The sequence below is a fragment of the Thunnus albacares genome, chromosome 3 (genome assembly GCF_914725855.1).
Source record: "Thunnus albacares chromosome 3, fThuAlb1.1, whole genome shotgun sequence".
NCBI lineage: Eukaryota > Metazoa > Chordata > Actinopteri > Scombriformes > Scombridae > Thunnus > Thunnus albacares.
Genome location: NC_058108.1, coordinates 11,940,435 through 12,005,864, shown reverse-complemented (window position 1 = coordinate 12,005,864; position 65,430 = coordinate 11,940,435). Strand labels below are relative to the sequence as shown.

Sequence of the window (65,430 nt, the reverse complement as noted above, 5' to 3'; positions counted from 1 at the left end):
AATTCACATGAGATGGTTGCCTGTACAATGACATATCCACCAAAACATGCAGCTGATGACACACTGTCCCAGTGTTGGAAATAAATTAATGTCACTCAGAGTCTATTTTATCTAGTACTGAATTATTATTTAATTTATCTCTATGAATAAGCTTCAAAGCTGTTGTCAGTACTGTTGCAAGCAAGTTTTAATAGTCATTGTATACAATTTAACTGTTTGAGAGCCAAGCACATGCAGTAACGATTACTGTTGACTCATGTTACCCTGAAAACTCTCAAGTGATAATGTGTCAGTCCCCCAAAGTGACATGTAAGGGATTATCCACTTATACCATTTGCAACTCTATATGTAAGTGTTTATTGATATGTTCAGGCTCTATACTGTTTAAAATGAAAACTGTGTTGTAACTTTGTCCGTGTTAGAATAAACTTTACTAGCCCTTAAGTGAAACAAGCTGAAGCTTAATCACTAATTAGTTCCCTACAATTTTGAGGATATGAACATTGTGGCCATATGTTATATGAGACCATGATTAATACCTTCCTACCTTTGACTTGAATTGCCAGTGTAACTTCCTTTGTAACTGTTTCCTCTTATGTACTGCTATAATCATTTTGTTTACCTTAATCTGAGGATGTAACAGTAAAAACGGAGGTCTGAATTAGGAAAAGACATTAAATTAAATCATAAATTGGATTTTGTTTTGCACTCATTATAGCATAATATTCAAGGACCAGCTACATTCATGCAACCATGCTCATGGTTTTGCTTGGTTATATTCTGTAAATCCACTGTTTCTAAAAAAAACAGTTGAAAACTAATTTTCAAACATCATTATTTTCTGAGCTTAGCCAATCATAATCAAGTCTGCAAGTCTTTAGAAAAGTGATTCTGCAGCATCCTGTAAAGAGGGACATCCGGTGCACCTACTCAAACTCTCAAACTTGTTTGAACATCAGTTTCCTTTCTTGATTCCCAGGCATTTTTAAAAGTCAACAAAGTATGAAATTATCAGCACTTAAAGAATCTACAACCATACAGCGGTTTAAAATTGACATTAGTGCCAAGCTCAGACTCTTGCAATATCATAATCTCTTTTTCTGCCACACTGGTGACTGAGACAGCACATGAGGGGGACGTGTTTCCCCAGGAGTACTCCTAGAAAAGTGTTGCATTTTATTTTATTTATTTTTTGGGAATAGAATTTTGTTGTGGCACTTTTAAATGTAAAATGTATATATGTATATATGTATGTATATGTATGTGTGTGTGTGTGTGTGTGTGTGTGTGTGTATTGTTACACATACACATTGTTACAATGTCAGGTGGATGTTCATATTAAACGTGGCCAAAGTGTAAAATAATGTGGTAAACGTATGTAGAAGCAATCCCTGTGAGCAAAAAGACTGTTCTGAATGCTCGGTTTCCAATGGTTTTTTCTACTTTCAGCCTGAGCTGATGTTGGCTCAAGACAGATTTCTTTATATGGTCATCGGCTCCAAGCACAGTGCGCCCGTTCACTGCCCCCGCTCAGCTAACATTATGGCATTTTTCCATTGTTTTGAGGTAGTCACGCCAGCCATGACTTGAGTAAAGCTGGCACACTGTGAGTGTTTTTCCATTACACAGCAGGGCAAAGTAAAATAAGTTGTTTACCCCTTGGAGGTGTGCTGGTCATCTGCAGCTCTTCATCAAACATTATCATCACTGTGGCTGTTTCTGCTTGTACTATTCCTCCCTGCATTATTTCTAACTGATCAACTGAGGAAAGTTCAGTTTCAGTAATGAATTTAACAATTTCATTACATTTATGATTATGATTTACAGATTACAACATCTTAGTTATTAATTTTATAATTAGTAAATAAATTGTGTATTATTAGCAATTTCACACTTTTAAATGTTGTAGATTTAGGCCCAATCATTTTTTAAATAATTGTGGTTACATGACCATGGGACATTTATGATTTGTGAGTACACATGGTCTAAGGAAGAACATATTGATGAATCCCAGATTTGTGCTTAAAACGGTCATACGCACAGTTTAAGCACAGATATGTACGAGAATGTACCAGTGTCTGAGTTTTTGTCCATAGTTCTTCTGTGATAGCTACTCCTAAATTGTTTCCCCAGGCTGTTTTTAGATAATCTAAGGAGGTGGTCAATCTTAAAAGCGTGTCATAAATAATGGAAGTGCCTCTTTTAATCAAAGTATTTGACAAAAATATGGATTCCATTGGTGAACTATTTAATGTTTGGGAAGGATGTAGTGTTTTGTTTGACAAAGTTGTGTAACTGTAAATATCTGAAGAAATGTGTGTGGAGCAGATCAAATTTAATTTGTAACTGTTTAAATGATGGAAATATACCATCAATAAAAAGATCTTTGAAGGAGTGAATGCCTTTTCTGTGCCACATCTGAAACATTGCATTAGAGAGATGTAGTAAATGAATAATTTGCAACTAAAGGAGCCTGAAGAGAGACAGAATGCCACCCAAAATGTTTTATTTTATTTGAATTTTAAGTGAGTGTGAAACTATTGGACTGTTTGTAGAATACAAGTGTGTGGTTCCGAAAAGAGTAAACTTGATAAAGAAGATGAGGAACAACATTTTTTTCAATGTAGAGCCAAGCAGGCATCAGACCTTGTAGGCAAAAGGAGAGTGCGCATAAACTGCATGTTCAGTAGTACATTTAGAAATGAGGTAGTCCGACTTGGGTCTCTGTAAAAAGTCTTTCCTTATATGGGGGGTCTTATTATTCCAAATACAATTGAAAATTATTATTGTCTTATTATTATCTAGGTTCTTGAAGAAAGTATTATTAATAAAAATTGAAATACATTGAAATAAGAATAAAAATTTAGAAAGGGTGTTCATTTTAATTGCATTGAGATTTGACAACTTAACAAAATCTTGTTTTGTACATTCAAAAGTTTTACAAAGTTCTGTTTGAATCAATCAGAGAAAATTTTGGTGAAAGTGAGTATCACCAAGTATCAAAATTGACTTAAAACGTTTAAAGGGAGAGAACGAGTTTGTTGTTGGGCAATGAGAAATAAAACACTTTTGAAAAGGTTGAGCTTATACCCTGATACCTTGCCAAAACTCATAAAATGGACATAATTTTGGGAATGGATGTTGAAGGGTTGGAAATGTACAGTAATAGATCATCAGCATATAATGGCACTTTATGTTCCTTCTCTCCACTGATGATTCCAGTGTAAGTATCTGAAGCACACAAAGAAACCACAAGCAGCTCGATAGTGTGAAAAGGAGTGGAGAGAGAAGGCAACATTGTTTGGTGGAGCGCCTTAAAGGTAAATAATCAGATCTGAACCCATTCATATGAACGGAAGCTAAAGGTGAGACATATGAAAGTCTCATGTGATCCTATCGAAAGCCCTCTCTGCATTGAGAGATATTAGCACTTTGGGATTGTGAGGGTTTGTGCTGGGTGAATAAATAATATTTAATAATCACCGAAGATTGAAAAATAAATGTCTATTTTTAATAAAATCTGTTTGATCCCAAGATATTACTGTTGGGAGCACTCTCTCCAGACATGTAGCTAAAATCTTGGCTAGCAATTTTGCATCTACATCGAGAAAACTCAATGGTCTATATGAGCATGTGTTGAGCAGATCTTTGTCCTTTTTAAGGAGCACAGAAATACATTCCTGATATAATGTTGGTAGGAGGTGATCAGTATTAAGGAAACCATTAAATACTTCGAGTAACAAGGGGGATATATGTTCTATGAATGTTTTGAAGAATTCTGCCATATACCCATCTGGGCTTGAGGCTTTCGAGCATTGCATGTTGTGTATAGCTTGATGTATTTCTTCTATGGTAATGTCTCCCTCAGGTTGCTCTTATCTCCCTGACTTATGGAAGGTATATTGAATTTATAGAAAAAACTATCAATTCATTTTGGACCTCCAGCTGATTCTTTAGAATACAAATTGGAATAAAAATGCTTGAATTCATCATTAATTTCTTCTTCTTGACTTACTTGTCCAGAGCTAGTATGAATCTTTGTGATTAATCTAGAAGTGGCTGATTCCCTGATTTGGTGTGCAAGGACATTGCCTGCCTTTTCACCATGTTCATAGAGTTTATGATTAGCCTGTGTCATCATATTAGTCATCTCTGAAGTAGAAAGGAGATTGAACTCAGTTTGGAGGGAGAGCCTTTCTTTGTACAATTCAGATGAGGGAGAAATTAGATGTTGCTGATTGCGTTTGAGAATTTGATCTGTCAGAGTTTTACGGTGCTCATTTCTCACTCGTGTGGCTAATGCCTTTTGAGAAATAATCTGCCCATGACTATATGCTTTAAATGCTTCCCAGATCGTGCTTTTAGAAACATCTGGTGTGTTATTTGTTGAGAGATAGAACTGTATTTGAGATTTTATGTCCTCAACAAAAGGTTTGCTAGGTAATAATGTATTATGAAATTTCCAGGTCCTGGACATATGTTTGTGATGAAAGGGGGCTATGATCAGATATTAAAATTGCTGCATAGTCTCTAAAGAAAGAAACTCATAGTTGATCAAGAGATAGTCTATCCTTGAGTAGGTGTGATGTCAGGTGAAAAAAAAATATTTACACTGATTTGAGTACATAAATTACCATGGATCTATTGGGACATTTTTAAGTAGAAACCACATTTCAAGTAATCATTTTAACCCAAACCATGATCTTTCCCCAACCCTAACCCTAAGTGGTTTTGTGTCTAGACCTAACCAGACCATAACCACAGTGTTGGTAAACATAAACAACATAATTATTTTTTAAGAGTGATTTTGGAAAGTGGCATATTGCACTCCTATTTTGGAAAGCGGCATTTTACGCTCCTATGGGTTGTTCTGGAGTGCAGGTACAATTGACCTATATGTGGTCATTTGATTATGAAGATGTGTTGTCTAAATTATAAATACAAAGCCCCTCTTTATAGATATCATTATGAACCTGTTAAAGGGTGATTATAAATGTTCACATTGTACTTAACCCTTTTTATACAGACCCAATTTGTGAATAGTGATAGAATTCATTCCCATTGTTCACCTCTGGATGCAAGTCATGTTACGCTCATAATCGGTTTCATTTAATATCCAGTGTGCTGGAGTAAAAGTCAACACAACAAAATATAATGTCTAATCACTATAACCATCATCCTTATTATTTAATAAATATAATGTGCAAAAGACATTTTTCCATTTAAAGACAGATTCCAAGTAGCTCTTTAAGCTCATACTTCATTCAAACTTGAGTCAGTCCTTTCACTTGGAAAGATAAAATGTTTTTGGTGGATCTAAGCCAAAACAGTCATGCAGTTTCAATGAAGACCTCCATGTACTTGAAACACATGAATGAGTGTTTTTGCTGGGCAGTATGACTTTATTCTTTTGTGTCAACCAGCCAAGCAAGAGCATGTGGTTAGAGGAAACAACCTGCAGGGTTTCAAATGAGCCGTTCAAATAACAATTATGATCAGGGGAGAGGGGTGCTTGGTCTACTTTTGTTTTATTGAGTAAAAGGGATGAACTTTATGTTGAACAGTCAAAGCTGAGACACGATAGAGACAATACCTCTGGGCAAGGAGGCCAGTGTGGACTACTCCTGCTTTTCCTGTTCAATAGTTCACCAAACATGTTGAGTCCCAGGTCAAGGAAAAAAATACCATTGACAGGTGTCATCAATTTTTAGATAATTTTTTTTGTGAGGTGCCACTACTGTTTTTGCCAGGTGATACAACAAAGCTTAACATGCTTGGACAGAGCCTGGGATCTGGTCTTTTTCCCCATATAGGTCTATTATACTGCTAAACTGGGAGAAGATGAGGCTTGAAAAATGCTGTTGGCTTGTTGCTGTAAGTCTGAATAGTAACTTGGGTATATGGCCTGAGGTATTGTTTCAATAGGTCTCCAAATATCCAGCTACTACAACATCAAGGCTCTAGCAGTTAAGTCAGTAGCTTAGCTGTGGTTTAATGCTTCAGTTTAATTAAGTTTTCAGAGGTGATTGCCCTGTTAAAACAAACTCAGGTTCAGCAGAACTGCAACTAAACTACACTGATGATACACAGCTGATCCAAGTAAGACCACAAAATATTGATCTGTGTTATTTTGTTCACTCATTCAGCAAATGATAAAACTGAAAATTGGCTGTTTTAGCTTATTAAACAGATTTTTGCATTTTACTTTTTTCCAATTTCTATGAAATTTCACTACTTAACACAATATTCATTGAAAATTGTTATATGGACAGACATTTATATACAATTTGCGTATTCTCACAAATCAATTACTAAATCATATTACTATTAAATAATTTGCTTTTACAATAAAATAAATACAAGCTATTCCATCTCACAATATACTCTTAGATCACTACAATACAACAATCAATCAATCAATCAATCAATCTTTATTTATATAGCGCCATATCACAACAGAAGTCATCTCAAGGCACTTTTCACATAGAGCAGGTCAAGACCGTACTCTTTAATTTACAGAGACCCAACAGTTCCCCCATGAGCAAGCACTTGGCGACAGCGGTAAGGAAAAACTCCCCTTTAACGGGTAGAAACCTCAAGCAGACCCCGGCTCTTGGTGGGCGGCCATCTGCTTTGACCGGTTGGGTTGAGAGAGAGAAAGAGAGAGGGAAAGGGGGAGGGGGGACAGAAGAAAAACAATGACAACAACAAACAACAACAAGCACAAGCAGCAACAGCCAGGGAAGGATGCCATCAGGACTGTGAAGGACCGCGAAGGTTCGGCCCGGGAGTCAGGTTTTTCTGTGAGACGAGAAAGCACAAAAAACTCCGGGGAAGAAGCAAAGTTAGTGACATGCATTGATGTTACATGAATGCATACAGATGGAGAGGAGGAGGAGGAGAGAGGAGCTCAGTGCATCATGGGAAGTCCCCCAGTAGTCTAGGCCTATAGCAGCATAACTAAGGGCTGATCCAAGGCGAGCCTGGTCGGCCCTAACTATAAGCTTTATCAAAAAGGAAAGTTTTAAGCCTACTCTTAAACATAGAGAGGGTGTCTGCACCCCGGACTGAATCCGGTAGATGGTTCCATAGAAGAGGAGCCTGATAGCTGAAGGCTCTGCCTCCCATTCTACTTTTAAAGACTGTAGGGACCACCAGTAAGCCTGCATACTGGGAGCGCAGTGTTCTAGTGGGATAATACGGTATTATGAGCTCTTCAAGATATGATGGTGCCTGACCATTAAGGGCTTTGTAAGTTAGGAGAAGGATTTTAAATTCTATTCTAGATTTTACAGGAAGCCAATGTAGTGAAGCTAAAATGGGAGAAATGTGGTCTCTTTTTCTAGTTTTAGTCAATACACGTGCAGCTGCATTCTGGACCAGCTGGAGAGTCTTTAGAGACTTGTTAGGGCAGCCTGATAATAAGGAATTGCAATAATCCAGCCTAGAAGTAACAAATGCGTGAACTAGTTTTTCTGCATCGTTTAGGAACAGGATGTGCCTGATTTTTGTGATATTACGTAAGTGAAAAAAGGCAGTAGGCAACAGTAGGCTACTATTGATGTTTTTGGGTTTAATTGTTATTTACAGCTTCATGTAACTAAATTATTAATTAATCTGCCCACTACTGAGAAACATAAATCATATATGTACTTTTTTATGTTGCAATAGCTAATTTATGGTTCTGGTGATGACCAGTTCCCAACTGAACATGCTGGTCCATTCAGATGTAGGGACCTCTAGTGGCAGTTATGGCATTTCTATAAGATCCAGTAAATACAGTCTATACAGTTAATAATATAGCACAGCTGTATATGAAACTGGAGGCATTGAGAAAAGAGCAGTTTGGTTTAAGAGACAGGCGACATACTCGTATTAAAAAAAACACTAGGAACCACTTGTAAATACATGTATTAACCCTGCTGCCACAAAGACCAGCACTTTGACTGGTGGCCATCAACACCCAAACAGAACTATTAATACAGACTGCTTAAGTGCAAATGATCTTGTGTGACTAAGTTTCGTTTTATCATTTCTGATCCAGGAGTTTGCCACTTAGACGACATTTGAGCTTAGGGCTAAACAACCAGCTATGTTGAGTGGCTTCTACATGCATAGTCTACTTGACTTTGTCACGGACTGGAAAGTTTAGGAGAATACTGCTGAACGAATATCGCCAACTGAATTGGTGCTTGCTCTTTTTGGTGTCAGTCTTCCTCAGCTTAGGCCTCTCAAATCGAGATTTCACTTATATTTAGCTTATTGGAAATTCTTCAACACACAATTCTCAAGCAGGCAGAACATTAAGCTTATATGGTTTTCTGATAAATATTTGCAGGGGGGGTAAAATAAGTGAGAGGATCTTTTTTAGGGCTTCTTAAACAGAATAATGATAAATGCTGAAAGTGACATAAAACAACCAGCAGCTTTGTTCTTTAATGCTCAAGAAATCGATGGTCTTCCGAGCCTGCAATGCCGATGATGATGTTTAAGTTTGGTACTAAAGACAGTAATTTAGTGACTTTAACCAGCCAGTGTGAGAGGAAAAATACTCTGCTCTTACTTCCCTTTCACTTTATTCATAACAGGTCATCTATATAGGAGGGAGACGGTCATGTTTCAAAACAAAGGACAGCCTACTGCTGCTTTTAATTATAGCTGTTCCCCAGCTAATAGGTATCACTGCAGATAGTTTCCCTTGAAAACCAATGTCACACAACTTTCACATATTCTTTTTAGGTACAGTGGAGGTTAGAGTTTGAATATCATTTAAATTAAACTTTAAAACTAAACAGAATGAAAAGATTGACTGGACTGGACAGGAAAATAATTACAAGAAGTTTTAGAAAGGTGTAGCAACAAATACTTCTGTTGCCCTGGAAGTAAAACAAAAGTTATTAATGTTGTTAATCTGACAGCCATAGTATTTGTGTGAAAGCAGAATGGTGAAATGCTCAGTGTCAAATTCGCTACATAACTAGCCATGTTATAGTTAAATCTAAAAGCTAACATTAGCCAGTTATTTAGCTAACTAAACATGTAGAAATATCATGTTAGCATGCTAGCATGCATGAAAAACATTCTTCTGCATGGGCACCATGCCATTTTGAATCAGCTTCATGTAGTTAATGTGTATTCAGGCTGAATTACATCCACTTTATTACTCGGCTATATTTACTTCTCATTCAGCAAAGGTTAGACAATGTCCTCTTTATGGGCCAAACAGCTATGAGTCAATGCTATCACCAATTTGTGTTTTCTGTCATTCACTTTTTCAGTTTTACTCCAATCTCCCCTTGTTTTACTCCAATCTCCCCTTTTCTCTCCGAAAAAACATTACCCTCATTTCTCTAGGGTCCTGTCCCAGTGATGCCCCGGTAGGCTATCTCTGTCTACTGCTGTTCAGCAGCTGGTCTGAAATGTCACCCACCCTGGTCATTTGAGACCTGACATCCCAGTCATCATGCCAGCTAGGACTTCATCTGGGAGAAGAGAGAAACACACTCATGCCATCTCTCCTTTTGGGAGAAAGTCCTTTTTGAAACCTGTCCCAAACCAGCCCTTATTAGTCCAATTAGCTGGACCTTCTGTCTTGACTTGAAATGCTGTCATGTTCACTCACAGACAATCTGGGTATTCACATGATGGGTGATACCATGAGTAATAAGTGTGAATCACTTAAGTGCTGGGAAGTTTTAGTTGATTATACAAATTACTAATGCCCTATATATTGACTGTTATCCAAAGTTAAACTGCGAAGTGTTAAAATGCTCTTTGTGTTTTATTTGTTCATTTATTGGTGGAAGTGCCATTATCAGGTGGAGATGCAGGTGGAAACTAACTTAAAAAGTTGTGTTACCATGCAAAATTATGTAACTTCTTCAAAATCAAGGAAGACATGATGCATACTGTATACTGTGGAAATCAATGGAAATGAGTGGCAGCATGGAAGAAAGGAAAAACACATCCCAAACCCCAATTTCAGTCAGTAATGCAAAGTACAGCATAGGATAGAGGTCTTGCCCACATGCACCCAACTGTTTAGCAAGATTTCTGGTAATTGCCTCCTGATCCTGTAGATGCCATCCCACCCCAACTTTTTAAAATCTAAATAAGTTCCTTTAAAAGTAACAGCTTCTGCTTAAGACAGAGGAACTAAATGTAACAAAATACAGTATTATAGATTAAATATATATTTATTATATATACTATATGATTTATTATAGACTTAATGTATTCAAACAAGTATTACAACTATAAACTATTAACAATGGACAATAATTTATTTGAAATTTGTTCTATTTAAAATTCATTTTTACGTTTTGTAAATGGGGAAAGCTTAATATTGGTACAAGTTACCATACACACGTACTCCCTACACACACAGAAAAAGGGTGTAAATTATGAAAGCAAAAGCAAAAGAAAACAAAGATAGTGTGGTCAGTTCACTAGACTGATTAATAATTTCACAACATGCACACATAACTACTATTTACAATATCAGAGATATGCATCTATGCACCACAGCAGTGAAACTCTTCTCAGGGAAAGGAAAACCAAAAAAAAAATCAAAATTGCCACATCAAGGAAATGCTATACTAAAAACCTAAGCAAAATATACACAAAACAAAATAAAGCAAGGTAATCAAGCAAACAAACTTAACTAAGTAACTTAAACAAATCAAATTAGCCTAAACATAGCAAAAGATGTATGCACTGACACTGAACATTGGCTTTTTGCAGAGGTCATTAGGTGTAAAATAGTCCAATGTAAACATTATAAATATAATCCAAGTATAATGGGCATGCAAAACCCTTGAATGATCTTTTAAACTGCAGGTATTTACATGCACACTAAAAACACATTACTGTTAACAATCAGGTTAGAGCACAAAGTCAAGTGAGGCATTTACATTTATCTGGCTGCTCTAAAACTCCAGGTTAAGTCAGAAATCACATAACCACACTTCCCTCTGCAAAAATGATGTGACATTAGTTAATCCACAGTTAATGGAAATATCACAGTCAGCTGTTTCAGCTTATTTTATTACATTTTTCATCAGGTTTAACACAATTAGTAATGGATTGCTCCTGAAACGCTGTCTTTTGCCCATACTGTTGTGTTCTCAACATGCTAAATGTTAGGATTTCCTGTGCTTGATTATGCCATTTTTGTATCTTTTTACATGCTGCATCGGGTACACATGAGCCAGGCCTCCCCAGTATAAAACTAGCTGTGTTAACCCCTTTCAGCATGCAAACACACTGTAATGACTGTTAAAGCTGTACTAGTGTCACTGATTATGCATTCAGTGGTCAAATAACGAGTTTGATCTCACACAATGTCCTTGTGTGTAATTCAATACACTGAGGAGGCAGCCATTGCTTTGTGTGTCAGAGCATTGATGGCAGTGATGAGGGTTGGTGCGCAGTCACAGTTTCAGCTTTGTCCAGTACTTTTCCACTGACTGAGCTACCGGCATTCACGTGTGTGTGTGTGTGAGTGCCTTGAGTGCCTGTGTGAAGAAAATGCAGCTGCACTAGCTGTACCTTATCAGGAAGCCAGAAGAGACGACCAAAAAAAAAACACCAAACCTTTGATGAAGTCCTGAATTTAGGGGAGAGAACAGGAGGAGAGGGATTTGGAGACATTACACAGCCACACAGCACTTTGTGAAGACAAATTAGGTAGTGTTACATATCAGTAAGTCATGTGTAGTCGTTAAGAGGAGACAGCCATGCCAACATTGCCACCTTAAAGTGTGCCTGATATGACTGGAACAAAATCTGAGGCAACGGTGGTGTGGCTGAGAGAGTTTATTCTGCTCTCTCAGTGCCATTTCCTGAGGCATCATAACAAGTTCTGATCTGAGTACGACTCTGAAACATGTGCACGCGCCAGAGCTCTGACCTAGAAATGCATGCACAAACGATGACACATTGATGATAAATCAGACTGATGATTAACACAGAAGCTGCTTCCCTCTCTTGATTAAAGCGACGCAATGCACATGCAGACATATTTTGGGTGGTGTGCATCAGTTGTAATGATCAGTATCAAATATCTTAGAGTTTCAATGACATCTACAGTTGACTCACTTGCTTCAAAGGTGAGACACGATTAGCTCAATTGATTTTACTGTTTGTGCTGCTGTGATTGTGTATTCGCTCCACCTGTAAGCAAATAGGACTCAAGTTTTTTAAGACTTTAGACCATTCCACACTAAAGAAAACTGTGATGCCACTCCTCCTCTACACACAGCCAGATATTTCACATACATATTTACGTAACACACTGACACACCTCTGTGTATAAGACTTGCCCTGGTAGAGTTTAGATGTTTGTTGATGATACATTCATTTGATAAAAGTCTGTTTAGACGGGACAAGAAAACCACCCAGGCTTATGTGTATATCTTGCTGTATAGGGTGTGTTTTCCAGTCAGTGTGTGTGTGTGTGTGTGTGTGTGTGTGTATGTGTGTATAACATGACAATGTTTAAGATTGCACAACCCTAGGAGATTTCATGTCATGTTTTGTATGTTTATTTTAAATGCGTCACCCAAGAAAATGGTATGCAAACTTTGCAGGCTGAGTCAGAAGTGATTCAAAACTCTTTGAGCCACCCTTGAAGAGTGATGATTATCTCTCCTCTGAGAAAATGCAGACTAGTTTCACAAACTGATCCTGATGCTTCAAAGCTCACTTAAAAATCTGCTCTATGGTGTCTGGATACACTGTGAGACAAAAGTCTGTCATCATGCCATAGTGAATATTTGTGTAACTAATCGATGTTGAAATAAATGTCTTTTGTGGTCTCTTTTTTTGTCTTCGGATTATTTTGTCTCACTCTCTCTAAACTCCACTTCTGATCTGGTTGTGCCATTACAGGAGCGTGCACGTGTCTCCAGTGTCTACCCAGGAGATGTTTTGATCCCAAGTATGGACATGCCTGTGAAACAACTAAATCCTCAGTCTTAGCCACCTTCAGACAGGCAGTAGACTCTAAAGTAAAATTTGGTTTTGTGTGCAAGGCTAAAATGGCAGGTTTATGACCACAAAGAGGAACCACAGCTGGTTTTAATCACCACAGTGTGCAAAGTCCGGATAGCTGAATTGTTAACATTTTTGCACGGCCACGTTCCTGCAATAACCTGCAACTGGTCAACATTGTCATGTTATGGGCTGACAATACAAGACCATACAGGTGTATTTGCTTTATTTTATGTCATTTGTTCCTTGTTGTGAATAAATTTACATGTTGCATTTGCTCCAATTGGAACTGACAAGCTCCTTCATCTGATAGGGACACATCTACTTAAACAGAACTGATTTACTGTCACTGATTTATTAGTGCTGTATTCAATAATAATCTGAGAAGATGCCACATTCACTTATACTGCCAGCTCAAATCAAGCCTGAATTCCATTATTTGATTTTGGGTCACATTCATTCTTGAATATTCTTAGTCCCTACCTGAATGCATTATTTCTGGTCTGTGTCTCTCTTTTCCTTGCTTTAGATTGGTTTCCTCCATAAAGGTTAGCTCTCTAGATGTAGTAACCAGCTTTTATTGGTTCTTTTGGCTTTGATCCTGTGTTCCTTGTGTAATTTGCAAGGAAGACAGCATGTGATTCAGCCTGCTTTGACTACAGGAGTCATCTGTCACAGACTCAGATGAATAACCCTGTTACCTGTGTGGGGAAAAAACAACAAGCTAAAAGAGGCCAAAAATATTTGTATTTGTATCATTTGATTCAATGTTTATATCAACAAGATACAGCCACACTTAGCAGCTAACTTAGGCACAGCAGTGCCTTGAGCTAAATGCTAGTCAGCAGGCTAACATGTTCACAGTGACAATGTAAACATGCTGATGTTTAGCAGGTATAATATTTACATGTTTAATCTTATTTTTAGTGTGTTAGCATGCTAACATTAGTTGATAGCACTAAACACAAAGTACAGCTGAGGCTGGAATGTCATTAGCTTTTACAGTATTTTGGTCAGTATTATACGAAGGGTGACAAGTCCCCCTATTTACCATTTATATGCAGTATGTACATTTAATAAATGGTTTATAGCACACTATAATGTTGTTATAAGCAGATATAAGTGTTTTTTAATGCATTTGTCAACAACATTAGCTTGTCCTGGGGGCATCTAAAAGTGGAGGCTGGTGTAAAAACAGGTAATGATAGCATATATAAATTAGTACTACAGATGTCAGTTTAGGTTAATTTTGCTTTCGATAGACCAACACCAATTAACCAGTAACTAACGGGTTCATTTTTAAGAAAAGTTGTGATGTAGCTACCGTTTGAGAACTGTCCAGTTTGTCTGCCCTGGTTAGCTTGACTTTTAGCTCATCCTTCTTCACCTCAAAGTGTTTTTAATGCATTTAGTCACAGTAACAGACGGCTACACACAGCAGGGCATAGCTATGTTAACAATGCCAGCCATGGTAACTAGCTGCTAGCTGCCGTGCATGTTGGTAAAAAGGATCCATCACGTCTCTTTGTATCTATGGGTTGGTGCTCCTGTCAATGTGTGTTTTTTAAAATTATTTCAGGGCTGCACTCACTCTCGTCCCGAGTTCAGTAGCCAACCCTATAGTACGCCAATTACCTATAGATCGATGTAACCGGTCAAAAATATTCTTGGCGGTTAACCAATTAACAGTTAACCGTTGACATCCCTAGTTAGTATGTATACTGACAACAACATAGTAGAACACAGATGTGTTAATATAAAGTATGTCTTCATAGGAAGAGTTATGATTGTTGACAAATACTGTACATTAATACACTTGAAAATGTCCTTATATCTGCTTATAACTACATTATAGTGTGTTATAAATCATTTATTAAATATTTAGTGCTACTGTACAAAGTAACATTTTAACCTGATGATGGCACCAGATGAAAAGGTAAGGGATCGCAAAAAATTACTACAATTCATCATTAGGGGGACAAGAATGGGACATGAACTTTTCATGGCAATCCATCCAATAGTTGTTGAGATATTTCAGTCTGGACACAAAGTGATGAACCGACATTACCAATCCTTGAAATACTGATTGATGCAAGTCTGAGTCTGACAAAACTAAACAAATAGATCAATGAAAATGGTTTAGGGATGGGCACTTTGACTTACCCCAAACTGATCAAACATTGGAAAGCACTTGCCATTTGTTTCCTGTTGTACGTTGAATTCTGCTGCATATGGTACATATGTGTGTATCTTAGTACTCTTATAGCATTTATGGCTTTTACTTGTTTACTTGTATTAACTAAATCGTCAGACAAATACTTTTTTCTTGTTCATAGCCTATTGTGTCTTTGCTTCTATGCAACCTGTAAAGTAGAAAAAGATACATTAGGGAAGTATGTACTGTATTCTTTGTTTTTGAAAACAAAATGTAAAAAAATAAAGTTGTTTCATTTGATTTGAAGTAAAACACTATGGTTTCCAGGGAAAATATGAAGATAGCTTTCCTGATTTTGGCGACATGAAACCTTGCACATCTATGACATGTCAAGCTGGTGATCATGAGGTGAGCCATGGATTCCATTACCATTAGTTGTGCTGTGAGTTATGTAGTAATGTGCCTGGGTTTTTTCCATCCACCTGTTGAACCATACATCATTTAGAACATCATAACTTTCAATATCATATCAATAATATTTCGATCTCACCCCACAGGAGCACCATTGCAGTTGACAGGCAGTATTGCACCTGGATTGTTGAAATATCCATTGCGATAAAGAAGAAGATTGTATCTTCATGCATGTTAACATAGATCCCCATACCAGCTTTCACAGAACAGGGTGGGGATTTAATTGAGCAAGATCTTGTTCTAATGAATCATCTTGTGCTTGGGGCCAGGTACAAAATATCAATCCAAAGAAGGAACACCTTCTATCAACTGTGAGAAGTCAAGTTTAGACACACCTTCCCATTCACTTGAATAAGAAAATGTCCAAACTTTTGACTGGTGCTGTATGTGGCTTGACACCTGGGACAGAAATATGTCCTTGCTCCTTGACCTCCCTCAGCTTCTTAGTAAGTGTGGCTGAAGGAGAAGAAGGTGAGTGATCCTCTACAACAGAGTGAAGGCTACAATTTTGCCATCTTTGTGCCACCGATATTAAAACTTCTTTTCAAATCCCATCCCCCCTATATGAAGACCCATGCCATCATACTGTTTCATGTGTAAACATGCCAGACCATGAGGAAGCCCGTTCATGGCATCCTTTAAGGACAAAATAGGAATTAAATCATGTGGACAGAAGTCTTAGGTGCCACCTCTCTGAACAACCCCTACCAGGTGTTATTGGTATCAGGAATGTTTCTTGGAATTATTCGATTTCCCTTATATACGTACTGACCATGTGTCACTTAAGGTGATCCTACATCTTGTTTGATCACTTCATGCCAGTGGGTCTCAAAGTGGGGTCCAGGGACCCACAGGGGTCCTTGAGGGGGCTCTAGGTGCTCCCCAGTAAAAAGGGGAATAATTTATTTTTACTATAACTTCATCCGTCAGTAACACAATGACAGAATGTATGACTATTTTGGTCATGGGTTTCATATACTTTCTGTAATAAAACATCTGAAAGCAAAAATTTTATCAGATGGGGGTCTATGTTCTAATTTATGTCAGTTTATGGGTCCTCAATGTGAAAAAGTTTGAGAACCACTGCTTTATGAAACCTACAATGTCACTTTATTGGTGATGAGCCCGTGAATGAGCACCCTCACAAGTCTCTTACATGCTTGTGATGCCAGAAGTAATCACTCTAAAACAAGTTACACAATCTTACCTCTCTGAAATGTTCTTTGTGCAAATGATGAAACACTCAGAAAAGTGAACAAGCACATTTCTCAGCCACGTCTCAGTCACTTTTCACCTATATTCCTGGCTTTGGCCAGTGGCCTTTGCAGCGTTGCCTTGAAAACACATATTTTTGTATTAAGAAAGGGTAGGAACCATAAAAACCTTGTCTTTTCTTCCACCGTCACGCTGTATCCCAATCATCGTTTTGTGGTATTACTATGGAAGTTTACTGTAATGGTAAAATCTATAAACTACTCTAATGCACATAATTCCAACCTTAGAGGATAAGCTTTCTCACCATATATGGTAAGATAGCAATTCCCTACAATGAAATGATGAAGAATGAGAGTAAATAAAGGACAAAAAAATCTGTCAAAATGAAAAGATTGAAAGTATCATCATGTACAGCTGTAGAGCCAAAGCTTGTGATTACTTCTGTCTTTACAACACAGTGTCATAAACTATAACTGCCTTTTCCCTGTACACCCTAACAAATCACTGTGTGGTTAGTTTAATCTGTAGTGGCTACATGGTATTGTTCCTTTTTCTAGGAAAATATGTAAGCGCTCCTTTGGGAATGTGACTGGTACACTATGTACTAACTGTTCACAAGGACAGAAATCACAGCATTACATACCTGAGTAAACACTGGTACATTGCATTTCAACTCAAGCTGTTTGTATGCCTCTTGTAAAGTGTGTTTCATTGTGTAATGTGGATTTAGATAAAAAAACAAAAAAAAACATGAGGTGTAGGTGTTTGTAAGTATCACATTAGATTCTGGACCCATTTTAAGACATTGCAAGTGATTAAGTAAGTAGTTCGCTTTCTTGGTTATAGGCATCTGTATTTCTTATATCAGTTACATCTGTAGTTAGAGTTAGAAATTCAGTCTACAATCTCTTTCTAAACCAAAAACAAATTATCTGAAAGACATTCCATATCTCTTCAGATTAGAAACAGCTAACATCAAGCACATTACTTATAGTAGTACTACTGAAAACACAGAGTGAAAATATAAAACAATAAAACAATTCAAGAAAATGCAATTTCAAAAGAATGCATTGTCATCTTCATCTGTCAGCAAGACATCTGAACAAAGAATGCTGGTTTACGTGATCTCCTCAGGTCTTTACAAAGACCTTTAAACTGCTGAAATATATTTTAAGTAACATAATCTAACTTAGAATTATCCTTTGGTTTGTCTTTCTTAATGTTTCTGGGTTGTTTACTGATTCAGTTCTGTTTTAATCAAATTTATTTTGTCATATTTTTTTCCAGTAACACTTTAGGCTATTTGGGGTCCTCCTAGCATTTGTAATGAGTATAAAACTGCAAATAAATGGTTTGTAACACATGTAGTTGTAAGCAGATATCAGCCAAATGTTTATTCATTGCTAATATTATTTGTCAACAAGTCATGGGCACCCAAGTAGAGGCTGGTGTATAAATAGATAATGAATCACAATATAGTAAAATATATATAGGGTATGTTTTTTCAAAATGTTGTCAGAATATGGAATATTATGTCATTCAAAAAGTTGTACCTGAAAACTCAAAGAACACAAGAAAACACTGGCTATTAAAAATGCAGCTATAACACTTACTGCCTGCAGGTAGCATATAAAAATTGAAAAAATAAAGCATCTTTATTTTTTGCCTGTAGCTGCTACCTAGAAGATCCTACTGGACCACACACAACCAGGTAAAATTACCTCTTCAAAATCTACTGTATTCATTGTATCCATATAAACCCCAGACTGAATGAATTAAATGTGGACAGAATAAAGAATAAAGATTATACTGACAACATAATGTTAGTGATGTTAGCATTAGCTTACCAGCAGAGAGTGAGGTAACAAACACATAAAGATTGCTCAATACAGAAAAAAATGATTGAGAAAAGAATGATCAACAAATTGGATTCTCTGTGGTGGCTCTAACAAGGCTGATTAGGCAAGACTTTAAGGTCCCATCCCTCCTTCTCACAAAGCTCATTGTACAGAAGATGACTGCAAAATATACAACACGCAGTTAACATGTCAAAGTCTGTATGCGTGTGCACACACTCCCGTGCAAGTGTTTTTGCCTCACAGGTCGTGAATACAGGCTTGCAGGCCTGTGACTGAATGCACAACCTTGCAGCCTAACAGGGTTAGCAGGCAGACACCAAAATGTTCAGCCTGCAAGTATATATATGCAAGCTTGCAGCACAGAATTTTGCAGTTACAAACATAATGTTTACAAAACTACTGTTACAGATACAAAACCCTGTTTTCAAGTACACCTTTTTGAATGATACAGTATTCCATATCAGAATTGTTGACAAATACTGTACGTTAATAAACACTTTGAACTGTCGTTACGCTGCTTACAGCGACATTGTAGTGTGTTATAAAAATTGTAGTGTGTTATGAGTGTATGTTTATTGTACCATTCTTTCAGCAATGTTAGATTTTGCCCAATATCACATGGACTCCAGCATAGCATCAGTGGCATCAGTGGAAAGTAATCAGGATCCCAGAAACGGTTAACGTTCGACTGATAAAATTGTGGGTCAAGAATTGTGATTTAGCCTTAAATTTCCATTTTATCAATAAGTTGTCCGTTTTTCCAAAGTAGTCAGTGTGAAGGAAAAGGAAACAGCTTGTGGAATTCACCAATTTACATGTGCAGTAGTTTTGTACACAGTTATTGTACCATTACTCTCATATGAAATGACTTTAGTCATTTTAATAGGATGGATATATTGATAGGCTATAAATACTAAATTCAAGCGAGAAACTCGTGGCCGGTTAGCTCAGTTGGTTAGAGCGTGGTGCTAATAACGCCAAGGTCGCGGGTTCGATCCCCGTACGGGCCACTTGAGTTTTTCTTTCTTGTACTAGCTCATTAGCGCCGTTAGCACGAGATTCCGTCATTTTTACTTTAATGGACGTAGCCACCGTCACGTCACCGATTGGTTTGTGGACTACTGTTTTGAAGCCTCCAGTTCAGAATTCAGAGCGTCGCCATCTTGGACTTTTGGAGCCAGGAGTGACCATATTTGGACCAGAGGGTGGCGCTAACCTTTACACTAGCTGCTAGCTGGGTTGGTTAAAGTTTAAAACGCGTATTTGCTCTCCATGGTTAACTGTAATAACGCTAATGCTAATTTTGGCTGGTGAAAACAGATTTAAAACAAAATGTACTTGCTGGAAAAAACTGAACAGCTGACTCCTTAGAGGGTCTTTTAGTACAACTGAACACTGAAGAAGAGTTTTTCGCGACTAAAATGTTACACTTAACTTTCATGGGCTGGAAACACACTAAAATAGCGACAGCTACGCCTGTCCTCCTATTCCAATCTGGGGTTACCATACATAATATACGTAATTTATCCAATGCTTCCGCCTTGGTAGCGACTTGTCAATCACAAGGTAGTCACGCCCTAAAGCATTCATTAATGAATTTAGGTCATGGATGATGCAGGCACTTCCGCATTGGCTTCACTGTTCAGACCTGGAGCTTGCTGCTTGGCTATCAGGCTAACGTTATTTTGTGGGGGGAAAAATAAGACGTTAACTAACTTGAGTTACGTTAACGTCTGTGGAAACAGTAATTATTGATCAAAAAGAATATGAAATGCCCAATTAGTGATTGTAACCACATACGATATCATTAGCTGTTGACCGTAGTTGATTTGATAAGTCATATAAGTAAACTGGGGGAGCAGAAATGGTTCCATGGTGTAATGGTTAGCACTCTGGACTCTGAATCCAGCGATCCGAGTTCAAATCTCGGTGGAACCTGAATTTTTAACCACATGTTTATATGCGCTCTACTGCAAGAGAGAGAGCCAAACATTGCTTCACATCACAGTGACACACTTACATTTTCTACTAGGTAATATTATGTCTTCATAAGTTTACATTTTAATGATACTGAATTTGATGGCAATCAGATAATCTTGTTTTTTAATATGCAGTGGTGTAGATCAACAATTATAATCATAATCTGAGGTATTTAGAGTAATCTCTCTGATTTCATATTGCATTTTACAAATCCCAAACATTGTTATTCAAACCAGATAATGTACAAAAAAATATTTTATTTACCTTTTTCAGATTGATTCACAATCAGCACTTTTTCTTACAAAATATACCACTTTGCAAACCTAACTGAAATATGAAAGTCTGATAAACACTCAACAGTGGTTGAGAATGTTGTCTTTAAATCATACTTATCCAAAGATGTGACCTTTTACATGCTTTCACTGCTAAAATATATCACCCATCAAAGCATTTTCTGTATATTTTTAAGCAGAATCCATAAACTGATCCAAATGGCTACGATGAAGAAGTAAACTCTGTGTTCTTGCAATAAGAATCAAATACTTTGAAGCACTTCAGCAACATCAATGTGATCCCAATTCTCAGCTTATAGCAGGTAGGAATCATATTAAGTCAGGTCAGGAGTCTTCATCATGAAGTGTGGCACGGCTGCAGATAAACAGATTGTCTACGAGGTCTCTGGCTGTAGTGAGCTTCTTTCATTTTTTCTGTCTTTTCTTGGATGTTGCTGCCCCCTTCTGGTCAACAGTGGATCCAGCATTTCTAAGAGCAAGAAAAAAAAAACATTAACCAAATAAAATAATAATCTTTGTGCCAAGTGTGCATATCTCATCTGTTGCTGCCTATAATCCTCCATAATCACTATAACACAGAAAAGACATCCGGGGCACTTACTTGGGCCCTCTGTGTGGTGTCTCCGGTTGCAGTATGATCACTTCCTCCTCCTCACTGTCAGATATCTCAACCACATCTCCTTTAATGGAAACACAAAGGCTCAATTATCATTTTTTATTTAAGACATCTTCAGAGCCAGAGAAACTAAGATAACTTTAAATAACATAAATTAAATTAAAAATTAAATAACCTCCGCTACTCTGCTCCTTTCCGTGTTGCTCCTCTTCCATCTTTGCCACTTCCTCCTCCTGTTCCTCATCACCGTCGTCATCCTCATCCTCTTCATCCTCGTCTTCCTCCAGTCCCCAGGTGTTCTGCAGCCCCTGCCCTACCTGACCCACGCCTGGGACGGGCACCACTGGGGACGGCACCCTAGTATATGTGGTTAAGGGTTCTGCAGTGGCAAAGTGACACAAATGGAAAGGAGAAAACAGATTGTACATTATGTCAGAGGGACAGAGCTGTTGCTAAAGGATACGTCTGAGGCGGGGCCTCGGCTTTCTGGACGATGTCGTTGGCTGTTTCTGTCACATCCGTCATCTCCACTGGAGTCTCGTCCATTTTCAGAGCTGTGATTCGCTCCTGAGGCATAGACTCTGCAAAACCACACCTACCACCAGCCTTCCTGGAAAATTTTAAAAACACAGAGCTCTTATCTATTTTCTAATGACAACAGCAGGACAGTTAAATAAGTGAAGTGTGGTCATGTGATGTTACTACTCACCTGGCTTTCTTGTCATTCACCAGGGCTTTGTTGATGAGTTCTGTGATTTCAGACACTTTGACGCTGGCTATTTTACTGCATCTCATAACCTGCAACACCACAGACAACCACTTCAATCAGTCGAACAACTCTGTCATTTCTGTTTTCACCCTTGTTATTAACGCCACTCAAGTTAATTCTTTTCTTACAGGATAATGACCCTGATAATAGCACTACTGTACAATATTAATATTTACCTGCTCTTTAAGCAACATGATGCCTCCGCTGGACTGGATGGAGCAGATTTCTCTGTGTTTGTTCATGGCGATCATCAGCAAGCCATCCATCACCCGCTCTTCCCGCTCACAGGGGTCCACCAGCAGATAGGTCCTGCAGAATGAACAGGGCGCGCAGAGAGAAGACGACTGGGAGTTCATAACGAGACAACTGAGCTACAAAAAAGTCCACTAGATGATCAAACTGACAATTTATTTCACTTGTCACGTAGAACTGAATGTGTTGTTTTTGCTTGTGTTACAGTGTGTAACTCATCTCTGTTATAATGACGGCAGACGATCTATTTTGTTATTCAATATCTAATATTCACCACATACTCTGGTGATTCAACTGACAGCTTCATGTGAATTTTTACATTTGCTGTCCCTCCCTCCTTAGAAAAATCCTTTTGCATTTTTTTAAGGAAAAATGCCAAAAATGTGCTGGTTGCAGCTTCTGGAATGTGAAGATTTGAAACTTAATATCTTGGGTTCAGACTGTTGATCGGACAAAACAAGACATCCAAAGACGTCACCTTGGACTTGGATTGTAAACGGGCAGTTTTGGGGGGTTTTTTTCACAATTTTCTGACACTTTATAGACAAAGTAATTAATTTAAAAAATAATGGGAAGTTTAATAAATAAGGAAAATAATCATTAGTTGCAGCCCTATAAATGATATTATAGTGTTTGAATTATGCTTACACCAACTGTAAAATGATGAAGTGAGCAGTTAGCACCATGGGTGTCATCAAAATCAAGAAAAAAATCTCTGATTATTACTAAAGCTGAGCCTGTTTTTTCAATGTGTGTCATGAGTGGAGAGAAGACAAGAGACATATATATAAAACTGCAAGTAAGCATGATTTTTTTTGCTGTTTGCTGCCTGATACTGTTGCACTGATACACAGTGGATAAAAAGAAAAAAATATATAAATATTAATTATAATAATTATTTGAATTCCCTTAAAAATGGGAGATATGTGCAGCAGGTTCAGAAGTCTGGACAGATATTAATACTCAGTATATTCTTGATACTACTGGTGAACATAGTGGATTCAAACTGTCTGAAGAAAAGAAATCTCAACATATATGTACACATGCACATGATTGTCTTGTGTTTAAATGTAGTTCCTCACCCTTGCTGGAAGAAGGAGAAGCTGACACTGATGGGCATGTGGTAGATACTCAGAGGAATAGGGTCTCTCTCCTCTGGACTGTACTACAGGAGCACAGGAATAAATACACAGTTACAACATGAGCGTAGTACATCAGAACATGGCTGTTATGGGAGGTATCTGTGGTGCAATATAACAGTAAAGCGATTTAGTGTTGATAATAAAAAGATGTTTTGGCGCCCAGATAAAACAGCGCACAGACATTTCCCAGTAGATTCAGTGAAGCAGAGACACCACCTGCTGCCTCGTTGCAGACTCACCACAGTGACTTCATCTCCCTGGATGCCAACATCTGGGCGTCTGAAGTGGTACAGAGCGGTGATAGCAGCAATGCTGGCTGCATCCATCAGGTTCCCATCATGATTCAACATGTGAACATCCACTCTGATCTGCCACACCTGATCACACACACACATGATAATCATCTTCATCATCACAGTGGATAAGGCTCCTTTCTCTCTTTTTTGTGTGTGTGTGTGTGTGTGCGAGTGTGTGTGTTTTACCTTTTCTCCAGACACCACACACAGGGACTCTGTATCAATGCACTTGGAGTTCCTCAAGCATCTCTCCAGCTGTCTGTTTAGCTTCACTGACAGTTCAGACTGTCTGGAGAGGCAGAAAACCCACAGCTGATTTAAACTCTCTGCACAAACTAAATGAACCAAGTTTCAGACACAGTTCTAGTCTAATATGTCCCTCAACTCCATCAAAAAAAAGCTTAAAATGATCAAATGTGAAGAGACATAATATAAGCGAACAAGAGGGAATAAGTTACATCTAATGTGTCTGAGGCATTAGCAGAAAATCTCTTTAGTTTTATCTCACCTGCCCTGTTCAAATGCTGGTGAGGCCATGGGCGACAGCTCTATGTTGAAGAACATGATTCCCTCATTTGGTCGATTCTCTTTAGGAGCCACGAGCTCACATGACACCTGAGCCATGACCCTGTACAGTACAGCACATTCATCTTACAAATCACAACATATATAACTTGATAGTTTCAATGGATACAAAACTTGCTGATGTATTTAGGTGCATTGTGCTCATTCTGAAGGTCATGGAAGATTTTCTCTTGCATGCAGCATGTCCAAAATTCTACACAGCATCAGTGTCTTGTATGAAAGGCTTTATGCTCTTTAATCTCCTCAACTCAACTAACCCAGCATTACAAAATCATGTTGAGTAGACAAGCATAGTTCAAACCCTCCAAAAAGTATTTTAAATTATTGTCAAGATACTCCAAAGATTCTAAATATTTCACAATAAGGAATCTTCTATCCATCTGATATAGAATGAACCACCATACAAATTACATATTGTATATAAATAGTTACTGAAAACACAGTATATAAACCTCTTCAACAGTGCAAAATGTGTTTTTATCTAACCTTGGTTAGTTTGGGTAAATTTAAGGGAAAGCATAAAAAATATTTTAAAACATTTGACCACAGGTTCACCTGGTTTTCCCCAGATCCACAAAGCAGCATCCATAGTCAGTCCCAAACGTGATCTTTATCTTTCTGTAGTCATAGGTCTGCCGTCCATCCAGACGCTGCAGACAGAGGACAAAACAAAACAGCACTTTATGTAGATACTAATATAGATAATATAGAACTGGTTAATATCTAATAATAACAAACTAATATCTGCACTGGAGTCCCTCGAGTTGGTTGTGAAGAGAAAGATGTTGCACAAGTTGCTCAACATAATGGACAACACTACACACCCCCTACACAACTGACTGGTCAGACAACAGAGTGTCTTCTGCTCTGCTGCAATAAGGACTGTTACAGGAGGTCATTCCTGCCCAACTCAATAGCATCTACAATGAGACTCCTCCACTAAGTGGCAATGCACAATGGACATTTTACATTTAATCTGCACATTAATAGCAATATCTTGCCTTAAAGTTTAAAAATCTATTTTTTTATTCTACTTATTTTTTATTTAATATAGGACTTTTTGTGTGTGTCTGTGTATGTGTATAAAGTATTTTCCCCCCCTCTCTCTCTGTCTCTCTAAAAACAGGAATTCATGAACTAAAATCATCCAGTCCACTGACAACATTATGAAGTCAGTGGACTCTGACGTTGAACAGTCCATCATTGAGTCGTTGAGTTTCTTACAAATACAGTGTAAAGTGCAGTTAGGACTGAGGTGAGCATCAGTGTTGTTAGTACACAACAGCAGAAACAAGCGACATGTTCAGAAAGCTGCTCTCACCTTTTTCTCTTCGATGGCTTTGAGCAAGAAATCCCGCTCACAGTTAGACAGCGGTGTGTCCTTCATACTGCAGGTTTTGTATCTCTTAAGCAGTATTTCAACTATTTCATTCACTACCGCACTGCCACAAGCATGTGGCCGCCATCAATATTTTGTGAACTCTACCCCGGAAACGAATAACGTGTCATAGTAAAAGGAGCGAAAGATTTCTTTATTTGTCTTATTTATAATTATTGTAAAAAAATGTCTGTTATAGGAACCTACTAGTGTTTATGTATTTTGAGCCAGACCGTCGTTCGTCATGTGTCAGTACTTTTCAATATAATTTACTGAAAATGCTTCTACTCTGAAATCCTACGAGTTTCTGATGCTTTAAAGTGCTCATTATAAGCTCGTAATTCGGGACTTTTAACGCTTAAAATATTGACTGTTTATTTATTGTATTTTATATGTGAACGCATGTCACTGCCAACCATTTATGTGAACTGTAAACAGGATGTAAATAGTGCAAATAAGTGAAGAGTGCTGAGATAAATATCAAAATTAAATTAGTGACATGTTACTTTATGTACATGTAGTAGGTGGTTATGTACAGTATATACCGCCTGTTGAAATCTACAGTAATGAATACAATGTATTGCACATTTACTTACTCAAGTGAAATGCTCGAAAAGTGTGCTAATGTTGTGGGTACAGTATATCTGACACCTCTGTATTTCGCGTCGCTCTGGCTTTTCGCTCACATTTCCTGCTGTATCGGTAAGCACGTGAAGGCACCATTCATGCCTCGCATCTGCTCGCAGTGCGCATGTACGCTTCAGGACTCTCTCTGGCTCTCATCAGCCGCGCTCCGTTATCCCGGGCCGAGCTGTCATCCACCATCCACCATCTCCAACTGTCAACCGCGTTTTTTTTCCAATTGCAACAACAGGCCTCGGAGATACTCTTAGTGGGTCAAACGCAAGAAAAACCCTCTGTGTTTTTTTTTCACTGCGGAGAAGGAGCTTCTATCGAGGATTTTCTCTGCGCAAGGTGTGTTTGTACTTGCGCTCATTCATCCTCCACCACCGCGAATGCAGCGAGCTAACCGTTGCTATGCAGTCGAGACATTTTCGGTCACCCTGTGTTTTAAAATTAATAGCTGCAGTTTGTATTTCAATGCCAGGACGTGTTTAATTAGCAGGTCCCTTGTATAAGCCCATTAGTTTACTAGCTAAGCTTATGTTATTGCTCACGTTGGCTGTTTGTGATTGGTTCAGCAGCCAGCTAACGGTTAGCTTAGCGGAGCATATTCATCTGCAGGGTCCAGAGGCAGCCATGTTAGTTCCACAGCCCTGTCCTGGGACCCTCTTCTTTGTATTCTCCAGCTCTTTGGACTGCTGAGCGTTTCAGGCAGACAGATGAAAATGAAATAAGAGCTTGTTGGCACTGCTAAATGTTAACCAGAGGCTGGTCAGGGCTGCTATCTCAGTACACCTGGACCATAACTGTGTCAGTGTTAAAAAGCTCTGGATGCACTCTGCTGCTGGGAGAACATGACAATTATATTTACCATTAAGAAGTTAAGCTCAACGGGAAATGGTACTGGCTATGGCATCCACAAAACATAGATACGATGTGAAATTGTGTTTTAAAGAAACTGCAGTCACCTTTTACCTACACTAGGCTGATAATGATGATGGGTTGAGATGTGTAGTTAAAGCCAGTGGCAACTGAAACCTGGTTGAACATCAGTCACAACTAGCTTAATTCATCAAAGGGAGACTTTACCTTTATTTATTGACAACAGGAAAATATTATTAAGATGCCACTGCAGTTCTTTTTAGTTTACTCAGGTTTTTATCTAGTTGCTGAGAGTACTGCTCCACATTTCTATTGTTGATTTGCTGTCTTTGTATAGTCAGATGCCAGGCTAAGCTGTGATGTCGGTTTCATGAAGGAATAGCCTAAAGCTGACTCACAGAAAGGCCAACCTCCTAATAATTATGTCAGAGCGATATTGATTTTTAGCTCCAGTTTATCTGAAATGGATGAATTAACCTTTTTCCGCCTCCATCCCCTCTACAGAGTTGTAACCCTTGACTCATTCACCATCTCTCGAAGGCTTTATAGACATGAAATTGTACAGTAGAACAGGAAGGCTGCTGGGTATGATGTGCTCAGCTGAGACAGTGTGCACCTCAAACAGTTCATTCTTCTGTTGAGGCTGTCATGATGGGCACACTGCATAAGGCAACGGCCTTTTCTCTGAAGTTAAAGTAAAGGTTAAAGGCTGATCACGTCAGAGTGGTTTAAACATTTGTCAAGAGTTAGTTCTTTTATGGACACAAATAAAGAACACTCTGTTCGGCTTCGACTCCTGATGTGGATGGTTGAGAATCAGCTCTGACTCATTCTTTTTAATGTCAAGAAGCCAATTCATTGAAGGCCCTCGATGCTTCTGCCGCTGTGAATGTGACCACATAATGTCTTGACTGCATTCTGTTCGGCCAAAAGATGCTGCTCAGTCGAATTACGGAGTGTGTTGTTCCCACTTCTGAGACACTCTATGTTGATTTGAACAACTGCATCAAGCTTCTGAGTTTTTTTATTATATACATGTTTTGTATATTCTCATAACAGAATCCATTTTCTTCTTGCATGCTACATAGCTCATATTTCTTACAAATTGTTGCATTCAGACCAAAGATGCAAACAAATTAATACAAATAAATAGAGCAACAACATCTTAAAGCTAACACGGCTCTTAATCTCTCCCTTATGTTCATCATGAATCCTTTTGATCCTCCTGCACGCTGATGTTAGCAAATAGAAGAGCAGCACTATGGGAGTTAAAGTTGATTAGGAATTAAGGGAAGCGTGCCGCTGTGCCGTCTCCAGTCGTGCTTTTCATTTCCTGCTGCTTTGAAGAAGAGTGAGCTGATGTGGCCTGATCAATAGGAGGTCATTGAGGCTGTTGTTTGGTGTAACCGATCTCTGAATTGTACCGTTATCCAGCTGATTATCTTTTTAGGGTTTCAAAAGCATATTAGGACACGCACCAAGATTGTAATCCTGTGCATGTACTGCTATAAATTAGGATTAATAAAGATGTTTGACAAAAAAAGGCTCTAAAGCGGCTAGTTGTATGCTTTAGATTTTGGAGGCATGATGCTTCTGGCATCAGAGGGAGTCTGTCTCAGTGTGTTTATCTGGTGGGAATGCTTTATAGCAAAGAGGGGGCAGACTTTTTTTTTTTATATAAGGAAATAGTGTGAAAAATGTGAGATAAGGATGTGATTTGATAACGCAGGTCCCATCTCAAGTAGCACTCTGTACTAATGTGACCTTCATCTCTTCTGTTTTTTTTCTGTTACCCTCAATCTCTCGTCCCTTTTATGCACTTGTGTATCTATTTATATCATTAACGCCCCCCCACCACCACACACACACACACGTTGCTTTCCATAAATAACATCTATCTCACTCACACCTGCCTCTTGTTCCCATCCCCCTCCCCTCCCTCGTCCTCCCACACCACACCCTCGTCCTCTGCTCTGCTCACACCACGCTCATCCCTGACTCTCTTATCTCACACACCATTCACCCTCCTGCTTTCGCCTCCCCCTCTACAGATGAAGTTGGACAGGGGTTGGGTGTGGCGCGTGCTGCTCCTGTCCCTGGCTGTGGCAGCGGTAGCTGCCCAGGAGAAGCAGTCGGAGGTGGACGTGTCAGATCTGGATGAAGATATGGGCTTAGACGAGGAGGAAATGAAGGTTCTGATGGCAGAAGAGGAGGAGGAGGAGGAGGAGGATGCAACAGTGATGGATGAAGAGCATTCTGATGAGACAGACGGCACGGGCACGGCCAGCGGAAATGCTGGAACTGATGCAAATGTGTCCTTCCAGGTCAGGAATGAGTCATAGGTCAAGTAAAGGTCAAAAGTGGGATTTGAATATAATATGTAGATTTAAATGCATCTCATGTTTTCATTCCCCAGGTAACATACAAGACTCCTGTTCCCACCGGAGATGTCTACTTTTCAGAGACGTTTGATGATGGATCGCTGGACAGGTACGATGATGAGGTGCTTGCTGAGATACATGACTCTCCAACAGTATCGAGTGAGCAGGATAAACTTACAGAATCAGTGGCTGTGATGTGATTGTTTGTGTGCAACTTTTGTCATGTGGAAGCTGAGCGTTCTGTCATGTTGATCTCCACAGATGGCAGCTGTCCAAGACAGTGAAGGGGGACGCAGATGATGAAATCGCCAAATATGATGGTTTGTAGCTTTTCCCCCACATCTGCTGATACAGATGTGTGTGAGGAACTTATCTCTTACATGATGCCCATAAGCTCAAAGCAAGATATTTACAACCTGGCTTTTATTTGTGCATTCTTTATTTGGCCACCAGTGTCATTAGTTATGACAACACTTTACTTGGCAGTATGATCACTGAGATATGCAGTCACAGCGCTTCAGCTTGAGACACGTTGACAGTGTTTGTGATGCCTATTTGATTATACTAAAGCTGTTTCAAGCTAACTATTCAGCTGCTAGGTAAAATATTATCATAAACCATAGGAATGATAGCTCTGACCATGAAAATATGACTTCATGGCTGTTATTTGTGTGTTTAATCGCAGGGAAGTGGGCTGTGGAGCAGCTGAAGGAGAACAAGGTTCCAGGAGACCAGGGCCTGGTGCTCAAGTCCCGGGCCAAACACCACGCCATCGCCGCCCTGCTGGACAAACCTTTTGTCTTCCAGGATGAACCTCTGGTTGTACAGTAAGTTCACATACACACTATCTCTCCTGTAAGTGTTCATACAAATTGATTTTTTTTTTCCAACAGCTGCTCTGGTTAGTGGATGTATGTTTTCTTTTATTATACAGGCAACAAAACTGTTGAAAATAATATGATCAACAGTTGCTTCTTCATGTTTGTGTTGTATTTCCATTCTAGGTATGAGGTCAATTTCCAGGATGGTATCGACTGTGGTGGAGCTTATATCAAACTGCTTTCAGACACTGATGATCTCACTCTGGTGGGTATACATGTTGCCCTCCTACTGTCAATTATCATGTGCAAAATGGAATCTTACTTGTGCATAGCTTACATCAGAGCAAGTGCATACAGTGCATTATCTGAATTAGTATCGATGTAAACAGAACCCACGACTACTCATCCATCTACACAGAGACTACCTGTGTTTGTCTGGTAGAAATGTAAACAGCTTGTGTGGATTAGAGCTAAACAAACGTCAGATTTACTCGGAATTGTTCTGCCCTGTAGGAACAATTCCACGACCGTACACCCTACACCATCATGTTTGGACCTGACAAGTGTGGCGAGGACTATAAGCTGCACTTCATCTTCCGCCACCTGAATCCTCTGAACAAAGATACGGAAGAGAAACATGCGAAGAGGGCCGACGTGGACCTCAAGAAGTTCTACACCGACAAAAAGACTCACCTTTATACTTTGGGTACAGAGACAGTTTAGAAAGAGAGAATGTTGTGTGTGTTTGTGTCTAATAGTGATTGTTTTTACTCAAAACATGCCTCATTGAAGTGTGATAAATTTTAATTTCAATCTTCAGTGCTGAACCCAGACAACAGCTACGAGATGTTCATCGACCAGTCCAGCGTGAGCCGTGGCAGCCTTCTGCATGACATGGTGCCACCAGTCAACCCGCCCAAAGAGATAGATGACCCAAATGACTCCAAGCCGGAGGACTGGGACGAGAGGGCCAAGATTCCTGACCCTGAGGCTGTCAAGCCTGACGACTGGTGACTCCAAACTTCATACTTTTTTAGATTTTGTTGCAAGTGTGATTTAGATTTGACCTAGACATTAATAAGACACCTGAATGTGTGTGTCTCAGGGATGAAGATGCATCTGCAAAGATCGAGGATCCCGATGCGTTGAAGCCAGACGGCTGGCTGGATGACGAAGCAGAGTTTGTGCCCGACCCAAACGCAGAGAAACCAGAAGACTGGTAAACAAATACACAAGCAGTCTTTGAATTGTTATTTATACCAAGGAATGATCCAGCCTGACAGCTCTCCTCTGTGTGCAGGGACGAGGAGATGGACGGAGAATGGGAGGCCCCGCAGATTCCTAACCCAGCCTGTGAGACGGCCCCTGGCTGTGGGGAGTGGAAACGACCCATGATCAACAACCCTCAGTACAAGGGCAAGTGGAAAGCTCCTCTGGTGGACAACCCCAACTACCAGGTAACAGCTGCTCAAAGGTTTTACTTTACCACAAGGATCCAGGAAAAAAACAAATAGAAAAATATCCTTATTAATAGCAAACCTGCAGTAGTAGTATTGGACTTGAGGGTTTCTGTTTTTCTCTATTTCACTTTGTGGTTATTTTGAGCTGTGGTGTCTGTTTTGACACACTTTGATATTTGATGTATCTGTAACTCTTAGATTCTTGTTTTTTGGTATAAAAGATCATGTGCACACTACATGACTCAGCCAAAACACTGCTTACTCACTGTGTGACACGCTGTGTGACGTGTCCTGTTGAAGACGTTTTCTGCTTGTGCTGCAGCTGAAACTCTCTCGTGATTTCTTCCCTCTAATCACTTTGCCCCCACATTCTTTGTCTTCTCCCAAGGGAGTCTGGAAGCCGCGTAAGATCGATAATCCTGACTATTTTGAGGACCTGCAGCCGTTCAGGATGACCCCGTTCAAGGCCGTGGGCTTGGAATTGTGGTCCATGACCTCAGATATCTACTTCGACAACTTCATTATCACCTCTCACAAGGAGGTGGCCGACCGCTGGGCCTCTGACAGCTGGGGGCTGAAGAAACTGGTGGCCAGCGCCAACGAGGTCAGTGATGTCGTGTGAGGGCAAAAAGAACATAAAACAACACCTTCACACACATTTACATGAACACTATGTGCATAATTTACCACAGGGCTGTCAGTTGTTAGACAATGCTCACTGCGTCTCTTGTCCTTCACTCCACCAGCCGGGGATTTTTGCTCAGCTGATGTTGGCAGCAGAGGAACGACCGTGGCTCTGGGTGATCTACATACTGACAGTAGGCCTGCCCGTAGGACTGGCTGTGCTTTTCTGCTGGCCAAAGGTACCACAAACCTCCTTTTTTTTTGTATGTTTCTGACCACGTCCCAGCAACCCCTCTAAACCCCATCTCCCCATTTGTGCCCCAGAAATCCGATGACTACGTTTACAAGAAGGTGGATCTGCCTCGGGCCGATGTAGAAGAGGAGGAAGAGGAGGAGGAGGAGGAGGAAGAAGAGGAGGCAGCAGCAGATAAGGAAGACAAAGCAGCTGAGGCTACAGAAGGCGCACCAGCTGCAGGTGAGAAGGTCATACGCAGGACAATACACACTTCTGTTGTACTTTTTAGTATTGCGCTGTCTCTGATACTCTCCCTCTCTAAAAAGCAACAGAGGAAGCTGAGGAGGAGGAGGAGGACGACAATGGTGTTGATGCAGGAGGAGACAATCTAGGGGGAGATGATGACGATGAAGAAGAAGACGAGGAAGAGGAGGAGGAAGAAGAGGAGGAGAGCAAAGCTCCTGAGAGAACATTAGAAGATGAGGTTGGTGGCACTTAATCTGCACAGCAGCATGAGCTGATGGTGTCTGGAGATATGTGAGGCTCCTGCTCACTCTGGGATTTAATACCTGGAACCAGATCCTCAGATTTCACCACCCACTTTCTCCTCGCTTCACTTTACCTTAATCTTTACACAGTTCCACTGTTTAGACACATTGTAGTTTCATTGTTAAATCAAATAACATTAATAGAATCTTTTTATTGAAGGCAGAAACTCTGATTCTGTTTCCATTTTTTGTTCATGCCATAGTTCATAGATACAAACTGGATTATAAAATAAGACAACTGATATGTTTACTGAAACTAAAGTGAAAATAAAAATCTTTATACCTGATTAAGAAAGGAAAAAGTCAGCCACACCTGTTTTAAATTGCATGGTAGGGTTGCAGTTTGTTCTCATGCTGAGGTCTTAGCTTCTAAGCTCTGGGTTTAAATTGAATGTTTTTGTATTTAGTTTCCCAACGTTTATCATGATTTATGTGTTTGCGTCATACTGTCTTGTTAGAAGGAACTTAAAAGTACTGTTTGCCTCATGTAACCTAATGACAGGGTCTCTGCAGGCTCTTAAAATATATTCAGATTATTTAAATGCAAGACTTTAAAGCTGCACACAATGGATCAAATGACAAACCCACAGAAAATGATCACCCGACTATGCAGTTCCTCTCAGCTCTACATATCGTTTTAGCCTCATTAAATGGTTTCGGTTTTTCCGGCCCGCACTATCACTGCTCTCATCAACATCATTTCCAGCAAAAAAAATCTCTTGATAAACCCCCTGTACCCGACCTGCCCAGCAACAAACAGCAGACAAAGTTAGCGACTAGCTGGTGAACACAGTGGAGCATTTAGCAGCTAAAAAGCCTGATATTTCCCTCAGGGGTTTGGTGGAGAATTTTTGACGTACATTCATCAGGTGGACATAAACACGACTCCAAATGGATGCTAATGCTGCTTTTCTGCTGGTTGTGTAAATAAGCAACTGCCTGCTAACGAGGAAGGTAGGTCAATGTTGTGTTTACAGCTTGTTTCCGCTGCCCCCAAGTGGCCAAAATATCAGTTGATGCAGGTTTAATGAATACATTCTGTTCATTAAGAGCTGTTTACATGCTGCTGTTTGGTGTACTGTTTTAAGCAACTCATGTATTTATAAATAACATACCAACTGTACATTGTACATTCATTTTTATTCAAACATTCAAGTTTAGCCCGTCTCTTGCGGCCTGCAGACTGCCTTCTGTTTAGACTACTTGATGTCTCTGACACTGTGTCCTTGTACTAGTGAGAAATGCACCTCTTCTTCTTCTTCTTGTTTTCATTTTCAGTCCTTACACTTTCAAGAATGGTGAAAAAGTATTTTAAAAAATAAAATTTGATTTGATGAAATTTGCGGACACCCTCCAACCTGGGGTTGACTTGTTGACACTTTTGTAAACATGTTGGTGATGGTGTTAAACGCAAGAGTGATGTTTTATGTTTCCACCGTTAAATTTCACTCTTCTTCTCTTGTGTTCCGCTTTGCAGCCGAAGGAGGGAGGAGACGTCGCCGAAGAGAGCCACAAACAAGCCGTGAGAAAGAGGAGGGTACGGAAAGACTGAAGAGGTGATCCCCCACGCCTACTGTCTCCATTCTCCCCTGACGGGGAGGAGGTGGAAGGGCCGTCTCTGCTGCTCCCCCCTCTCTCTCTCTGAGCAGAACAGCATGTGTTTCCTCCAAACCACCTGGTGGCCTGCAGTCACCCCGGCTGCCCCACCACACGTCTCCCTCCATCTCTCGGCTACACCCATCACAGGTCCGCAGTCTTCCCCCCGACCACTTCCTGTATCATTCCTTTCTCCCTCATCTCGTCTCTGTTCATTCACCCGTCAGATGAATCCCCTGGAGATTTTGTGCATTTAGCTGTTTTCCCTCCTTTATCCTCAGCTTTCAAGCATCCTTCTTTCCCCTCTCTTATCCATTGCTGTCAAAATACCTGTCAGCCTGAAAAGCCCCGCCTCTTCCACCTCTGTTCCTGTTCGCCCCGTCTGTGCTGTCAAGTCTTCTCTCTGAATATACGCCATCGTAGATCTACCAGTCAGTCTGTCTCCCGAGAGCGAAGGCAGCAGAGAGTGTCTGCGCTGCTGTCGACTCCGCTCGTTCGTACCACTTCAGCATATCATAGGGGCTCCATCTCAGAAGTTAGACTTTATTCTTGTGTCCTTTGTTTTAAAGAACATGTTCGAGGACACGGTTTGACAAAGTTCCTTCCTTGTTTGAAGTTGTTGGGGTTTCAAGAACAGGCCAGGAGGAGAGGATGCCAGGCTGTGAGGAAAGGCTGTGTGAGATGTTACTGCCGTGTCGGGACATTTCAGCGGGAAAAGTCGCCTCAGCTTAGGTTTAAAAGATTACCTCTTTAAAAAAAAATGGATGTTCTGTTTAGATTTTAGGTAGTTTGTAAGGAGTATTAGTTACTTTTCTGTGTGTTTTTTACTAAGTTATAGCAATTTAAGGATTGAGGATTAGCACTGATAACCATATTTATTGGTTTTGTTTCAAATCTGTTTTATGCCAGTATGAATTAAGATTTAATAATGCAGTGTTTTGGGTGACTTGAAGCAGTTTTCTCAAATATGATATGCTTACTCTGAGCCTAGGTCCGTTTTGAAATGTTTTACCTGAGTAAAGTTTATGATCAAAGCACTGACTTTGAACGCCTTGGCCATCATTTTTCAGTTAGACACAATAAACGTGGGTTTCTGCAGCAAAACAGCTGGACATGTCTCAGTCAGTACACAGCAGTGCTTTCCCAAAATATCTAGACTAGCTGGAGTTCTGACCCTAGATTGTTGCCTGGGGAAAATGTTGATGCTAATTTATTTGTTTTTTGTTTTTTTTTTTAATTATTATTATTGTCTCAAGCTTTTGTAGTTCACGTTCTTGCCAGATGCTGGCAGATATCCCTGTTTACATTTGTTTGCAAATTGTACATTGCTCTTGAAAATAAAACTATTTAATACAAAAACTGTTGTCAGACATCTGGTCAAAGGCACATTTTTCTCATTTTGTGAAGAATCTCCATGCAGATATGCTCATGTTTAGGTTGTATAGGTGAAAAATGACCCAGAGAAAAGAGTGATATTAGGTTTTTATTAAAACAAAAACATTTAAAAGCAAAGGTGCAGGGTGTCTACACACAGGACAAGATGGTACCAGGGTGTGTGTAGGTTGGGCATAGACAGCATGCCAGAAATTAATGAAATACTGTACAACTGTTAAAAATATCAAAATAACGCCATTAAATTACAGCATATACAGTGTTTATAGCCTCCTGTAATATAAGCAATTCCTCCCTTTTTAAACAGCACCAAAGTCACTCAATGTTTATACATGAATTACTACTTTCCAGACATCAACTGGATACTTTAAAGGGAATAAAACCGTTTTCCAAATTTAAATTTTCTTGTTTTCTTTTTCCCTCTCTCTGAGGCAGCAGCGGTCTTAGAGGACACACCCTCCGTTCTGCTGTAGAGCACATTTTACGGTCATACCATCCTCTGGCAGGCGATATAGTGAAGGCCTGGCAGAGTGGATCAATAGCACTCAAGGCCTCTTAACTGCTTTTGTTCTTGCAGTTAAAGGGGAGAGCGTCTTATTCTTCCCTCGTCTGTCTTCTTTAGCCCGCTCAGCCCCCTCCCCCCCTCATGGTTGTTACAGGATGAGGACACCAAAAGCAATATGCAGTGTTTGTCTGTCGTCCTGCAATTCAACCAGGAAAGACCTGAGCTGCGTTTATGACCCCACCGTTTCCTCTGTCGTTGTGTTCAATTATGCTTTGGGCCACAACACTCATTTGTGACTTCATACATTTAAATGATTACAAATACTTTTAAGTACAGAAAGAAAATTTTGTGTCAGTGTGTCAGCAATAAAAACATCACTGATGTTAATTAAGATCTAAACTTCTAGTCGACACAACTCGTAGTTTCTCTGTGCTTTTACTTCTATAGTTGCTGAGCTCTCAATGGTACTTGAATGCATCTAGTATCCACCTACTGTTGTTAAAAAGTTCTCAGCAGCTTTATACAGTATTATTGATTTAATAACATTTCATTAGATATGCAAACCTGTCCAACAAAAAGACACCCATACATGCCATTCAAATACATTTTTTTTCCATTTTCAGTAATACTGTTTGCCAGCTTTAAAGGTGAAGGGATACAGTCATGCTGTTTGACACATGATGACATCCAAGACCAAAAAACTCAGATCCAGCTGACGTACAAAATACTTTACAAAAAATAAATAATAAACCAGTGTTGAAAATGAGGTTCACAGTTAAACAGTATTTGAAATATTACATAATATATATATTATGGTTTGTTTTGGCCCACTTGCATGTCAGGTGGTTGGAGTTCGAGTCGGGAACACTGAGTCAGGAGGTCGGGAGAACCACAGAAAATCTGAACTGTCCTCAAACAGAAAACCAAGCAGGTAAAACAATAGCTAAGAAGTTATTTTACAGATTCTATTTTGACCGAGCGTTAAGAAGAGACTCAAGGTACAAATGACCCCTAACCACTTCATTTACATATTCTGGTTATGTTTTAGTGTGAGTGGTTAAAGGGTGATGTCTACCTCGTCTGTAGTGTGGAGAGGAAACTGCTGTAAAACAGACCTGGGGGCCAGACTAACGTTACATTAATCAGCTATTTCTGAGTGTCAAAGTCAGTTTATGCTTTTGATTAAATTGTTAGTTTTGACTCAGATATGTGAGTGCAAATGGTTACAGAAAACACCCCAAGTCTGCTGAGAAAACAAACCCCTCTCCACGTCTGTGCGCTGCATCTCCCCTCCCAGCTGCTGGCCTGGGACTACAGGCTTCTCCTGAAGGAACCTCACTTCCTTTTGCTCTTGGTGTCGGTGGTCTGGAAGACGCTGGAAGCTGACATGAGGTTCTCGATGTACTGGCCGAGGACCTGGTTCTCCGACTTTAACTTCAGGTTCTCCTCTTTGACTGCATCCACCCGCGCTGACAGATCTGGAGCAAAAAAAAAAAAAAGAGAGAAAGGAAAGCTAAAACACAGCTGAATAAACCAATGATATCCACTCGTCATGTCTTAGGTTTAATCCTCCACCACTGGCTTTTATTTAACAATGTGACTGCTAAATCTTTGAGACACTGAAGACTAGGTGATAAAAGACTTGAAGTTTCTAAATAACGACATAAGCTCTGCAGAAGGAAAACAGCAGAAAATTAGCAAGTGAGCAGCCACTTGTGAAGTTCAGTCTGTTTTCTTCTCACACTGCTAAATGTGACTGAAAATATTTACCCAATAAACAACTAAATGCTTCACACAAGTTTATTACATCATTAAGATAGAGTGAGTTTATCATGAGGAGATTTTGACCACTAGTAGCACTACTGAGCAATGTTGTGATCAGCAGGCTCCTTTTTTGTCTCTTGTGCAATATTCCACTGGCTGACTGAAACCTGCATTGTTTACATCTGTGTTTCAAACTCTTAAAGAAATGTGTTTAGTAAAAGGTTTTTTAAAGTATAAAAGACAATCAACATGATAGTTAGGCCTTAAATGTAACTAAATGTAACTCATAGCACCTTTTACACATACAAATCTGACTTCACTCACCGGTTTTAGTGATTTTTTTTTTTTCCATCTAAAAAATATGTGGGACTTTTTCATGCTTTAAATTATTATCACATGTAATGCCCAAAATCTGCCAGCCACAGCCTAAAACAAAGCCTTGGGTTTATGTGCGGATATTGGAGTGTGTGAAGGAGAGACGGAGAGAGAAATGAGCCTTGAGTATTCAATATATACTTTTCATTATTTCATTCACTTTGTGATGGAGTGATGATGGAAAGGTTTGCGCTGCTTCACCATCCAGATCACAAAATACACGTGTAGCTGATAGAAATGACACGTGAAAAGAAAATGTCTTATTTAACTTATTTCACCAACAGTAAAGAAGATGAGTTGTGTGTGAGAGTGTTGTATGTGTTACCTTCCAGGGTGTGCTGGAGTTCCAAGACCTGATTTATTAACCTCGTCTTCTCCTCCATCTCCACCTGGTTCTCCATGTCTCCTGAAATTGACAAAAACAGCGACTCTATTTACACACAACTGCAACACATTGTGTAATTATTATTTCGCGATGCAACACAAATTCTTTGACAGTGTCACACATGAGCAGACGTACCGTCTATGTCGCAGTTCATGATGAAGAGCTCGTTCTCCTGTTTAGTATACAGGGCTGCAGATCCACCGTCCACTGAAAAAGAACGAGAGACACTGCTGACATCTGCCAGTATCGTGTTATAACATGACAGTGACCCTGATTCCTGGTATTATATATGATTCTGATCATAAACAGAAGAGCAGATACTAGAGCTCTATGTGTGCAGTGTGCAGCATATAATGAATCCAAACGTGTTCATTAATTTCAACAGAATGACCAAACATTACTGTCTTCCTGGTATTTATTACATAAAGATGTTGTAAATAAAATGTTGCAAAACATGCCAGGTGAACAAGGTGGCCTTTAGTTCAGATTTAAATTGTTTTTAGTGATCTTATTTCTCACTCTTAAGACACTATCCTCATGTCAGTGTAACTAGGTCTGGACGATATGGACAAAATCAAATATCACAATATTTTTTGACCAAATACCTTACAAGAAATATTTACACAATGATATTTTTGATAAATAATCATCAGTAATGTGGATATGAGTGGATAAAGGCAAATAATAGAGCAGCTAGAACAGTCTGGTAAGTTCAGAAAATGACATCACTTTACTGTAATGCAGCCTTTACAACCAGGAAAAAGCAACACTTATGCTAAATGATATTAAGATATCCAAAATCTAAGATGATATTTAGTCTCATATCACGATTTTGATATATTATCGATATATTGCGCAGCCCTAAGTGTATATGTAATGTATAGTGCCAGTCAATGTCAGATAATGTTTTATCTGCTAGGAGGTTCAGGTGTGTTGTCCCTTCGTTATGATGGTGATTAACTTGACTGAGCTGGGTGGGAGCAGACACCGCACCCTGGCTGCTGCTGCTGCTGCTGACCCGCAACAGCTCTTTACATTCTTTAAATAAGAAACTTTATTGGGTCTGTCTACTTTCAAAGAATCTCGTGATTTTTGCCAACACAGCCACAAATACACAACAGCAGCGTACAGTAAAAAAAAAAAAAAAAAAAAAAAATCGGACTGATGTGCTAAGTCAGCGCACCAAATCCCACAGTTAGAGCATCGGTTGTATTATCGGACAAGACACCTTGTTTGCGGGTGTTTAAGGTCCAACTATTTTTATTCTGGCCCATCATTGTTCGTCATTTCGTCTTTCGCATATAGGACATCTTGCATTTCTGTCTTCAACACCAGGAAACCAAACCATTGCAGCTACTTTACTAGCATGGCTAAGCAGAGCTGTGTCTCAAATGTCCGTAAACAGAGATCATGTCCACTTCATAACTGAGTCCGAAAACTTGTATGTGTCGCTACTGAACATCCAAATAATTGTTACACCCACTATAATGCAGCAGGTTGCTTAATGTGAAGGCTGTCAGAGAAGTTTACCGGTAAAATCGGCGCAAGCAGACCACTCGGGGACGTGTCCGATAATGGACGCGTTAGCTATGTTAGCCACAAAGCTAGTTCGCTAACTACGCCAACGGAGCTGCAACATACATGTTAACGCGAACTGCTTCAACAGCAACTGGGAGGTTAACAGCTGGTCTCTCCACAAAAGCAACTGAAACTCAATAGTCCGGTTAGCTGGTCTCATTTTCAGCATTAATGAATTTTAAAGTGTGTCGCCGGACAGACTGAGTGCTGCTAATATTACAGGCTAACTGCTGCTGCTCGCTAGCTTGAGCTTCCAACTGAATTGTAAAGGCTGCCGAACATCTAGCGACTCTGATTCTTCACGATAACACAACAGCCCACATGTGTCAGTGCTCAAACTCACCCAAAGCAAGAAAATGTGTCCTCCGTTAAGCGGAGAGTCTCACTGTAAACACACACAGAGGCTCTGTGATGATGATGATGATGATGATGAAGAAGGTGGTGGTGGCTGTACTTCACCCATCAACGTCATCACGAGCTCACTGTGTGTACGTGACCACGCCGACCGACAGGGGGAGCACAAGCACACAGACACACACACACACACACACACACAGTCGTGTTTCCATCATTTCAGAGGACATTACATTGATTTACGTTCATTTCCTGGAGACTTATCCTAACCTTAACATAACCCTAAACTAACGTTAACTTTAAACCAAGTTTTCACCTTAAAATGAATGATTTACGTTAATGGGACTTGCTTTTTGTCCCCATAAGGGAGGCAAGTCCCCACAACATGATGAAGACCTGGTACACACACACACATACACACACACACACACTTGCTGCAGTACTAACAGATGCTCAGGCGTTCAGTCGTTCCCCCTGGTAGCAAATCACACACATAAGCAGACCGTCATAGCACAGTTGGCAATGAAAACCTGACCAGCAATGTCGTTCCCACCAGACCTTTGTGTGTGTTTGTTTTTGTGCATCTAGCTCTCTGTCTGTCCATCTGTGTTTATGCATGCATGGAGAGGTCTCCGGCCGGTGTGAACATTAATATACTGCATATACATGTCTGTGTGTGGTATCCTTGCAGCCCATATGCTGCTGCTTGTTGGCCAAACCAAACCCCGGGGACGCTGCTGCTTCAGCCAATAGCCTTCTATGACCAGTCTACTCTCCCTCCATCTTTTTCTCACTCTCATCTCTCGTTTGTTTTCTTGCTGGGTGTGTGTGTGTGTGTGTTTCCCAAACCCTGTGAGTTATCACTGACTGAAAGTGCCCAGACATTGAACCCCCAATCTGTCGCATCCAGTCATCCATTTCTAAGGATGTACTTTCTGACTTTTATGAATGACAATTTATCAATGACAAAGCTATGATTGAACACATGATAAATCCAAGCTGTAATCAATCTCCAAGTCAAGATTTGTGAGGCTAGGAAAAAAGGATTTGAGCACTCAGTCCTGGGTTTGTATAGTGTCCAGACTACGTCTCACCAGCTCAGTTTTCACCATTTAGTTTAGAGAAGCATCATGACAATCGTTGGAACCAGAGCCGCTAGAAGTCAGACTAATCAGAGAGCCGTTGCTTGTAAACAGTTTGACAAAATAATCTTTACGTTAACTTTCAACCGTCCATTAATAAAGTTACCATTGTGACATTGTCAATTTAGAATTGATGAAGACCATGAGAAGCAATTGAAAGCGCTGGAAAATGCTAGCAGTTGGACTTGAGTTAAGATTATTTTACTATGTCCAAAGTCAAGAATCAACTTCCACACTCAGTTGTGAACAGTTATTTAAAGCGTCACTGTGTAAGTTTTCACAATTAATGGGAATCAACACATTATGGGTTTATGATAAAGGCTGAAAATACTGTAGAGAGTCAGGGAGGTGAAACATTAAGGTGAGTTACACAACAATATCTATCTAAAGCTTGCCAAACATTAGCCGCCATAAGCTACTGGTCATACCAGAACAAGTACGGCTGCAGAGGCAAAACTCCTAAATGTATAAAATTGTTGTTTTTTTTATTGCTTATGAAATTCACTGTAATGTATTTTTTCTTCTTTAAAAAGTTACATAGTCTCACTTTAAATTGAACGTTACTAATATTAAAATACTTGCAATGCAGCAACTCTGTGGCACTTTTTTTTTTTTTTTGCCTCAGATGTACTCAATATGTAATTTTGATGGATAGTTTGAGAGATAACTTGACATTTCCACAACAACAACAACAACCACACTTATTCTTTGAAAATTGGAAGCAAAGTGAAATAATGACCCAGTCAGTGTGTGGATGTCCAGTGTTGGTGTACGAAGGGTTAGCTTTTGATGAACGAAGGACAGAGCTCTCATCATGTCTTGCATAGTGTTCTGAGCAAATGCCTATTAAGCCTTTGCAAGACTAATTTTCTAGGTTTTTGTGTGTTTTCAGCTTAAAACTCCTCTCCTGATACTCTCCAGTGTTTCTAACAGCTTCTAGGCTCTCAAGGACGCAAAAGATCACTTATCAACAACAGACTTCCACATGTTCGGGTCATCATCTGACCAGCGTTAACACTTGAATTATCTTAGTTTATGTTGCGCTCACATGGTGTATACATTTGTGTATAATCAAATGAAACGACAAACTAACTGACACGCAGAAAACCTGGCAGTATTCTTCCACCATTTGTTTCTGGATCTTCAGGCATATGATTTAACTGTCATGTGTAATCTGCTGTGTGCTCTGGTCTTAATGGGAACGTGGAGGCGACAGCCTACATACACAAGACAGCAGGAGGTGGGGGTTCAACAGGGGCCCAAAAGCACATTTTTCTTTCCGGCCTCCCAACAGATTTATGTAGACTGATACATGTGTTACTGTTAAAGTCTTTTAGACAAAGAAAAATGCTGTTGGACCACGCAGCGAAGTAGCTTGATATGTCTTTGACGGCACAGTGGTGGGATTACACTTAAACTCCAGGTCAAATCTGACAGATTTTGCTATTTTTTCCTATACAAACTGATAAAACTGAAGGTGCACAACTTTGACTATAGAAAGGAAAGGAAGTCTAGATGCACAATTCCTCCTGCAAATGTTGATTACGCTCATGATTCTGGTCTTTCTTGGTCTGAAAACTTCTTCAATGCTTACAAATGTTTCTCTGGGCATCCTCAGTTAATAGCTTGCAGATTGATTATCATTACGTCTACTTTATATACTGCAACTGTGAGAAAAAGCTGGAGAGTATATGTTTTCTTAGGAAGAGGTATAAATGCAGCTTAATTGCAGATATAGTAAATAAGTCACACATGTCTTTGTGTAGTATAGATCAAAACAAAGCAATGCAGCTTTGTAGGGAGCCACACCTCAGTCATGTCCCAGCCGCTCTGGTTTTACAAGCTGTTACTTTCTGCCTCATTGCCCTTTGTTCAGTCACTTTAACGGTCTGCCACATGCACTGACATTTCCTGCAAAAAATAATGCAGTGATAAGTTTGAACTTTGAACAGTGTATACATGTGTTCAGGTCTGATTTAGACTTACATATTGAGAAGAATTTAAGAAAAGGAACTCTTAATTTTAAGCTCCAGATCATATGAAACTCTGCTGCCTTTTGTTGGGTTCACATAAAAAAAGAAATCAAAGGGCTGAAGTGTCCCTTGAGGCTTTACCTGTGTCGTCTGTCAGAGAGATGTTAGTGAACGTCCCATCATCCTCGTCCACCTCGGCCTCCATGGCCTGACTTTCCTTTTCTTCCTCCAGCCTGCTTTCTTTTTTTTTTTTGTTTTTATCTCACAGAGTCAATCATTAGTGTCTGAGCCGTCCAGCGTTTGTCTCTTTCTTTCTTCAACTTTGCTCTTATTTCTTCACTCTTTCTCTCTTCTTGTCCTTTGGCCCTGCCTCCACACACACCTGCTGCTTGAATCATTCACATCGTCACGGTTACCTGCTCAACCTGACTGGCGGCTCAGGTTACAGGGTTGTCATGGGAATGGGTCACCATGGCAACAACTGGACCAAAACATGACACAGACAGCCCTCGCAGGAAAACGATCGTGGGTCAAACTTTGAGGTCCAATAACCTCATGTGAAAGGGAGCCATAAAGACCACATGCGCACACACACACACACATACACACATGTGGTCACACATTAACCTGAAAAGTAAGTGTGTGTTGTTAATGAGGGCACACGAGTACACTCAAATGTTCCTGCATTTTTCTTACATCTTTTCTCATAAATTTGCAAATTTGTAACCCAGAACAACATGGATCTGAGTAATTTGTCATGAGAATTGGTGTATTTTAACCAGTTTAAACCAAAGCCTTGTATACAGTGGTGACCTAAAATGCCTGAAGAGGACATGAATGGGAGACTAGCTTCTTTAGATTCAATTCAGTTTGATTCAAAGTGGCTTTATTGGCATGGGAAACATACATTTACATTAGCATTAGCATGTCACATTATAACATTGTAGTCAAATATACAAATAAGAAAAGGTCAAATTAACTCAAGGTTACAAACAGAAGAATTGTTTATATAAGTAGAGATAACTTGAAATAAAATAGAAAAATGTAGAGCACAGTGCAAATGGTCTGTGGGTGCAGCCTGCACTCTGGTGGTTAATGTTGAACACTGCAGATCAGTGCAGCAACAGAGACTCCATCAAGATCCGGCTTCTAGCAGCCTGCAGTGACACACACACACACACACACACACACACACACACACACACACACACACACACACACACACACACACACACACACACACACTGTATGCTGAAATTAAACCACTGACGCTGGCAGCTTGATTATGAAAAAAAAAGATTTAGTAATTAAGATGTAGTCTTACTTAGACTTAGACCTATTTTAGAGGTTCTTCCTTGGTTATCTTCATTATATCATGCAGCAACTGTCTTGTAGTTGTACCATAGAATAAAGAAGAAATAGGTCCCATCACAAAGCACAAAAATAGCTCATGAATTGACCATGAAAGTTCAGTGTCAACTTTGGAAGCAGTAATAGTAAATCCAGCCCTTTCTACTGGAAATTATATTTTTATATATATTATATATTTATATTTTAAATTTGTCCAATACTTTGGTTTATGAATAAATACTTGAAAAACTTTTTCTAGCTATAACCAAAGTGCTTTTGTTTCCTTAAACTAACCACATGTAAGAGTCAGGATGTGAAATCCAGTCTCCAGTGTCCGAGTCCTGCATTGTATACGCCCAGCAACCTACTAATGAAATGCTGCTTTAGCATTATGTGCTAATAATATTGGGAAGGGTTCAAAATAATATGTAATAATATAACATAATAATACAAAGAACAAAACAACACTCTAGCAGCCAAGTCAAGTCAGGTATAAGTCTAGCCAGCTGAAAATAACTACTTACTTACTGTGCAGATAGTATGAATTACAGCAGTGTGTGGTTTTGTTTTGTTGCCTGTAAGACAATGTGTTTTCTGTGTGTGTGTGTGTGTGTGTGTGTGTGTGTGTTTGAGTGTCTGTATTCATGTGTTTGTGTGTATATCTGTTCATGCTCAAATTTGTTGATTTAGTGAGTCATTTTACCATTTAGACAATCATATTTGAGTGTGTTTTTACTTATATTTCTTTGTGCATGTCTGTGTGTGTTCACATGATGTGTGGGTGACTCACCTTCCCCATGAAGCTGGGAGGAAACTGACATTTATGGGAACAATTTCAGGGGGAAGGGATAGCCATTAACACGCAACAGTTTGCTGATAATCCAAACCTTACCTTCAGACTGCTGCCAGATCAGCTCCCTCTGAGCCTTGCAGCTGATCACAGATCAGCTTTATCACTCAGACAGTATAAAAATGACACGGCCAAAAAAACATGGCTGGTGACACTAGAACTGTGGTTCCACCCAAAACACTCGATTATCACTCAGAGGCGAGTAGAGAGCAAAGGTTTAGGGTCCAAAGTTCACAGGCTTGTAGAGGATGATGTTTCATCATTTAGAGTTTCACTCCACTAAATTTCAGAGGGAAATATTGTACTTTCTACTCCACTACATTTATTTTACAGCTTTAGTTACTTTCAGATGAAGATTTGACACAATGGATAATATAACAAGCTTTTAAAATAAACACATTGTTAAAGATGAAACCAGTGGTTTCCAACCTTTTTGGCTTTTGACGTCTTACAAAAAGCAGCGTGTAGTCGGGGTCACATTTCAGATGTCTATGAGTTGTTAACAGCCCATTAATCATCCCCCGACCCCTCAGATTTATCTGGTGACCCTTTGGAGGGCCCCGACCCCTATGTTGGGAACCACTGGACTAAACTAGCTAACTGTATATAAAGTAGTTGAAACTAGCTCCACCTCCAGCAGCTACAACAGTAACATGCTGCTCTAACACTGATGCTTTATTATTAATAATCTAATGATATCATATATAATAATATATCACTCAGAGGGACGAAATGAGTACTTAATACTGATACTTAAAGTACATTTTGCTGCTAATACTTACATATGTAAGTAGGATTTTTCATGTGGGACTTTTACTTGTGATAGAGTATTTTTACATTTCTGTATTGTACTTTTACTTTAGTAAAGGATCTGAATACTTCTTACACAGGTGATGTGTGGCGATGTGTGTGTGTATGTAATGTTTAGTGGCGTGCTCATGGCCATTGTGAGACTCTAACACCTGCGGTACTTCAGGTGTCACAGTTTGACCCCTACACAACCTGGAAGCAGTCCACTGAAATACACACCACACACACACACACACACACACTCACACTCACACACACACACATACACACACAAACACACCACAGCTTGTTTCTGGCAAAAAATGAAGCCACTGAGAGACGAAGTGTGTGTGACCTTTATTCTGGCCCCAGTGTGTGTGTGTGTGTGTGTGTGTGTGTCTTCTGTCTGCTTTCCTTTCTATTTGTATATTAAATGCACAACTGTTTATTTGGTCAAAATGTACAAACAGTGTGTTCTTTCTCTTCTTTTTTGTTTTTTATTAAATTGTTCCTGCGGTGCGACATAGTAGAAACAGAGTGTGATCTGTGTTGTGTGTCATCTTTAGCCTCCACAGCTTTAGAGAGAGAGAGAGAGAGAGAGAGAGAGAGAGAGACAGAGAGAGAGAGGAGGGTGTGTGTATTGGTGTGACTGTTCTCTCCGCTCCTCTCTCTCTCTCCCCTGTGATAGTCCACAGACCAGATGCCCACTTTGGCACCAATGCTCTGCCAGTGTTATGCATACCACATACACACAAACACACACACACACACATGCATGCATACACACTCGCACACAGGGAGGAGAAGAGGCTGTAAAAGAGCGCTCGTCCATCTGTCCATCTCCCGGATACTACGGTAGTGAGCACATCAGCATGTTTGTGTCCCCCTATGCGGCGTCCTCAGTGTGTGTGTGCGTGTGTGTGTGTGAGCATGTCTATGAATGAGTCCTACAGTGAATATCTGCAGTGTGGAAGCTAAATTCAGCAGCACTGTTGTCATCCAATATTCTCTAAACACAATCAAGTTGCAATGCAGTTACCCCCATCCTCCCTCCCCCAACCACACACACACGTTGTGTAAATTGAACCACCAGTTGGAGATGTAGATGTTTTAATGTAAATGTATATAATCTTTCACTCATGCACAATTCCATCTCTACCCAAAAATTGAGATATTGATTTCAAGTTTTGCAGTGTGCACATAACGGCAACATGGTTAGAAAGAGAAAATCCACTGGTTGATTTTGAGATTTTAGTTTTTTAAGTTGAGAACAGCTGTAAAAAGATGGGTGGTTGTTGAAAATAATCATATTCTTTAAAATATATTCTAGTTGTTTTTATTCTGGGAATAAGCAAAAAAATGTAATGAAAAAAGACAAGTTTGCTGCATTAATCTTTCAAGAGAAAATGTCCAAAATCCTGGCAGGACTGATGAATGAGCAGGAAAACAAATCCTGTGAGTTTAGACAGTTTGATAAGAAGAATCTTAACTTGTGTGATTGAAGTTAAAGTAAATGTCTCAAATGGTCTTCTGACTTGAACATCTCATCATTCACTTACATTCATCTCTACTCCTCACTAGATTTGCTCTTTTGATCTCGATGGCAACATGAACATAACCCCCAATCCCAAACTACATACCAACACTGTACTTTATACTGATATTTATAGTATTCATACAAGATGTGTGTACACTGACATCAATCAAACTGCAGCTTTACAAAGCCAGTTAAACTTAGCAAGGAGCAGTTGTCAGAATGAAGTTAATTTAGTCTGCATGCTGCTTTTGTCCCGTTCCAAGAGTCAACACACTTCATACTCCAAACCAACTTAGAATAACTCTGCAGTGTGAATTGGGACACAGTGTCAGTAAAGAACTAAACGGGCTGTTTCACCCGTGTCGTGACCTCTGATCTCTACAATGAAAAGTATGAACGTCTCTTTAAGGGTCCTAAAAGTATAACTAATACATTTTTTGGTCCTCCATTCATTCATTTGTTGAGTCAGTTGTTCACCTACTTTTCATGCTTATGACATTTTCAAAACAAACTGCTGTGTACTCATATTTTTATAGTAATTAGGAAAATCTTTTGAGGATAGAACAAGAAAAGTCATCAATTTTCATTTACACGTAACACATATTTTACACACACACTTACATGGTGTAAATAAACCTCGAGGTGCAGAAGGTGTACAAGTTAGAAGTTTTAATTGTGTGTAATTTTAGCCTGCAGAATCACAGTTCAACGTAAACATTGAGATCTGACCTTTAACCCCTTTTTGCTTACAAGCAGTATGGCTTGAAAGAGAAAATCCATTGGCTGATTTTGACATTTTACCTGTAAAGTTGATATTTAATACAATTGTGAGATGGATGGAAAGTCCAAGACATTTACATTTTGGATATTATGTCACGTTATGTCTCATTTGTTTAATCCATAAATGCCAAAGTGTAAAATGACAAATCGCCATTTTACAGGGGTCATGTGCTAATTTCTTTGCCAGGCACAGTAACTTCCTGAAGTCTCTGCTGGTTGCTCAGAAACTGCTCACAAAAAACGGCAAATTGTTTTTGTTGGGATTGAACAAACGAGATACGACATATTAATCAGTGAGCTATAGAGGTGCTGGGAGGCAGATTTTGTTATCTTTGGACAGAGCCTGGCTAGCTGTTTCCCCCTGTTTCCAGTCTTTATGCTAAGCTAAGCTTACCGGCTGCTGGCTCCTGCTACATACTTTCTGTATGAGTGGTATCAATCTTCTCATCTAACTCTAGAAATGATAAGAAAATGTAGAAGCAGATTTCCCAAAAATGCTGAACTTTTCCTTTTAACTTTGTTAATAAATAAAGCCATAATCATTCCCCTCTATCTGACAAAAAAACAAGTTGGGAAAATTTTTCATCAAAGATAGAAACGTCAACAAAGACTAAGAATCAGTTGTAAGACTTTCAACAACAGAAATTAATTCTGACTTTATTCCCATTAAGATATAACACCCTGAACTGTGGTCTTATTCCAGACTCGACTGCAACAGGTGGAGACGAAGATGATAGGTGTGTGTGAAGGTTACTGTCACACACACACACACACAATGTCACTATGTGTCCGTAAACTATGCAACTCTACAAACGGGGTCACCAGCCTCCAACTAATAGAACTAATCAGCTTTCCCATTCAATGTGCCTGTGAGTGTGTGTGTGTGTACAAGTCATTATAAATGGTGTCCATTTGTGATGCTAAATGTGTGTGCTTGTGTGTTTGCCTCTGTGTGTGTGTGTGTGTGTGTGTGTGTGTGTGTGTGTTTGTCCCGCCTTGTAGCTTTATCCATTGACTAATTGAATTGCTCTAAAATATTCAGCAGCTCGCCAGCAAACAAGGCATTTGAATGATTATCAGTGTTTTGTCTCATCCTCTCTCTCTTCTTTAGTGTTTCACTGAAGGAATGAGCAAAAACCTTCCAGGAAATACTTGAGTTTTTTTATGTACTTACATGACACAGATTCAGTGAATTTTTGAGTAAAATCTGTCTGTCCTGCTCCAGTAGAAGTCCACTCCAGGGTTTGCAAGCAGCCATGAAAGGCTACAGTGTTAGTTTACGATCTCCACCATACATGTTTCCCCCACTGCTCCTCCCCTCCTCTCCTCTCCCCCTTCTCCCTCTCTCTTTTCTTCCTGCCTCAATCTCATCCCACTCACACATGCTCTGCGGGGGGAACACACACACACACACACACACACACACACACACACACACACACACACACACACACACACACACACACTAAGAATACTTGAGCGAGTGGAGTAGTTGTCTGCACTCTGAACTGCCATTTCTTTTGACTTGCTGCCTGCCAGAAACCACAGGACAGAGATTCATCAGCGGCGAAGGATTGCAGCTGCTATCAGCCTCACCTGCTCCAGAGTCTGCCAGACCAGGACCCACTCTTTAGCATGAATGATTATTTTGTTGTTACATGATAAAATACATAGAACATGAAGTAATATATATGTATATATTCCCATCATATCTCTTGTGCTTAACATCAAATTATGATCACAGCGTCAGTACAATGTGTCTGTATTTAGCAGATGTTTGGCATGATTTATGAAACTGTTACTCCTAATAAACAATTTCGCAGTTTTCTGACCACTGCACCTGCAAAATGTCTCATGTTACTTTGAAAAATAATATGTCAAAATTTGACTGCCAGTGTTTGCAAATGTAATTGCATGAATTCAGAGTTATAATAAAGGGGTACTCCAGCAATTTAGTGTTGGGAGACTTGGAACAGACAAAGCAAAATCCAGCCAAAATCCATGCTACAGTGTCCTGGATGTCCTGACTTTACACACAATCATTGTAGTTAATTGCATAAAATGGAAGAAAATAGACTTAGCAAAAAAAAAACGCCTCAGGTTGCAGTTACACGTGCAAAAAACACGAGCCAGTGCATGGCTGTATTGATTAAAATAGAAACATATCAACATGTTCCATCAGATGAATGTGACACAGATGAGTGAAAAATGCTTCTGAAACACTTTCGGTGTAGACATCGTGTTAATCTCGACCTCTAATAATCCTGGATCCTACACGTGCCATAATGCAATTTGATAGTGAGATTTTGCTAGACCTTCCCTGCCTGGTAAATGCCGATATCCTTCAAACTCCACCTCCCCAGTTTGTATCAAGGTTTTGTGTTATAAATTTGTAGTCTCCAAGCCTGAAATGAAATGACCCTGATGACATCATCAGGGTAATTTTCTCAGACTTTAGAAAGCTTCCTTCAGAGCCACAGAAGCTATTATACAACAGCTACTACTCCCCATGACAGGTAAACTTATTGTAATGTGTAAAGTGGGGTTCCCCTTCTATTTTATCTATAACATCCAGTACTTTAAATGTAAGTTCAGATGTGAAAGAATTCACAAAACTTCTATATGCACATTTGTTTTTAATGTAAGTACAAGTGAGACACACGCAACACAGTGCAAAATCCTGAATGCTTGATAGCAAACCTTGTACAGAATAACCAACATCTCTCCGTCCACTGTAACATCACTCACTGTATTTCTCATGTTAAACCTTAATCTGACTTTAATTTACATATTTTTACTTTGATAGAAGGATCAAACCAATTTAATAATATCTTGGCTCATTGAACTCCCTCTGAAACCATGGAGTAAACTTAATAAGACATGGTTGTTGAGCTCATAAACAGGGCTGTTCATCTCACAACTTGAAAAACTGGCATTTTGAATGTACAAAGGTTTTTTTTTTTTAAACACAGCACATAGACAACGGATGCATTTAGGGTCCTCTGTGAGTCAGGGGCCCGAGGCTTTATCCACCCACCCTCATTAGCTGCGTGGTGTAGAATGACTTCAACCAAATAGTAGTTTACCTCCTAGGGTGACTGAACTGATACTCATCTGTCTATAAACTTATCTAAAAGAGCTTTGAGTTTTAGGGGATACACATCCTGTTCTTTAAGAAAATATGTGCTCAGACACACAAACTGACACACATGAATGTTCACTCAGATACAAACAAACAAACAAATGCACACCTACAACATATGTACACAGAAATACATGCACACTCTGGAAGAATCCTTAAGTGACATTTCCTGCATCTCTGACAGAGATCGCTATTACAAGAAACAGCGTATATACACATACAACAAAAAATATCCTATTTTTCAAAGCGAGGCAATGGCAGTACACAGCAGCCAACTAAATTATAATCTAAGATCTTGAGTGAACTGGCCTGCGTTTTTAAACATGAAGGGGCTTTATTTATAGTTTTGCATATTGAAAATCATCAAATCCAGCCATGGAGTTAGAGGTTTTAAGGGACATGGTGAAGCCATTTCAAATATCTTGTTAGTGGTTCACTTCACGATTTAAAGCTCTATGTATAGGACTTCAAAACTCTTGAGTGTCCCCTGGATTTGAACCAGGGACACTCATGCAACCTATGCCATAATTTGAAGAATGCTATAATCACATCAAAATTATACACATAGAGGCTTTATACCTGCAATTACTACTTTCTTTGGCCACTTGGGGGCAGTGGAAACAAGTTGCGAACACAACACAGATATATCACATTTTACATTGATTTGGCGAACTTGTTAGCTAGTTAGCTAGAGTAAGACTGGGCAACGTTAGCATTCATGTGGAATGAAATATTCAGCTCTTTAGCTGCTAAATGCGCCACTATAATCATTAGCTAGTTGCTAACTTTGTCTGTCGACTGTTGGGTGTTGAGCATGTAGTGTACAGTGGGGTTTTACAGCTTTTTTTCTTTCTTTTTTTTAAAGCTGAAAAAGCTAAAAACTGGAAACTGGAAAACCAAAAAAAATGAGTGGAAAGATGCTTTGAGGGGGCAGAGTAGGGCGACCTTTCACACAAAGTCATTTGATCCATTGTTATTATAAGATTATTGATTATAGCTGCTTTAAGTTTTTTGCAGGTAGCAATTTACTCCCTTTGCTACATTTTGATCTCACTGTCTTTTCTATCAACCCACTTTCCATATTTCACAGTGAAGCACACAAGAACACAAAAATAATCTTTCAAACCTCAGTGGCTCAAAGATCTCTAAATCTTTGTGACGACCTTCCTAAACATTTTACAGTCCCCTGTGTACATCAATTAGTTTTATACCGTGCTGATGAAGGTAAGCTACAAGACTGTTAAAATTAGTCTTTCAAATCAAGGAATTTAGATTAAAAAATCTTGATAAATGAGTGATCTGATTTTCATCAGAGCTGCAGGTGGGCCACCTTCCTGTTTTTCTGTTTTTGCACAGACAAAACAGTTGAATTTAATGTTTCTCTTTGCCTTGCGTCACCATGACATGGCAAGAAAGTGTCAAATAACAACCATTAAGGGATATTTGGTGAATCAGCGTGTGTGTGTGTGTGTGTGTGTGTGTGTGTGTGTGTGTGTGTGTGTGTGTGGTCATGGTTGTGGTATTGACATCAGTCAGTGGGTGAGCTTTTCAGCTGACCTATGTGGACACGGAATGTCTCGATGGTGTCACGAAGACATAAACGCACCCATGAAGTCATAAACACATATTATATTCTAAATTTAGACGACTGTCACATTGTTATTTGTCAGTGTGTGTGTACAAGTATGTTAGTGTATCCTAAATCCTTGCTGTTTTTGATACTGACATGAATAATTAGATTAAAACACACTTGGTTTGATAAACCTCAACTTTACCTTCTCATTTTTAAGGTCCGTCCCTCATATGTGTGTTTGTTGGTCTTGTACAGTAGCTGTACTTCCAGTATGAGCCTCTGTGTAGATTTGTGAGGTATGTGTGCATGTGTGTGTGTTTGTTTGTTTTATGTAAAATCTGATGTCATAGCCATGTAAAACCTATCATTTCCACAGGTCCGTCAGTATATCAATCTCATATGCAAATAGTGCCTTGTGTTATATCAGTGTCTGTGTGTGTTTGTGTGTGTGTAAGGTTAAAGATGTAGTCAACTGTAGGCACAGGAGTGATGTCAGTCATAATTGTGCATGTGTGTGTACCTCTGTGTGTGTTTCCTTGTATGTCTCAGCAGTGAGTACATGGTACTTAAGAAATTAACATATTTTGAAAGGAAAGAAGATGTCGTTCCTTAATGAGAGAGGGCATATGCATTTCATTATAACGTCATTAGCATAATTACCCAGCATCCTTTGTGATCGTGACACGCACATGTGAGTGTGCGTCTATGTGTGTGTGTGCTTGTGTGTTTGTATTGTTTACAGGGGAGATTATTTTTCTCTGCCTTTTTACTGTCATTAACAGTCCACCCCCACATTCTGTGTGTGTCTTCCTTTCTCGCACTCGTTTTTTTCCTTCATTAGTACCTTCTTTCTTGAAAATTAAGTCTGTCTCTTAAAAAAAACCAAAAAAAAACAACAGTTGCAATTTTAAAAATATCTTGGTTTATTTCTTAAATCTTTCAGTCTGGTTTCAAACTGTTTTCATAAATCCTCTCTGCATGTGTTGCTTTTTACTTGAACGGCTGTTCCAGCAGAAAACAATATGATTCTTCTCCCCAGCCTTCACGGCGAGTGTGGTCACCACTTCTTGTTTCCCAGCCAGAGGTTTAGGCCGTCACGGGCACCATGCACTGGGAGTAAACACTGTGGTAATGTGTGTTTATGTGTGAGTAACAATAGCATTCCTGTATGAACAGCAGCAGTTATTGCAGCACATCAGAGTCTAATGTCAGGCTATGGAAGCACTGCAGGGACTGTATTCACACGTACAGAATGCTCCTATCATGTGCATTGGACATATTTTCTGCTAAGATACTTTGGAACTCAGCTTTTTAAAGTTTGACATGAAAAGCTCACAGAATTGTAGCCCCATTGATTTCTGAGGGATTTCTTTTTCTTTTTCCTCAGAATGTTTCTCCATTTCCCACGAGACTGTGTGCAACATGAAGTGAGACATCAAACGTAAAATGAGACCTGCTAGCTTGTCATAACGGTACATACAGACAAAGAATAGTCTCGTCTGATTGGGTTGTGCAGATCATCTTCAGTTTCGACAGCTACATGATGGTTGAAAGGAATGAGAGAGAAATAATCCAATTCATTCCACAAAAACTGTAGACTAGCTTCACACCCTAATTGTTAAGATTCAGGATATTCAAATGCTCACTCCAGTGCAAAGAGTGGGTGGTAAATACCATATAGAGTTGCAATAACATTTGTCAAATCATTCACGTCTTTAACTAATTAAGATAAGATTTGAGAGCAAATAAGTTCAATTGCACATTTATCGGCTCTGGTTTTATCATTTAATTTCTGAGTTCCTCTTCTCACAGGAAAAATAGTTCAACCACTATGACTCTCTAATTTTGATTCAAAGTCTTGCAGCAGTACAGATGTCATATAGTTCCCTTTCTGGTCAACAGTCTGGATAAAAGGTTTGTTTGGGTCTGGTAGTCCTAAAGTAGGTGTGGACGTGAGAGTCTGCTTCAGTCATGTGAATGCTGTCTCTGAGTCTGGGGTCCAAGTCAGTCAGTCGGTTTGAGGCCATGTGTTGTGGTTGGGAGTGGAGCTTCGAGCGAGGATCACTGTCTGCAGTAGCCTGTCATGCCTAAAATTTACATCAATTGACATTTAGTTTTTGGGCTTGGAATTTTAAGGATGGCCTCCACTCTTTTAGGGCTCAGGAATTTGCCCTTCTCTGAGATCTCATGACCAGGGAGAGTCACTGTGGGTGATACAAACTGCAATTTAGATAGGCTAGCCTTGTGACCATGTTCTGCTAAATATTTCAGCAGTGTCACTGTGTCAGTTTTGCATGTTTCCTCTGTAGGTGAACAGATCATTATGTCGTCTACATATTGTACGAAAACACTACCTGCAGGTAAACCCAAATCTTCTGAGTTCTGATGTAACACTTGTGAGTATACAGTTGGAGAGTCGATAAAACCTTGAGGAATGCAAGACCTTGTATAGGTTTTACATTGCCATGTGAATGCAAACCAGTGCTGTGAGTCTGGATGTACTGGAACGCTGAAAAATGCATTAGACAGATCTACTACCGAAAACCACTTGCTATCAGCAGGAACCTGTGACAGTATGGGCTGAGGATTAGGAACAACAGAGGCACGCACATGAACTGCTGCATTCAAGGCTTGTAAATCTTGCACAAACCGCCATTCAATAGACTGACCCTCCGGTTGTATCTTTTTGACAGGAAAAATAGGGGTTCTGACACTCCTGCTGATAGCAAGCTATTGAACACTGGTGATCCCCTCAACGGCCCCCGGTTTTAGTGGGTATTGTGGCTAACACAGTCTGTAACTGCTTTTAGGTGTCACTTGGAGGGGCAATGCCCACTTCACTAACCCCACATCATATTTACCGTTAGCCCACAGACTGTTTGGTACATCTTTTAACTCAGGTGAATTTATTATCAGCCGAGGAAACAGATTCAAATTTGAGGTTATTTCTCTGATGTACAGATCTCACCCCAGTGAACAAACTCACAAATGGGTGTCTGTATGTTTTTAGCAAGGGGGAGTATTGCACTCCTCCTGTCTTTTTATAAATTTGAGTGCTGATGAGCACTTTAACATCCATGGGCCTAAATCCTTCCATGTCCTGTGAGGAAATTTGGCCAGTGACACGTGTGGGTGTGACGAGTGGACGTGGGAGAATTTACTGACTGCAGTGGTCATGTTTACTGGCAATGCACACATTTCATCATTCCAATATAACATACTACTGCTTAACAAATCACTTTCCTGCGCCTTTCTGAACTAAGTCTTTTCAAAATCTGTTTCCCCCGTTTCGCTCACCCTGGCCGTGCAACGTAGGTCTGCTGTTTCATAAACATGTGGGAGTCAGACATCACTGTTTGTGCTGTTGGTAATAGTTCTGAGGCAATAGACCGCGGACAAGTTGATATCAGGTCCCATTAGTAGATGTATAGGGGCTGGCTTTGTGCCATTTGCATAAATTGGCCTATGTTTGGTTGTTGCCTGGTTACCTTTTTGCTCTATTCGGTGCAATACAAAATTAACCCTAGAGCACACATTAAATCCAGCATTTGGAGAATAGAAAAGTGTTTGAGTGTATCTCTGTCACTTGTGGTGGTAGTATATCTCTCACTGCAGTGACTGGTGTTCCTACAGTATAAAAACATCTACCGCTCAATTTAGGAGGAGTTATAAACTCACTTTGTTTTATTACTGACACTGTTGCCCCAGAATCTACCAGAAACGGGATATCTTTGTCACGTATTTTCAAAGTTATGTGTGGCATTACCTCAGAACTAGGCAATTTTGAAATGTTTGTTATATGAATGTGTTTGTCTATCCCAAATGATTGTGTGTGGTGTTAGGAGTGCGTTCACCAGAAGCGATGGCCTCCTCTTGCTCCACCGCCCATCATGCCTCATCATTGTAGTACCAGTCCCCCTGCGGGTGGCTCACCGTCACCTGTCTGGGACATTGTCTGCCTCTGTGTCTCTGTCGATTTTGTCGATTCTTGTGGACAGTTTCTGACCCAGTGATCTAGGCTTCCACAATTCCAGCAAGTCTCTTCATTTCTGCCATGAGGCCCTATGGAGAGTGCGTGGACCCTGGAAGATCCCCACCCCATCCCTGCTGTGTTGGGTGGATGGCCTATAACTGAGCTATTTGGAGTCTCTCAGTTAATCTTGCTTTGCTCTGAGAGACTCTTGCTGCTGCTTATGTCTGGATTTTTTTGGCATGGATAGCATGGTCTTGTATTGTGTTTAAGTGACCTCTCTCCCACCCAGTGCAGTGTTTCTGTACTCGATGGCTGATATCTGCATTCATGCCATCTCGGAAACAAGTCTTCAGTTGTTGTTCCCAGGGTGTATCCTGCTGTGGGTTATCTGGTTTCTGCATGCCACTGTTGTCTGTGAAAGCCTTAGTCAGAATTACAAGGTAATCAGCGACGGACTCTGTTTGTTGTTGTTTACATGCCTTCATAGCATCCCAGTACGTGGTCTTTTGGAAAGTGTCTCTCACACAATCCATCAACAGCTGTTCTGTATTCGGCACCAACCCTCATGTCATAACGATAATCCTCATCAGGGAAGTCTCCCTGAACTCTCCCCCATTTTAGTTTCAAGTTCTGCTGTAACATAGATCTGTTTTCATTGTCTGTCTCTATATTCTGCCTCATTTTTCCACAGGAAAAATGCCTTCCAATCCACCCTTGCTCTCTTTTTCTTTTTTTCCCGTTCCCATTCTTCAAGTCATTTCTGTAATTTCTCAATTTGACTCAAACCAAAACTGCCATTTTTAGGGAACCCACAGTGTTTAATCCACAGCTACAAGTCTCTGGTCCATGTTTATCACTCCTTATTATCACACATCCTGAGAACTTAGGAATTTCTTAACTTTGACCTTAACCCATTCATCATACATGACCCAAGCTATCTCACCTTTTCATTTCACTCAGTTAGACATTCAATTGACATTATTCATTCATTCCTTTGTCAATGGGTCGTCACTGCTAATGGAATGTTTTTAACTCTCAGATGTCTTTCGTGGTCTTCAACACTGTATCCTTATTTAAGATGCTGTGTCATTCAATCCGTTGTGTATAATCATCACAGGCAGTCTATTCTCAGGGGAGGTTGACTTCCTGGGTCTTAGGCAACTTGCAGTCTCTTCACCAGCTGTGCAGATTTGGCCTGTTTGGAGAATAGTCAAAGGAGTGAAAGGAGACTGGCGTCCCAGACGAGCCCATTTATTGTGCAATTCACCTTTTGCACTTGACTTAAATGAGGAAAGACAAAACTCTTGATATAGTATTGTCACACTTTCTTTAATGCTCAGAGCATGGCCCACTCACACTCAATACAGACATACGAGCTGCTGTAGAGGAGTGAGCCTCCATCAGTGGGGTGCATACTTCTTAATCTGTTTCACACCAACCTCTAGGAGTTGTTGTGACTACTCTACCCAAACTGACATGGCAGAATATGTTTCAAAATAAACAGATGTTCTTTGTTTCTCTTTCACACAGTAACATACTGTTCAGATGCACAAATTTGATTTTTTATGACGATCACTAAGCATTTTAACCTTTCACAAGTTCACTCAAGCATTTATACATATTCATATAATCATTTCCCCCACACACCTCAGATCCAACATGCTCGGACAACTCGTCTCTAATTAGTTGGCAATTAACTTCACAACATAAATGAGCAAATATAGCAAATACAGTAAAAATGGAAATATGTACATGGATAGAAACAGACTTTATATACAGGTCAGTATTATAGTCAGCTCAGACCCAGCGCGCTACAAAAGATAAACTAGTAATTTTGACACACTGGTTAGCTAGCTAACCAGCTAGCTTGCCAAGTGCACTATTTCATGTTGTACAATCAATTTAGCACTATAAAAATGGATTGGAGGCCCAATTGATACACTTCTAAGTTATATTTCAACAAGTCACAATGCTAACATGTTCAAAGTACTCACCTTATGTATGTTGAAAGAGATATTGGTCACTGTGATCATTCAGTGGTATATTTGTCTGGGCCTGAGTGCATGGGTTTATTGCTGCTGTTGTGTCCCGGCAACAACCTACATACAATGACCAGGATGTATCCCTTCGCCTCAGTTTACCAAGGAAACGGTGTCCAGGGAAACAAATGTAAATGATGGGGGACAAAATGCCTCGTTCTGTTTAAAAATGAATTCTACAGTTCAGCTGAAGCTAACATGTGGCAGTCTGTGTTAGACAAATCAAGTGGGCATCAGCCCAAGTTACAGTTTTTTTAGTACGATATTCCCCCTTCATTGCTATCCCTCCACCACAGCTCAGCAAGGAAACACAAAGAGAGTATTTCATCTTAAAAAGACGGTACTTTTGGAACATACCAACTTGATTTGGGTCACTCAGACTGCTGAGGCCACATATTACTCACTATTTTTAGTCATGCAAGCCGCATTGCACTTGGGATGAGTGTTGTTGGCTAGAATATTCTGCCAAATATTGCATGGATTGATTCAACATTTGTGTTGATGGCCACATTCATGGCCCCCATAGGATCCATTGGATAACCTTGGTGATCTGCTCACACAGGTCAACATTTTAAATTGCCCAAATTGCCCAACTTTGGTTAATCACCAAATACCTGCACAACTAATGACATTCCTCAGCTGTATTTTGTGTTTACATGCTTACATGATGAAGTGCTCATGAACTGGCATGTTTGAGTCTGGACTGTGAGGTTTTAGAAAACAATGTGGAAACACAGTATTGGAATATTTGATCAGGATTAATTAGTGTGGACTAGTTAAGAGGTTCCTGTGAACAGGATGGAAAAATCTAGGTATGGACAGCAAACAAGCAACTCTCTACTTCCTCACTAACTACCGTCAGTGTGCCCTTAAGCAAGGTTGTCTCTCAAATCCTTCTGTCCTCCCTCCTTCTTTTATTCCTCCATTTCTCATCCTTCCTCCATACCTCCATCCAATCTTCTACCCTCACTGTGGCTCATCAATATATCAACCACCCTGATTCTCCCTTTATCTCACTCTTAGAGGCAGTCCTGTGCGCATTAAATATTTAGAGACAGACGGTCTAGTGCAACAGCCCGGCAACCTCTCCGCTGAGAGAGAGAGAGAGAAAGCCAGAGTAAGTAGGATCCTCTCTCTCTCTTTCTTTTTCTCTCTGTCACTCCAAGCAGGGGAGTCTCCGGAAGAGCCCGAAGGGTAGGAGAGCCCCTTTCTCCCCATGGGTATCACTGAGCGTGTGTCGGGGGTCATCACAGGGTGAACAGCATGGTCTGAATGTCAAAACGCTGTGGAAGTCGATGTGGTGAGCGCAGAGGAAGACAGAAAGGCCACATGGAAAAATATGAGGAGGAGGAGGAGGAGGAGGGGAGAAAGAGAGAGCAGAGGAGATGTGTGGTGTCAGTGTGGGAGGAAATCTTCAAATTAGATTGAACACATTTCCCTTATTTTCTTTGCGGATGTTTGTGTTTGGTCTGAATCTGTTTGATTGGTTTATGATGTAACAAAGAGAGAAACACGCAGCCAGACAGACACACAGACATCTTTGTTTGCCCTGTTGATTTTCACAGCCTTCCGTACTTCCTTCAAGTTCTCCATTCTCAAACCTGAGTGTGACTCTGTGTGCGCGTGCGTCCGTACCTTTTGTGTAAACTCATTCTTTACCTCCCACACGTGAAGTCGTGAGCAGACAAACCGGCATGACAGTGAGAAAAGAAAAGAAAGAGCTAACAACAAATGATCTTTTGTGCTTTTGTGTAAGTGCACAACGCAGAGGCAGATCCAGTGAAAACAGTTATTAACATCTCTTAATAATCACTTTACCTTCTCAAAAACAACTCTCTCCTTTAATAGGGATGACTGGCTAACTGCAAGTGTTAAAAGCCATCTGCAGCACTATTATACCTTTGCACAGCGTAGTATATATATCTACTTTGTGATGGCAGATACTAAAGTATACAGGATCCTAGCGCATCACAAAGAGCTCTGGCTGTAGCTTTTTTCTGGTGGGAAACCTGCATTTTAACTTAACAATGGCTGTTTCTGAGTCAAAATGAAGTTGGACACTCCCCCGCTCCGAAATCGTGCAAACATCCACAACCACCCACTCCCATAATGTCAGTGCTGACAACCAAAATGGGCGGAAAATGAAACCATCTAATGTTAAAACATAAAACAAAAAAGAAAATCTGTCACTATTATGGCAGCAGGGAAGGAGAGAGAGAAACAGAGAAGACAGAGTAAAAATAGGTAAAAGCAAGTAATTGAGAATGTGGTTCATTTGTGCTGTGTGTGTGTGTGTGTGTGTGTGTGTGTGTGTGTGTGTGTGTGTGTGTGTGTGTGTGTGTGTGTGTGTGTAAAACAACATTCCATTCATTCCTAAAGCGCTAAGCTGACCAGACTGGGCAGCAGCACCAGAGCAGCAGTTACAGCCACACACTCAAACACACAAAAACACACATACACGACCACCACACATCCATGCACACACAGCTGAGTCTCTTTATCAAACCTGTGCTTGGGGATCTGGTCAGTGTGATGTGAAGAAGTAGTCATGGTTTGTGGCGCACAGGGAAGTAGAAGAGGAAGTTACAATGATTTTGGTCAAAGAATGGAAGTAAGACTAAGGTCAGGTCAAATATTTGCAAACCAGATTTTGATTTTGTCTTAAATCTGAACTGAGCAAAAAGTGAACAAGGTCAATTTAATAGTGGAAAATAAGTTATAACATTAACTTTAAACTACCTTTCTGTTGTTGTTCAAACCAGTTGAACATGATTCACATATGTTTGGTTTCATTGCCGACAGTTATTCTCATTATGAAAGTGCAAATCCCATTGATTTGGAAGCTACTTGGGAAAACATGATGTTTGTCGCTGAAAAAGCTAAGCCATGGCAGTTCCCTCTTTTATGTGGGCATTGCCTAAAGCTGATTAGATCACAAAGAAATCTGAATAATGCTGCACAACCACTGCAAATAGAAATTGTAAACCAATTAGTACACCTAACAGCTGCAATGTTCATTTTTGGCCATGCTAGCATCATGGCTCAAGGGATGGCAATCTCAGTTGGTCGGTTGGTCGGTCATTCGGAAAATTCTCAACAACTATAGGGTGGATTACCATAAAATTTGGTAAATATATCCACGGTACCCAGAGGATGAATCCTAACAACTTTGGTGATCCTCTGATTTTTCTCTACTAACGCCACCAACAGGTCATATTCTCTGAAGACCTTTAGTCTTGTTCTTACATAATCTATAGATTATACCAAATATTATCTGTCTGTGGTTGTATTCAAAATCCTTCACTTATTTACTACTCCCTATATCAATGGTTCTCAAACTTTTTCACATCAAGGACTCCTAAACTGACACAAATTAGACCACAGACCCCCATTGGATAAGATTTTGTCCCAGGGTCTCCAATATGGTAAGATTTTTGCTTTTAGATGTTTTATTACAGAGGGTGTATGAAACCTATCACCACAACAGTCATTCATTCTGTCATTGTGTTACTTATCGATGGAATTATAGTGAAAATAAATTATTCCCCTTTTTGCTAGGGACCCCCTGGAACCCCCTCAAGGACGCCTGGGTGTCTCTGCACCCCACTTTGAGAACCACTGGTCTACATTGTAGGTGGGGAGATAACAGTGAAGAGTGTGAAACCTATGAACAGAATAGTCAATCTTATACGTTCACCAGGCTAACTTCTAGTCAATGAAATAAAAGTGAAATTAAAATATTACCCATTTTTCTAGGGACCCCCTGGAAGTCCCTCAAGGACCCCCTATATAATAGACACTAAGCAATTTAATCTATAGTGAGCAGTGAATTGAGATTTTCTGATACTTATCATCATCATTTTACATCATCACTGGCGGCTGAATGCTAATATTCACATCTATCCTTGCATTGCATTGACTTGTGGGTTGTGTACATGCCATGGACACCACCTTTCATTCCATTGTGGAAGTATTTGAGGGCACTATATGAATGAATGAATGAATGAATGAATGAATGAATATTTTTATATTAAGTGTCATACACCCAAAAGGTGTCCAGCCTACATGGACTTACAAGACATCACTGACATACTACAGCTATGTCAAACATGTACTGTAATCATTCATCTGTCACGTCAAACAGATGGATGTCCAGCACACATTTTCAGGAAAAGCTTAAAATCCCACTCCACTCAAAAATACTTGCTCCTACAGATAGATGTTTGAGCTTGACTGTGCAGAATGATGTATGTGCAGAGTTTGACACTAGAAGACTGTTTTCACATTCAGCTGCTGAAAGTGGAAAGTTTCTCTGTGCTCTCTGAAAATCAGATTTTTAGGGATGGGCCTACAAGCAGGATCTGATGCCTTCAGTGCACAAACACTGAGAAGTGACTTTTCAATGAAGTAGGAGACATCTTGTGTCCAGCAGTTAAACTTTTCAAATGAAATATATTTACATATTTATAGACTTTGGGATGTTTAATGAGGGAGAAGGAGTAGAAGTCATTTTAAGGATTTTTAAGTGGTAATTATTTTTGTGGAAAAACACATCAGACACACATTATTATTGTTCCAAGCAGAGTATTTACATGTCTGGGGAGGATTTTTACTCTAAGATTGTGATAAAATGGACAGTAGACAATAAAATGCATTTAATTCTCAACCTCATCCAAATCACACAGGTGACACTCTTTGTCTCTGGGTGAATTTTCACATTCGGAATTCAGACAAATAAAATGGCGGAGGGTGAA

The 65,430-nt window shown here is 39.7% G+C and overlaps 3 protein-coding genes and 2 non-coding genes across 7 annotated transcripts; 3 read left to right on the top strand and 2 right to left on the bottom strand.

Moving 5' to 3' along the window:
* The first annotated feature begins 19,629 nt into the window (after positions 1-19,629).
* trnai-aau lies at positions 19,630-19,703 on the top strand. The gene has a single exon. It is a non-coding gene; the product is annotated as a tRNA-Ile (tRNA).
* An 856-nt stretch (positions 19,704-20,559) lies between these two features.
* trnaq-cug lies at positions 20,560-20,631 on the top strand. The gene has a single exon. It is a non-coding gene; the product is annotated as a tRNA-Gln (tRNA).
* Positions 20,632-20,910: 279 nt separating this feature from the next.
* Positions 20,911-26,116, bottom strand: exosc9 (exosome component 9). Its single transcript, XM_044345417.1, has 12 exons — positions 25,948-26,116; positions 25,182-25,276; positions 24,550-24,669; positions 24,228-24,330; positions 23,985-24,122; positions 23,686-23,768; positions 22,528-22,660; positions 22,292-22,380; positions 22,046-22,192; positions 21,758-21,939; positions 21,568-21,646; positions 20,911-21,435 (listed from the first exon to the last, which is right to left on the bottom strand). Exons 1-12 carry the CDS (start codon positions 26,011-26,013, stop codon positions 21,372-21,374), a joined length of 1,299 nt encoding a protein of 432 aa, XP_044201352.1. The 5' UTR covers positions 26,014-26,116; the 3' UTR covers positions 20,911-21,371.
* Positions 26,117-26,758: 642 nt separating this feature from the next.
* clgn (calmegin) lies at positions 26,759-37,650 on the top strand. 2 transcript variants are annotated; one of them, XM_044346427.1, is made up of 15 exons: positions 26,759-26,979; positions 29,562-29,834; positions 29,927-30,000; positions 30,153-30,211; positions 30,577-30,718; positions 30,896-30,977; positions 31,226-31,418; positions 31,533-31,722; positions 31,818-31,931; positions 32,013-32,169; positions 32,561-32,776; positions 32,919-33,035; positions 33,121-33,271; positions 33,364-33,515; positions 35,057-37,650. In XM_044346427.1, exons 2-15 carry the CDS (start codon positions 29,562-29,564, stop codon positions 35,129-35,131), a joined length of 1,995 nt encoding a protein of 664 aa, XP_044202362.1. In that variant the 5' UTR covers positions 26,759-26,979; the 3' UTR covers positions 35,132-37,650. The 2 variants fall into 2 exon arrangements, with proteins under 2 accessions (XP_044202362.1, XP_044202361.1); XM_044346426.1 differs by having other exon boundaries at positions 33,358-33,515.
* scoca (short coiled-coil protein a) lies at positions 36,646-45,000 on the bottom strand. Of its 2 annotated transcripts, none has more exons than XM_044346428.1 (4): positions 44,785-45,000; positions 39,732-39,803; positions 39,537-39,617; positions 36,646-38,550 (listed from the first exon to the last, which is right to left on the bottom strand). In XM_044346428.1, the coding sequence occupies exons 1-4, from the start codon at positions 44,846-44,848 to the stop codon at positions 38,408-38,410; spliced, it is 360 nt and encodes a 119-aa protein (XP_044202363.1). In that variant the 5' UTR covers positions 44,849-45,000; the 3' UTR covers positions 36,646-38,407. The 2 variants fall into 2 exon arrangements, with proteins under 2 accessions (XP_044202363.1, XP_044202364.1); XM_044346429.1 differs by lacking the exon at positions 44,785-45,000 and adding an exon at positions 41,518-41,662.
* Between the last annotated feature and the right edge of the window lie 20,430 nt (positions 45,001-65,430).

Bases quoted from the DNA above. Each gene is read 5' to 3' on its own strand.
- exosc9 (XM_044345417.1), bottom strand. From the start codon at position 26,013: ATGAAGGACACACCGCTGTCTAACTGTGAGCGGGATTTCTTGCTCAAA. The intron at 24,670-25,181 runs GTGAACCTGTGG...TGTACTGTACAG, and splicing joins GTGGATCTGGGGAAAACCAG to GGTCATGGCTCAGGTGTCAT. The intron at 22,193-22,291 runs GTGAGTAGTAAC...AAAATTTTCCAG, and splicing joins GTGAATGACAAGAAAGCCAG to GAAGGCTGGTGGTAGGTGTG.
- clgn (XM_044346426.1), top strand. From the start codon at position 29,562: ATGAAGTTGGACAGGGGTTGGGTGTGGCGCGTGCTGCTCCTGTCCCTG. The intron at 33,036-33,120 runs GTACCACAAACC...TTTGTGCCCCAG, and splicing joins TGCTTTTCTGCTGGCCAAAG to AAATCCGATGACTACGTTTA. The intron at 33,516-35,056 runs GTTGGTGGCACT...TCCGCTTTGCAG, and splicing joins AGAGAACATTAGAAGATGAG to CCGAAGGAGGGAGGAGACGT.
- scoca (XM_044346428.1), bottom strand. From the start codon at position 44,848: ATGGAGGCCGAGGTGGACGAGGATGATGGGACGTTCACTAACATCTCT. The intron at 39,618-39,731 runs GTACGTCTGCTC...TGTCAATTTCAG, and splicing joins CATGAACTGCGACATAGACG to GAGACATGGAGAACCAGGTG. The intron at 38,551-39,536 runs GTAACACATACA...TTTTTGCTCCAG, and splicing joins ACTCCAGCACACCCTGGAAG to ATCTGTCAGCGCGGGTGGAT.